At 43.6% G+C, this 72,089-nt stretch overlaps 1 protein-coding gene across 2 annotated transcripts; it reads right to left on the bottom strand.

Annotated features, from left to right (window-relative positions):
- Positions 1 to 24,424: 24,424 nt before the first annotated feature.
- On the bottom strand, positions 24,425 to 46,791 carry MACC1 (MET transcriptional regulator MACC1). Of its 2 annotated transcripts, none has more exons than XM_065399757.1 (4): positions 46,677 to 46,791; positions 42,867 to 44,914; positions 39,219 to 39,407; positions 24,425 to 24,637 (listed from the first exon to the last, which is right to left on the bottom strand). In XM_065399757.1, the coding sequence occupies exons 1-4, from the start codon at positions 46,789 to 46,791 to the stop codon at positions 24,425 to 24,427; spliced, it is 2,565 nt and encodes an 854-aa protein (XP_065255829.1). The 2 variants fall into 2 exon arrangements, with proteins under 2 accessions (XP_065255829.1, XP_065255830.1); XM_065399758.1 differs by having other exon boundaries at positions 46,689 to 46,791.
- Between the last annotated feature and the right edge of the window lie 25,298 nt (positions 46,792 to 72,089).

Raw genomic sequence — 72,089 nt, 5'->3', positions numbered from 1 at the left:
AGGAGTACTTGTGGCACCTTAGAGACTAACAAATTTATTTGAGCATAAACTTTCGTGGGCTACAGCCCACTTCATCGGATCCATAGAATGGAACACACAGAAAGAAGATATTTATACATACAGAGAACATGAAAAGGTGGAAATAGCCATACCAACTGTAAGAGGCCAATCAATTGAGATGAGCTATCAACAGCAGGAGAAAAAAAAACCTTTGAAGTGATAATTGAGATGACCCATAGAAGGTGTGAGGATACTTAACATGGGGAAATAGATTCAATTAGTGTAATGACCCAACCAGTCCCAGTCTCTGTTTAAACCTAAGTTAATTGTATCTAATTTGCATATTAATTCAAGTTCGGCAGTCTATTTCCCCATGTTAAGTATCCTCACACCTTCTATAGCTCATCTCAATTGATTGGCCTCTTACAGTTGGTATGGCTACTTCCACCTTTTCATGTTCTCTGTATGTATAAATATCTTCTTTCTGTGTGTTCCATTTTATGGATCCGATGAAGTGGGCTGTAGCCCATGGAAGCTTATGCTCAAATAAATTTGTTAGTCTCTAAGGTGCCACAAGTACTCCTGTTCTTTTTTTGGTTAAGATGGAGTAACACAAAACAATCTTAATTGGCACCAAGATCTGACATTATGTCCAGTGATGGAGGAAATGCATGCTTTCATTTTAACATGGCTAGATAAAAGATCTTCTCCGCTATCTATTTCTGAAAAAGGCTCATAAAACATTTATGGCCCAGAGCATTTATCAGTGCATTACTTTGTTTTGAATTTATCAGAAAAGGAATGCCAGTTGAGCATGCAGTAAGGGCAATGTTTTGCTCTCTGAAGCAGAGAAAAATCATTGCTTGTTCAAAACTTAGAATATAACTTAAATCACCATTGAGGTCTGTCAGTTCAGCAAGTCTGGCAATGAGCCACAAAACTGGATTGCAAATCTGGGTAATGGGGGAAATATGGTTTATATTCTGGATTGTGAGATTGCCTGGCAGCAAAACAAAAATTCAGTGACACCACCATGCAAAACCATGAAAAGATAGGAGAGTCACTGAATAAAGTACCAATAAACTTAAAGTTCATCAGTCCTGAAATGCAACACAATGCACTTGAAACAGCACTGCTGCTCTCATTTCATCTCTGCTGGGATTTTTGGCCATATCACAAAACCGTCACACACATTTTCATTCAATCTTGTATACTTGGCAGCCTCTGCTGAGACAAGATTTGGTTAATGCTGAAGTTAGCTTTATAATACATCTCACCTTTGGAGAGAGTGCTCCTTTTCAAACCAGAAATTGACAAAAGGTTCTTACATTTATGTCCATGATTAGTGACTGGAAAGTGAGTTTAAAGATACTTGTCTAAAATAATGAAAACGAATCAAGTGCCAAATTCATCCCTTGACTTCAGTCACTCATTAACTTCAATGATTTTTACTTTACATTATGGCATTGACATCAATGAAATTACACCACCGATGAATTTGACTCAACATGTCAAATTTACTCGGCTCTTGAAAAATAATCAGATATATGAGCTTGCTGCTAAATATGCATCTGAGCATGTGATTAAACTAGGCTATGGGTGACTATAATGAAACCACATATTTCCATCAATACTTATGTTTCAAAAGGAGAGAGTTAATTATGTTCAAGTTAGATTTCAAAAACATTAAATGATGAATAAGGTGTCATTCAAATGCATCAATTTTTACTTTTTATAAATAATGCATGATTAATTTATGAAGTTTGCCTACTCAAAAATCACCTAATCCAAAATATCACTTACACTTAACCGTGCAAACAAAAAGATGTTTGTTGTTTGTGACTAAAAGAAATGACATAAAGGATTTTTACTGCATTGTATAGATATTATAATGAATATCTCTGCTAAAATTATGGAAGATTGTCTGACATTTAAAAAGTTCTGCTGAGTGAGTACTTCCCAGCTGGAACGATCATAGTCAGAAAGGCACTAACGCCATCACAGAATATTATGGCAAGCATGTCAATTCTAGAACTGTATCAGAGGGGTAGCCATGTTAGTCTGGATCTGTAAAAAGCGACAAAGAGTCCTGTGGCACCTTATAGACTAACAGACGTATTGGAGCATAAGCTTTCGTGGGTGAATACATGGGATGCATCTGACGAAGTGGGTATTCACCCACGAAAGCTTATGCTCCAATACGTCTGTTAGTCTATAAGGTGCCACAGGACTCTTTGTCGCTTAATTCTAGAACTGTGAACTTTATTCATATTCACAGTTCTTGTGAATGTTTTCAACTGCTCTAGTATCTCTTCATTTCTGACAGCAATAGTTCTTCTGTGTGTTTTTTTTTGTTTTTGTTTGTTTCTCATAAACAAAGCCAACAAATAGTTTCCATCAGAATGACCTTCATTTTAAATTAAAGCAAGAAAGCCCCCTAAAAAACATTCCCATGCAAAAGCGCATTGTGTGATTATCTCTTTTAACAGTCTGCATCACCATGACCACACAGGTGTAATTACAGAGTATGAGAGCGAGAAAGAAATTAAGAGGAGAGCTGGGCAAATAATTCACAATGAATTGTCTACAAATAAATAGACTGAGTGTTTTTTTCCAAACTTATGTATTATTAAAAAGTATTCCTTGAATAATTAAATAATTCTAGGTCTCTATAATAGTTATTAGCAGTGAGTTGCTAGTATTCAATATTGGAAGTTCATGCTGTTGTGATTGAACACAGGTCACTTGCAATGATTCTGCTCCCTGATTGGATGAGCCTGGAATCAGGTTTACATGCAACTATTCATGATTATGAAATCTGAATTAAAAATATATCCTGTAATATGTGCTTAAAAATTCACTATGTCATTGCTATTAAACCTGCTTTCTGCAAATAAACTAGCCAAACACAAGCAAGATGTATACATGGTCAAAAGATATTTGTTTAAAAACTCAATAGATCTCAGACTTTTATTTTATTTTTATGGGATTTGACCAGCTCTAATAATTAAAGGTGTTCTATTGAGAAGGGAAAATATTACAGACATATACAGGGCAGAACAACTTCTAGACTTAATAGTAAGTATTACTGCATAGATGGACAGATAGCAAATAACATAGAAATAACAGGAGTACTTGTGGCACCTTAGAGACTAACAAATTTATTAGAGCATAAGCTTTCGTGGGCTACAACCCACTTCTTCGGATGAAGTGGGTTGTAGCCCACGAAAGCTTATGCTCTAATAAATTTGTTAGTCTCTAAGGTGCCACAAGTACTCCTGTTATTTTTGCGGATACAGACTAACACGGCTGCTACTCTGAAACCTGTCAAATAACATAGGTTGATTTATTATTCTACACACCGGAATGAATGGATATTTCCAAGACAGAGCATGGGATTTCCCAAGCTGAGTAGAGGTTTGAGACCTGTAGATCCCGATCCCAAGCCGTGCTTAGCACAGCTTGAGGAACGAAAGGAAAGGAGCAAAGTAGATTTGTGTGGACCACCATGTGACCCTTGGATTCTGAGGCTGTGTGGAAGCCAGTCTTGTCCTTCATGCAAGCTAGAACAGCCTAAATACTGCTCTAAATTATGCCCAGCTGTTCTCAATGCCAAGGAAAATAATTGGAATGCAAAGGCACCCCAGCCATAATACTTTTCTCATAGGAATGCACCTTATACCAGGAGCCAAGAATGGGGGAGGAGGATGGATGGAGAGTCACAGCGATGTAGCTACAATGGTGCAAGAGGTGCAGTCATACCAAGGCCCACAAGTTTATGGGGGCCCAACAAGATGGAGCAGCAGGCTGGCACTTCACCTAGCTCACAGGGTCACAACATGACTCACTCAAATTTGACCTCTCCATCAGACAGAGAGGGTGTCGGGCCAAACCTGAATGGCACCAGGGCCGGCTTTAGGACCTGCGGGGCCCAATTCCAATACCCAGTGGCGGTCCGGGTCTTCAGTGGCACTTCGGCAGCGGGGGGTCCACTCCGCGTCTTCTGCGGCACTGAAGAACCCCCTGCCGCCGAAACGCCGCCGAAGATCCCGGAGCGGACCCCCCCCCCGCCGCCGAAATGCCGCTGAGCACCCTGGAGCGGACCCCCCCCCCCCGCCACTGAAATGCCGCCGGAGCGGACTGCCACCAGGTGAGCCTGAGGCGCGGGGCCCTCTTACCCGCGGGGCCCAATTCCAGGGAATCAGGGGAATCGGCCTAAAGCCGGCCCTGAATGGCACTGTGACCCTAGTATGCCAGGTCACAATGCCACTCATCAGTTGAATTTGGCCCATGTTGTGTGAGTGCAAGGCAGGTGATGGGAGCAAGTGGAGCGACTGGGCCACCAGGATTGGGAGGAGCTGCCCTTGCCAAGGACAGCAGCAGAACACTGAGCCGGGGGTATGTGTGTGTGCCAGTGAGTGGTCAGGCTGGTCATGGGGCAGTAGGTGAGGGGCTGGGGTAGAATTGTTTGTGGGCTGTAGGGCCAAAGGTTCGGTGCCCCTAAACTGTTCTTTCACCCAGGCCCTCTAGGGCCTTTTTACACCAGTGGAGAGTCAAATGGGTATGTCTACAGTTGGAGCTGGGTGTGTGATTCCCAGCTCACGTAAACACGCTTGCATTAGCTCTCAACAAGCCAGCATGCTAAAAATAGTAGTGTAGCCAGGGGAGCATGGGTAGTGGCTAACCGCGGCATAGGCTATGTGTGCGGATTACAAACCCACCTGCTGCTGCTCACCACTGCCTGTGCTATTCTGCTTACAGTACTATTTTTAGCACACTAGCTGGATAACAGCTAGCCGTGAGTATGTCTATGTGAGCTGAGAATCACATGCCCAGCTCCAAGTGTTGACATAGCCACTGTGCCAGCCCAGGCACTGACTTTCTTCTGTCCGGATTGGTGCTCCACCCTGCCTCCACCCCAAGACCCCACCCCCACTCCGCCCCTTACCCTATGGTCCCATCCTCACCCCACCTCTTCCCGCCCCTGCTCTGCTTCTCCCCAGAGTGCACCCCACCTTTGTTCTGCCTCTTCCCACCACCAATCTCCTCCCCCCAGAACCTCATGCCCGCTGCCAAACAGCTGATCAGCGGGGCCTACCAAACAGCTGATCGGCGGGTGTTGAGCACCCACTAGTTTTTTTCTGTAGGTGCTCCAGCCTTCGGCGCACCCACCACAGAGTCAGCGCCTATGGTGCCAGCTGTACGCTACCAATAGATTTTTCTTGCGCAAGGGAAATTGACAGGTAGCCACTATACTGGTTTTCTGGCTGCTTTGCATTGCTGGAGCCAGGACTAGAATTTGGCCCAAGGTAAGGAATCCTCAAGCCTCCCCAGGTGGTTCCTGTATAATTATAAAGTTCAGTTTCAGAAAGAAGTGAGCTAAACTAGGTCAGAGAACTTTGGGTCCTTTTTTGGAGAGGTGTTTTTGAGATACACCTGACTGTTCCGATTCTCTCTCTTAATCCTGACTCATTGCTCTGATTAAAGATAGCCAATTCCGAGTCTGGTTTTTATGAAACTCAGCTCATTATTTTGGTCCCATTAGGAAGCTTATGGCATTTAGTGGAAAATGTCAGTGATAATTTTGAAAAACTGAAATTCCTGCAGTACTGCCAATAGAAGGAATACATCATCTAAAGTGTTCCACTCTAGTTAAAATATGACTACATCTGTTATACAAGATTATATATGGCTCTGCTCATAGTTTAAAGATATTTATAAGTAGAAAAAGCAATCTTTATTACACTAGATGCTCTGACAGTCAGTTTTACCATCTGATATGAATTGTTCTTGCTGCATAAATCACTGGGATTTTCATAATGTGTTCTCTTTGGGCTGTGTAATTTATACTGGGGATCAGATAAAGCCCCAGTTTTCCTGGGATTGGAGGGCTGCAAAGGTGTCTGAAGATTCTTCTTCTCCACCCCACCCCACCCCCCGCCCCCGACTTCCAGCCTTGGACTGAGTGTAGCTCAGCTGGGCCAGAGGATCTCACCAAAGGGAAACACAGGAATGGATACACTTTAGCTTGTTGGGACTGAGGGTATACAATTAGGGCTGATCGCAAAATGGATTTTCTGTCTTGCCAAAAATGTCAAGTTTTCAAACATATCTCTGCCCCACAACAGGACAAAAAGCCAAAATTTGAAATTGTTCATTAAATGAAATCCTCCCCCCACCCCCAAAAATTCATTTGGGGTCAATCAGAATGTTTCAGTTTGACAAATTCAAAATTTTTTGTTTTGATTTTTAACTGTTTTTTCATTTTTAAACATTATTTATTTCAAAAAACAGATTTTGAAACAAAACCGTCATTTCAAAATGTAAAGTCAAAACTTCTCATTTTGAAAACATTGAAAAGGGACATTGTGGAAATATGTTGGAGGGTTTTTTTCAATTTTTTTCTAAACAAAAGTTCATCAAAATCAAAACCATTTTGCACAAAAAAAAATTCAGTTTAATTCAAACAGCATTTTCTGATGGAAAACTGGTTTGGTTTTTTTTTGTTTTTTTTTTTTTGTCCTGACCAGCTCTCAATACCATTGTCTTTGCCAGGATATGTTGCAGACTTTACTGAGACACGAAGCACACATTTCTGCGAAGGAGAGGCAAATCTTGGTCACATTTCAGACAATGGGAGCTGTCTGGAAAGAAACCCAGGCAGGGAGTTAAGTGGGCCCGCTTCCCCCAGGAGCCTCAGCTGCAGCCTCCTTTCTGTCCAGCAGGGGTCAGAGCAGCCTTGTTGGTAGAACCAGTCAGCCCTTTGGAAGCTGACAGGTGGAAGGTTTGCTGAGACTGTTGCACTTGGCAGCAGCAGACACCACTCTATGTTCCATCCCTGTCAAGCAGCTGAAAGCTGGGGGGATTGGAGAGAAGACATTGGTATCCCCTCTAGGCTGAAAGCTGGTGGGGGGCCATGCCCCCCAGTCTCCCTCCGGTGGGTGTGACTATGGTTGTTAGTATGCATCCGAAGAAGTGGGTTGTAGCCCACGAAAGCTTATGCTCTAATAAATTTGTTAGTCTCTAAGGTGCCACAAGTACTCCTGTTATTTTTGCGGATACAGACTAACACGGCTGCTACTCTGAAACCTGTCAGTATGGAGACAGAGTTCACAGCTGTAGGCTGTAAGGCTTAGTTACATGCCTTCTTCATTCCTTGTAGTTCTGAAGTTTTCTTGAATCCAACTTTTCCCAAGTAATTTAATTCTTTAGTGATGCATCTTTTCACTGCTATTCTTGGCAGTCTTTAACAGGCAGTTTCACACCTCGTGTTTCAAAAAGGCATGTAAAGATCCTTGTGCTAGTGAGAGATTTTGTGACCTCCATATGTCGAGAGAGCCTAACGTTGCTTGTAGGGAGAAGTGGAACTATACTAGAGAGAAACTGGCGATGGTGACATCTTAAACATGCGGGGTTTAAGTTCTGTTCATAGAGTCATAGAGTTTAAGGCCAGAAGGGATCACCAGGTCATCTGATCTGGCCTCCTGTATATCACAGGCCACAAACACTGCCCAGCCCTGCGCAACTAAACCCAGTAACTGAAATTAGACCACAGATAGTCATATAATAGTTTAGATGCTTAACTAAAACTTGTCTGAATTATTCAAACATGGAAAGTGCCAACCAAGCCCTCGGATCTTCTGTCCACACATAGTCCCCTCCTACAACAAGCCCTACATTCCCCCATTCTTGTAGTGTTGTCATCTTGTTAGGAGTGCCTACTCTGCTAGCAACAATAGGGATCAGCCTGCTTGATCTATCTCTACCATTCCGATTCACTCTGGTGGCATCTTCTGGGGAAACCAAGGCTGCTCCTTCCTCCTTTGGAGCCCAGGAACTCAGTAACTGTTCTGCTGAGCTCTGATGATCTACTTAGTTAGCACTTAAAAGACTCTACAGTGCACCAGGTGATCTCGCCCTATAACTCCTTCCAGTCCCCTGATACTAGCAGATAAAAGCAGGAGGATGAGTGGGAATTCTACTCCCAGCTGTGCCAATACAGTGCTGTGAGACCTTGGGAGATCATGTAACCCTTTGAAACCCTGGGATGAAAGATGCAATATTACTGCAAAATGGTAGCTGACAGAAAGGAATGAATATGAAATAAATAAGTATTATCACATTCTTTGACATACAACTTTTAGTGATTTAGCCAATGTACATGAAGGGCCTGATTCTCTTCTCGCTTGCATCAGTTTGAGACTGAGATAATTTGCTTGGCCTTGAACCTTGTATAGTCATTTACACCTGTGCAAAATGGGTGCAAAATGTGACCATTCTGCACTAGTGGCATTTGGGATCCACTTTGCAGAGGTACAGATAGTTACACAAGATTCAAAACCACGTAGAATCTGGCTCATTGACTTCAGCTGACTTACTCCTGATTTTCACAGGTGTGAGGTGATAATTGGCATAGAGGGCCAAATTCTCTGCTGGTGTAAATGGGCAAAACTCCACTGAAATTATTTATACCAGCAAAGAATTTAGCCCACCGTGTTGAGAAAATGTCTACTCACTATCCACACAGGTAAAATCCCTGTCACATACGCCATTTACAAAAGATATCCTAAACTAGGCATTCAATTTTAATTCTGCTGGAACTTCTTACCCACAGCCATATGGCTGCATGCACAATTTAACATCCCTCAGTTGCCTTTAGACTGAACAACTGCTACCATTGTGGTGTGAAACTAAACTATAATTAAATGATCTTAAAGGTTATGCTACACCCCCTCCAAATTCAGCACACTGAAAGTATTCTGAAATGTGCGTCTTTTATCGTTGTCCTTTATTTCCCTGTAAAGCAATGCTGGGGATTTCTGCATAAGCTCCTATGAGTAATTCTAACTTTTGTCTAATGACAAGCAAGTCATTGATGCACAAAGAAGAGTGAGACCACAAGGATACAAGCTAAAATTAGTACTAAAGTAAAAGCTAAGGAAGATGTACACCTAGGGTAAAAATCACCCCTGTACAGGAAGTGGAGCACAAGGCTAGGCACCAACCAAACCCTCAAGATAGGCCTTAAGTAATGCCTATGTTTTGTGCTTGTCCTTGGCCTGCGGTGAATTTCACCCTTGGTGAGAATGATAGTCTCCATCCTTCACAGAAGGAGAGTAAGTAAATGCTAACATTTTTCATATTAGTCCTTGTCACAGGGTAGCTGGTCTCTAGGCCTAGACCAAGCCCAGCTCCCCGGACCAGGGCAGGTGAGCTCAATCCAGCTAATTAAAAGGGCTGGGCTACACCTGGATCTATAAACGGGCTGCTAGTAGGCAGCTGGGGAGAGAAAGCCATGCTGGGATGGAGCTAGCTCCTGTACTCGGTCCCTGGGGCAAGGAGCCAGGGGCTTAGGGAAACTGCCCTGCAGCAACTGCTCCAGGAAGGGAACTGAGCTGACTGAGGCTAGGGGGCTGCCAAGAGCTGGGGTGCCAGAGACCCTTGGCAGGGGTGGCTCCGTGACCAAGGACGAAGTTAAGGCTGTTTTCCGTTGACTTGATAACTTCTGTTAAAGAAATAAACCTCCTTGACTGAGATTGGGCATGGCAGTGCATGCTTTGGAGCTGGGGAGAAGCACTGCTCGGTGACTGTCCTAAACGTGGTTTAAGCTAATTTTACTAAACACACCTATAAAAGGAAATTTTAATAGAAAGGCAAGTAAGATACAACATGGGGAAAAACCAGGAGTGGCTCTATTGTTTTTGCCACCCCAAGCACGGCAGTCAGGCAGCCTTCGGCAGCATGCCTGCGGGCGGTCCGCCGGTCCCGCGGCTTCGGCGTACCTGCCGCCGAATTGCTGCCAAAACCGCGGGACCGGCGGACCTCCCGCAGGCATGCCGCTGAAGGCAGCCTGACTGCCGCCCTCACGGCGACCGGCCCCCCGCCCCCTGCGGCTTGCCGCCCCAGGCACGCTCTTGCTGCGCTGGTGCCTGGAGCCACCCCTGGGAAAAACAGTCCCCTTGTTTAGGGCTTGAGATCAGAGAATATTTTGGAAAGGAAGGAGTTAACAGCAAAGGAAACCGAATGTCACTGAAAAATGATTAGTGAAGATAGTGTGAGCTCTGCTCTAAGGTGCATTATTTCAAATTGCATCTAAGTGCATTGAGCTCTTGGCCTTCTGCAGCTGACATCAGATGGACATTTTGCAGTTTGTTACCTAGTCTATGTCATAGATGTATGTGTCCTAAAGGAGTCTAACCATATCAGTTCAACTTACCAAAACCAACAAACCAATGATAATGCGGCTCTGAGTACCCGCTGGGGTTTGCAATAAAATTCCAGTGACAATCTCCACAGCTTTAACAATGCTGCAGAGTACATGTCTGCTCTAGGAAGTGCAGTCGGCTGATCATTCTGTTCATGCACTGCTTATAATAGAAGCATGGCTGCAGCCAGCATCTTCAAACCACAAAAAAGTAAGCCGTAAGCCATCTTAGCTCCATTGAGATCAATGGAGATAGGCTGATTTACATCAGCTATGGATCTGGCCAACTATTTAATCTTCTGAATAGCCATGTGAGGTTGCTGTATAAACTTTATTATTTCTATTTTAAAGCCATACCGTTTAATATTCTCAAAAGTGTCCTCTAACACAGGGGTGCATCCATTTGTGGGTGCCCAACTTTAGACACCTAGGCTAACACTTTCCATTTGGATGCCTAGAGTTAGTTATCTGAATACATACGCTGACACCTAAAGAAGTGGCATTTTTATAGGTACTGAGCACCTGGAGCTCCTGTTGATCACAGGGAGAGCTGTGGGAGCTCAACTCCTCTGAAAATCAAGCAATGGGTTAAAAAAATCAAGCAGAAGGTTAAAAAAAGTCCACTAATTTTAGGTGCCTGGTTTGAGATAGCTGAGTCAAGCTGGGCACCCAAAATTAGTGGACACTTTTAGAAAATATTGTCCTAGGTGTCATGTGCAAAGCCACAGAGGGAATCAGTGTGGAGCTGGGAATAGGACTCATGAATCCCTGTCCCAAGCTCAATCCACTAGATGTCTCTCTGTACCATATACATACATATACGTATATAATATGTGCGCACACATCCCACTAATCTAAATTAGATTAGAATCAAATCTACAGTGCTCAAATCACTGTTGCAGAATCACATGGCTAATGGCAAGGAAATAATACAGTGATGATCTAAAGAAATACGACAGCTGTAAATTAATGGACATCTGCGACCTTTCTGCATAGACAGGGGGAGAGAAACTACTATAATTTATAGGACACTTTACAGTTGGATTCCATATTTGCTTCAAGGGCTCTTGTCAACTGTACTTCACCCTCAATTTGTACAGTGCCTAGCATGATGGGACTCTGACTCTTACTGAGGATTCTAACACAAATAACACTAAAGTCCTTTTAAATATTGGTCTAGGTTACCTTTTGACCTTGCACCAGCTTTGTTTTTTCAGCAGCTGACTACAAAGCTCAAGAACTAGTTCCCATTGTGCTTTCCTATTGTTCAATCAAAACTGAAGAGGTACTTATTTTTCCTTTGTTTTCAGTTAGTTTGGCATCCCAGCCTGTATTATTCCACTGCCTCGAGACATCTTGGGATAAGGTGGCATTATGTGATAATGCCTAAATAATAATACCTAAGGGCCAGATCCTTTGCTATTATAAATCAGCATAGATCTATTGATTTCAGTAGAGTTGCACTAATTTTAACCAGCAGAAAATCTGGCCTTAAATATTTGGGGCACGTCTATTTAAGAAAACTATATTCCCTTGTAAGAACTTTAGGGGTGTCCTATTTTGTATTTTATTTTCAATATTGTATTGGCCTTTCTCGCAATCAGCTGCATACAAACAAACACAGCCACTGCATGTATCTACAGTGGTATTAAACAAGGCACTGACTTATTTATTTAGTTTGCAGTAGCCCCTAAATATTTTCTAGATAGTTTCCAAATACAGAGCAACCTATTGCCCCCAAGGAGAATATAATCTGAAAAGACCAAGATGAAAAAGGATATGACATATAGGCAACATGATCACAGTGCTTGTTGCTAGTTTCACATTTGTTTGCTTGTAATTTAAAAACTCAATTCCCCTCCCCTGCTGGTAACCGAGTCCTTCATCTTCCCTTGTACAACAATCCCCAACTTCAGTTCCCGTGTCCTGCCATACCTTCCTCCTAACTTTCTATCTCCTCCCTCTGCGTGGATGAGCAGTTCACACATATGAAAGTAATAAGTAACTGATTTAGTTTTTTATAAATATCATTGTAAATGTGGGTCTTCAAGATGGAGTTGGACAAAATCCAGAGGGGTGACCCATGTGTCTGGGGTGGTGTGGGTGAAAGTGTGGGGATGGCCATGGGAGAGTAGGGCTAAGAAGGCAATGAGACAGCATCATGCATGATGTGAAGGGGGCTGGAGGGCGTAAGGTGGGGGGGACAGAGGACAGTGATTAAAGAAAAAAGATGGATAAGAGGGAGTGGTAGGGTTATGTACGCCATTTACAGTAATAATACACATCTTGAACTTAATGTTATGGAGAAGGGGGAGCCATAAAGAGGGGAGGGACATGACAAGGTCAGAATGATAGACAAGGAAGGAAGTTTGAGATTCTTCATGCTGTCTTTTTAATGGCTATTGGCTACTGCTCTGTTGGTACTTGCAAAACACGAATAAGACATAAAATCACAAGCAGGATTATGCAAGCTGAAGTCTAAGGTTCCTGCTGGGTTACTGTAACATCTTATACCAAAGTTCAGAGCTAATTGACTTGATTGAAGGAAGTACAAGCCACAGATTAATATTTTACAGGATTATGTGGCAGCCACACAAGGTTAGAAAAAAGTACCTATATATTTTCATTACTGCAAGTATGTGTAAAATCCATAGGGTGTTTTCCATTAAGTGACACCCAGAAGGAAGAAAATGTCTCCAGTATGATGAAGAGTCAGTCTGGTTCTCCTCATTAATTGGTGATTTCCTAGAGAGAATAAATATGTCGATGATAATTTCCTCCAAAATCCGGTTGTTTCGCAAGTTTCTGGTAAACCATAATAAATCTTTGTCATCTGGGAGTCCTGTTACTACCACCACCATTTTATTTCACTGCCTACTGCCATGTATTATGAAAAGTGGACTACGCTTGTTTCTTTTAAGCATTGGTGTAGATACTTTTCTTATTATTATAAATCTCAGGGATGTGCAGCCAATATTTTAACCAAGCACTCCCACAAAAATACTCTCCCTTACTCTGTAATAAATCCTGTATCCCAATGGTGCACAGAAAGGAGGAGGAAAGGAACTAGGGAATACTAAATTCCTTTTAAAAAGAAAGGGGAAATGAATGTTTTGAATGTAAGGTTTTTAACCTAGGGGATTTATATGTGCATGTGTAGGGTTGTTGTTGTTGGGTTTTTTTTGGTAAGGAATTTAATATTTTGTTAGGAGGCAGAGGATATTGTTCTTAAAGTGCAACCACATACTGTTTTTCCTAAACTGGATGCTTGAGTTTAAATTACATGGTAACAGAAAGGCAGCAGAATACAGGACAATATAGCTTCAGTATGCTTAGGATTTTAATAGATACAGTGAAGTCTCTCATTATATCATTGCCTGAGATAATGCAGGGACAGGTCAGCCTTGGCTTATACACGTTTCTTCTAATGAGTCCAGTCTACATTTGATGGGAGAGAGCCAGAAGCAATATTCCAAGTTAATGGACAACCCTGAGGCCAGAAATAATTGGAGTTGAGAAAAACCTATTTGAAATGCAGCTACCATGGTTGGAGGCCCACATGTGGGCCCAATGCAGTGTGAGTGCTGTGCTTCGGAAAATGAGATAATGAGGAACCATATTTAGCATGTCACTTTGGGGTGTCACTTCCAAAAGGGCCAATCTGTTGGAGACAGTATCTCTGAAAACAATGTTAAAGCATGGAGGCGCTCCAGTGTGGGAATGACCCTCATATAACTTGAACCAGGCCATAATAGTTAAAACTCTGCTTATTGTATATGCTAGTGATTCTCCTGACATTATTTCCAAGAGACATGCTGGTTAAGTAGCTATTTTCTTCCCTAAAGACAGACCTGCTGATTGGCTAATTGAGTCTTGGGGAAGGATCCTTCTTCTATAGTCATTCCATTTTCTATTAAAGATACTCCCCAACATTTTTTTTAAAGGAAAACGAATTTAACTTATTTCAAGAGACCAAACCATGTATGTTCTTCCCAGGCTAAACCAAGAGCTCTTTAAAAGGTTTCTGACTATACCATCTGCCAGCAGGGAGTCACTAAAAGCATCTTCCGCATAGCTAGTCATGTAAACTAGTGTATTGATGAATGACAAGAGAGCTACAGTGGCAACATGGCCCAGTGGATAAGGCATGGGAGTGGGATTTAGAAGACTTGAGTTTTATTCCTGGCTCTGCCACTAACTATGAGTGTGCCATAAGGCAAGTTTCTTCACTTTTCTGTGCCTCAGTTTCCCCTTCTATATTTTGTCTGTCTTGTCTATTTCAATAGCCCCATCCTGAAGAGCTGACGCTCTCTTACCATGTGTGTGTACAGTAGCGTGCATAAGGGGGCCCCAAACTCAGTTAAGGTCTCTGTTGTTAACATAACACAAAAATTATTAATAATAATCCAAAGTAATCCCCCTTTTCTCTCTGTCAGACGGAGAAACAAAACAACCCATGAGGAGGGTTTGAAACCGCTTGCTTTTCTGTCACAGAAGTAATGATGCTACAAGACCTTATATATTCCATCTTGTATTCAGTTATTTTTTACTGAAGAAAGAAACATAATACTATCTGAATGTTTAATAGGAATTTATTAATCCCCAATGGTCTCTATCAATAGGATTCCTACGCTCTGAAGTTGTGAATTTCTGGACCAACTGTGCTCACCACACGTAACCTAACCGCAAAATATAATCCTAATTGTGAAACCTCTCCCAGGGGGAGAAAAGCCCTGATAGGCTAAATAAACTGTCAAAAATGGGAGACAAGAGTATATTTACAGACTCTAAAAAGAGACGTCTCAGCAAGTCCAGTTAAAAATGGACAAAATGTTATCTGAAAATTCTAGTGTGAGCAGGTGCCTGTTCCAATCTGCTCTAAATCAAAGGCCACGTGCTGTGAAGAGACCATACTCACCTTCTGCTGCAGCTTGCCTTTTTTAACAGATACATTAACTTTAGGAGAACAGAAAGTTCTGCTCAAACCTTCTCCCTAGGCCTGGCTGTTCTTAGACTCCAATCCTAGAATGCACTTCATGTAGGCAGACCCCCAACTCTGTGTCTCTTTGAAGTTGCTGGAGGTCCACGCAGACACAGGGGTCTGTGTACGTGCAGCATATTGCAGGATCAGGGTTTTGGGATGCAGAGATCTGTTTACACACAGTAAATGGCAGGATTGTTGCCACCTAAATTATTTACTGATGTGCACAGACATACGTAAATAGTGGTTTTCGGTTTCTGTCAGATTATCCCAGGGTGCCATGACTAAAGGCTTGTCTACACTTACCAGGGGATTGACGTGCAGTGATTGATGCATCCGCGGTCGATTTAGCAGGTCCACAGATCGCTCTCCTGTTGACTCCTGTACTCCACCTGAACGAGAAGCGCAAAGGGAGTCGACGGGAGTGCATCTCCAGTGTAGTGTGGATCCCACGGTAAGTAGATCTAAGAATGTTGACTTCAGCTACGTTATTCAAGGCAAGACAAGGGCTAAGACATTTTATTGAATAAATTACAAATCTTAGGCCTTGTCTACACTACGGGGGGAGATTGATCTAAGTTACGCAACTACAGCTATGTGAATAACGTAGCTGAAGTCAATGTACTTAAATCTACTTACCACGGGATCCACACTACGCAATGTCGACTGGTGACGCTCTCCGTTGACTCCCCTTATGCTTCTTGTTCTGGTGGAGTGCAAGTGTTGAGGGGAGGGCAAGTGTTGAGGTCAATTCAGCAGGACTTCACTAGACCCACTAAATCGACCGTTGATGCATCGATCACTGTGCCTCGATCCCCCAGTAAGTGTAGACAAGCCTTTAGATCTCTTCTGCTTTGTGACATCTCTCTTTTGGAACTGCAGGTTTTTTCATATTTGATAATCCTATTTAGCCATGCTGCAAATGTGATCCGAGGGAGATCTTTCCAGTTACACACAATAAATTTTATAGGCAGTATTATTAAACCATCAGTTAGAAGGGCATTCTATAACTTCTATAGTAACAGCATGAAAGGCTTTTATAGGAATAATAGAGCATGGTACTATATAAGATGGTTTTATACTCTAATAACACTTCCCACTTATAGACAGTGGTGCAAGTGGAATCCATTTCTTACCAGTACGGGGGGGAGGCAGCAGCTAATGGGGGGCGTTTGACCTCCTCACATGAACCTCCATGTGACTCCTCCCTGCCCCGCCCCCAGCCCAGGGCCACCATGCTCTCCCCCTCCCCACGATCCACCCCCAGTGCAGCTGTACTGCTCCCAGCCCTTCCACACAGGGTCTCCTCCATCTGTACAACAGCTGCGCCAGAGGATGGGGCTGGGGGAGGGGCAGGGGCTGGTACAGCCACGCCGGAGGAGCTGCCGGCGTGGGGTCACCTGGTAGCCCCATGTTCTGCTCCTTTCTACACTGCAGTTCAGGGGTCTCCCGGGAAATGCAGTGGGGAAAGGAGCAGAACCCCCAGCCCCACCCCCTGCCCTTCCACAGAGCTGTGTTTCCTCCAGCTCCATCTGTACAGCAGCTGCCCCGCCGGAGGACAGGGCTCTGGGGGCAGGGTTGGGGGTGGTACAGCCACCGGAGGAGCTGCTGATGTTCTGCTCCTATCTCCGCTGTGGTTCCCAGGACAGCCCTGAGGCTCAGGGCTCTCCCGGGAACTGCAGCGGGGATAGGAGCAGAATATGAGGCCACTGGGTGGCCCCCGCCGGCAGCTCCTGCGGTGTAGCTGTACTGGCCCCAGCCTTGTCCTTCGGCAGGGCTGCTGTACTGAGGGAGGAGACCCTGCGTGGAAGGGCTGGGGGTGGTACAGCTGCGCCAGAGGAGTTTCCGGCGCGGCCTCACGTTCTGCTCCTCCTCTGTCTTTCCAGTACGCCGTACCGGCTATAAATATCTTGCTGGTACGGCGGATCGGACCAGACCGCCCTACTTGCACTGCTGTTTAAAGAGTCATCGAGTTTAAGGCCAGAGGGGGACCACCAGATCATCTACTCTGAACTCCTGTATATCGAGGCCACCAACACCACCCAGCACCCACACACTAAACCCAACAACCACAATGAGACCAAAGCATCACAACTCATTATCAGAACTGTTCAAGAACTAGGCTTTCCGATGTGAGATTTCCTTCCAGATTTGTCTCACCGGCTTAGCTCTCCCCCGGGGAGAACAGCAAATTATGGGGACTTCATAAATAATGTTCAAAACGATGTGATGCAACTGAATGTATTTCATATTTCATCTTTGCCTTTTATCCTAAGTCCACCATACCTCCACCCTGTGTAGAAATGGGCTTGTGCCATACCACTTAGTTTGTTTAAAATTTAAAAATGGAGGTTTTTAATTATTTATATATATGTGCATAGTACAGTAGTCCCTGTGTGATTTGTTAAATTAAATACCTCTCCTCCATTTAGGACTGAGGTAGACAAACTTGCTGAATATGGCTGCTAAAATGAACAACAACAAACTGGTCAAGTAATGACATTTTAAATTGTGATCATTAGGTTTCAGGGTTGAGCCAGTGATGCATGGGGCAGTTCACAGCACACAGAACTATTGTTTCATGCACCTTGCAGAGTCAGAAAGACAACACATCTTTAGTTTACACTTGGTTCACATTTGCAGTTATCTTCAAAACCATAGGGACCAGCAACATATATTTGTTAACAAAATCTGAGATGCTAGGGCACAATTGTGTGGTAAAGGTGGATTCCACAGTAAATTCCATGGTATACACAGAGTCCTGCCTACAATACTACATTTATTCTATTGTTTCAGGAAGCAGTATTTTTGCTTATGGTCAGAGGTACAAATTATAGTGGTTAACCTAGTAGCAAAAACATTAGTAAGTTTCGCCAACAGAGGTGAATGTGCAGAGTATTTCCTTTTTTAAAGGATGAAGTATTACTATCATTCCCCTATTACTAAAAGAGTCTGCAATCTCTCACCCTGTCACCTTTTTTTTAACATCCTGTAGATTCAATGCAAAGATTCCAGTGTACGCAGTCATTTCCCCTTGTTTATTAGATTTAAAAATACATATTCTAATTTTTTTTTTAAAAAAAAGCTCAGATAACAAATTAATGGTTAACAAATACAAAATCACAATTTTTCTGTACTAAGAATAATACCGGAAGGCCTTTATTCCTATAATTGGTGCCTATTTTCAGACCTGTAATGACAGCAAGTAAACTACAGGGAAAAAATGGTTATCATTACTCACATCTGATTAGCACTGGCTTTATGGATCTAAAATTATTGTGAAACTTCTTCAAAGACTCAGATAGCTTGATTCTCCTCTCACACTAGTGAAAATCATGAGTAGCTGCGTTGAAGTTAATGGGAGTTAAACTAGCGTGGAAGGAGGAAAACAGGCTCAGAATGTGCATCTGGTACATGTTGTTCGCAGTGTTGTTGTAGCTGTGTTGGTCCCATGATATTAGAGGAAAAATGTGGGCGAGGTACATTTCCCGGATCGGAAGAAGAGCTCTATGTAAGCTCAAAAGCTTGTCTCTTTCACCAACGGAAGCTAGTCCAATAAATGATATTTACTCACCCACCTTGTCTCCCTGGCACATGTTCTATTTTTTAAATTCTAGGAGCCTGATTCTCAATTCACTTGCCCCTCGTGCTGAAATTTATATCGGAGCCAAGTGGATGTAACATTTTACTGTAGTGTTTTATTCTCATTTAGCATAAATGTCAACGACGACACAAGGTGCAAGGCAGCAGAGAACTGGGCTCAGTGGGATTCAGTTTAGAATAGAATATTTACACTATGACTCTAAACAATTAAATGTTTATAGTATGGAAGATCTCAGCTGACCTGACAACTTACTAAGAGGAAGCTCAGAAATACGTAATAATCAAGTAAACCTTATCTGGGCGGCGAGAAGCTTGTGGAGTTTGAATTTCTATAATCCTCCGGCTTTACTATTAAAACTGTTTAGGTTTTACAACAGGAATTTGCATTATGTGAAACCCAATCCTTCTGGAAAAAACACTCATGCCAAATCCCACTCACTTGCCTGTCCTCATCAGAGACGAGGGTGGAGGTCCCTGTACTTTTCTCTTGTCCCCAGAGAGAAGGGATGAAGATGGCTGGGCCCTTAATACCCACCCCCATCACACACCTTGCTACTATTCTATTATCTGTGATGTCTTCTGTGGAGTGGTTTGTGGCCTAGTCCCCTCACTTATGTTCTCTTCAGGGGCAATCTGATTTCTCCTCCCTAATCTTCTGCTTTCAGAGAAATCATCAAGGAGGCCTCCCCACTCAACTCAAGGAGAACACCTTCTGAGGGTGAATAACTTGTCTTCTGACCCCTTACCTTGTAGCTGTTGGATTGTGAAACACTTCTTCCTGTCCTGCTGCATAGGCCTGTTAAATACTGTGGGGCAGAAATACCTCAGCACTGGACTTAGGGAATTGACTCCCAGGTTCAGGAGGAAACCTGCTCCTGTGTGAGTCATCTGGGAAGAGTCTCCCTTTGTTCATTGCATTGTGGGACATGTCTGCCCTATGAAGGGCCACTTCAGTAGGACTGATCCCCATTCTCACCACCAGATAGGGCAGGGGCAGGCCCCCATCTCAATAAGACCCTCTCCTTGAAAAAGGGTGTGGAATATTGAACTCTTTTGCCCAGTGATGAGGGACAGGGCCGCCCCAAGCAACCAAAACCAAAAAAAAAAAAAAGCCGCGATCGCGATCTGCGGCGGCAATTTGGCGGGAGGTCCTTCACTCCCAGGCGTAGTGAGGGACCGTCCGCCGAATTGCCGCCGAATACCTGGACCTGCCGCCCCTCTCTGGAGCGGCCGCCCAAAGCACCTGCTTGAGAAGCTGGTGCCTGGAGCCGGCCCTGATGAGGGAGGCTAGGTTAAAGCTTCTTTTCTACCAAAGACTATAGAGCTGAAAGGAGTTGGCTAACATCTCCAGACTTCCCATCCCTCAAAGACAGTAATGACAACAAAAAAATGGGGAAAGCTGGGGTCTTTGAAGGATGGTAACTAGGGAGGGGATTTCTTCTCCTCGCCCAGGAGCAGAGAGAGGTTGTTGTTTTCATCCCTCCCCACAGAGACCTAAGAAGGTATGTGTGCTGGCTCATGGGAGAGCACTTCTCCTCTCCTCTCCTCTCCCCTCCACTCCCCTCAAGAGAAATCAAGACCAAAGCTATGTGCTCCTAACTGCATGCTGCTGCTGAAAGCAGCTGTTTCCACTCTCAGCAGTAACCTAGAACTGGCATTTTGTGGTTTAAAATATTTGAGCAATAAAATGTGGAGTTTATTACATATTATTTTACATTCAGCGTAGGCTGCTAAAGTAAACAGAAGTATTGCACAAGTGCACATTTCATTCATATGAGGAGAAGTACAAAGCAAAAATGAAAGTGGAATTAGCAAATACAGACCACAGCTGCAGGCCCCAGAGCACAACCTAATTGGACAGGATATAAACAAACTTCCAAGACCAATCACATAATATCACAAACTGAGGAGCTGACTGACTCAATAAGTCAATATTTTGCTAAATAATTTGGGCCAAATTCAACTCGAGTTTGAGAGTGTCACACTTCATTGCTGGTGCAGGGCTAAAATCAGAGGAGATGGTATAGCAATAGTAGGAATAACATCAAAACAAGCCATGCTCCTTAGTGATTTCCTGGTCACTGTGATTTCTCTGTAGTGTCGGGTTGCCCTATCACAGTATCTTTTTTCCCAGCATGCCTCTTTTCAGGGTTGGTCCTTTAAATTTGACAGAACCAAGAAGTTGGAACCCTGAAGTGGCCATTTGGTAACTGGTAGCTCCTGGCAGCATTTTTATCTCTTCTAGCTGGGAAGCAACACTTATGTTTTCCTTTTTCATTATTATTATTGCTGGGGAAAAAGCAATAGCATTGGCATTAGTGATAAGAAGAAATGCAAAAACATGGCATTGAAATTGGAGATATGTGCAGTGCAGCAGAAGTAAATGTAAGAGGACTTATGTGATGGTTGCTGCCAGGGGAATAGTAGAGAAGTTGAACAGAGTTTGACATCAAAGAAGGGGTTATGGTCAGGTGGCATATTCATCTCTAGGTGTAAGAAGGCACTGTGAAGTTCAAGGAATGGTGTAGTTGAGTCAAGTCAGTCTGCTTTTAGGGAGTGTAAGTAGTAGCGAAGTACTTATTCACCCCAGTCAGTAGCAAAGACATTGAGCATGGCTCAGTCAACCACTGCACCATAATGAAATCTGCCCTGTAGCAGGACTGGCAAGCCATGCTGAAGTAGGAACCCCAGGAGGCATTCTGGGAGATGTAACCAGAATCCTTCCCGGAAGTCCACAGTGTAGCAGCCCCTCTACTACTCTTTAAGAAGGTACTGTGTGCATTTTCACACACCTCAGCAGTGCAAGAGGACATGGGCCATACCTATCTATCTCATAGAACTGGAAGGGACCTTGAAAGGTCATCAAGTCCAGCCCCCTGCCTTCACTAGCAGGACCAAGTACTGATTTTGCCCCAGATCCCTGAGTGACCCCCTCAAGAATTGAACTCACAACCCTGGGTTTAGCAGGCCAATGCCCAAACCACTGAGCTATCCCTCCCACCATGGCCCTGTCCCTTCCTCCCCTCTGCTTAAGGGGTTCATTGCCACCTGTGGCACTAACAGGGAACAATAGCTGGCCCCTGCATAGATGTGTAAGGCAATGGGGAAGCTCTGTGGTACCTTCTATCCCCAATTCCTTGTGCAACTGCACAGAGCCAGCACAGTGTGGGTGTAAACATCTCTCAGGGACATAGAAGGCTACACTACATAGTCCATGTATTCAAATTCTATTTTCATTCCCTTGATCACCACAGAAGATGCTTTTTGCATTAATACTCAGTGGACCCAAATCTTTGCTCACCCTAGTGCAAAGCACGAGTAACTCTGCTGAAGCCAACTGCATTACATGAGTGCAAAATCGGTGTAAGTAAGGGAATCAGGCCTTCAATATTTAGCAAAGGTCTTCTGGGTTTGTGCCCTATCCTCCCATCCAAAGCTCTTCACATCTAGAGGCTGTGCAATGGAACTTGTTAAAGAAAGGCCTAGGGAGAAAAAATGTAAATGTGCTATTTTGTTCTAGATTCATCATGTTCTTCCTCCTCCTGAAAGGACGTTATCTCAAATGAAGCAATTAAAGAACCAGCTGTGCCCTGAGATGTTCATGCACAGCTCTCAGAGTAGAACTTGGCTTTGTCTCTCCAACTGCGAGCTCTCAGGCTTGCTTTTCAACCAGACCACTGCCGGCAAACAGTGAGTTTGCCAGTAGTGAGTTTGCCAGTTTATCCAAATGAGCCTTTGGGTGCTCCTTCACCAGAGCTGCTCTTCGAGTTATTTGCAGGTTGCTTCCATTTTTACCGCTACCTTCTAGCTAACAAAAGTTTGTTTTCTTGTTTGTTTTAAATGCCATCCCATTTACTGGGAATTATTTGGTTGGACTGGGGTTGTTCCACAACTCAGTGGTATCCATAAGGCAGTGCCACATTTACTGCAGCTTGGTTCTGGCCAATGGTAAGACTTCATTTGAGAGTATCTATTCCGGATTATTTCAGAGCATGTAATCAGTGGAAATCAGACAAGTATGAATTCCTGCATAAATAAATCATAAATGAACCTAATGTAAACCCTTTTTGTTAACAATAGGACCAGCACATACCTTTCTTGACAAAATACTAGTTGCCCCTCTCTCCCATTTTCCCTCAGTGATGGCACAGTTGAGAATTATGCACAATAATGGCATATACCTTCTGTCTCTACCCACCAACCCCCACTTTTCCATTCAAAATAGCTATATAAGAGGCAGTGGCTTATGTACAGGATCATATGATGTGGCCACCATTCTGATAACTGCTTGGTATGGATCAACCTTTTTTATCCGATTCCACTCCTTTTGGGGAGCATGTAAAAGAAAGATTAGTAAAATTCCACTGTGCATCATGTATACAGACTTGATGGTAGAAAAAATAGTGAGCTATTTCCAGATGTGGCCACAATTTGGGTGCCCCTCTCTCTGAGTGCCCAATTTAAGACACCTATGGCCTTTACAGAAGTACTGAGCTCCTGTTTAGAGTTGGTTAGAAAAAATATTTTTGGCAGAATTTGTCTATTCATAAAAATTGCAGTGTTTGGTGGAGAAGGTTCAATTTCAAGAAACTCCTGATGGAACCCAGGCATCCTGATTTGGGGTGAAAAAATTCCAAAAACAAAAAATGTCATGGAACTGATATTTGGTTTCCCAGCCAGCTCTACTGCCATTAACTTCCATTGGAGTTACAAGAGCTCACCACACCTGAAAATCAGACTAAAGGTGTCTTCTTCTGGACACCCAAAACCCAAGGAACTTGCAGTGAGGCCCCCCAATACTGCAACTGATTATGAAAAGGTACACCAGTGTAAACGTAACATAAGAATGGCTATACTGGCTCAGACCAAAGGTCCAGCTAGCCCAGTATCTTCTCTTCTGACAGTGGCCAATGCTAGGTGCCCCAGAGGGAATGAACAGAACAGGTAATCACCAAGTGATCCATCCAGTCTCCCATTCCCAGCTTCTGTCAAACAGAGGCTAGGGACACCATCCCTGCCCATCCTGGCTAATAGCCATTGATGGACCTGTCCTCCATGAATTTATCTAGTTCCATTTTGAACCCTGTTGTAGGCTTGGCCTTCACAACATCCTCGGTGCTTGCATGGAACATCATTGACTCCAATAGGTCTTCCACATGGGCTCAGTGGCTGATCCTTGTGTTGTAACTTGCAGGATTGGAGCCCAAATTGTCACTTTTGAAAATTTTGGGCATACTGAGTGAATACTATCAGAGCAGCCCAGAACATGTGGGGCTTAATAGACCTCAAAATAAAAAGTTGGCTTTATTATAAGCTATAGTTGTGGTCTTGTGAATTTTTCATTTAGGAATTGGTCCATGGAATTAAAATCTTTTCAAGGACCTAATTCACCTTCCAACTCCAATTTCACCCCTGCATGGTCCTCAAAATATTATTCTGCAGGCCCTGAGGGTCCTTCAGATAAATTGTGTTCCACATGGTCTGTGCTGTATGTAACACATATAAGTGCAGAAAAAATAAGCTAAAATGAAAGGATCTGTTCTCTTTTGGAAAATCAGGGTCATAAAAATATTTGACGAGTATAAAAATCAACACCATAGTTTTCCAATAGATAGTCCATAAAAGAATTTGGGATTCTAGTCTTCCTCCTTCTTGGGGAAAGCATTTGCCCTTAAGATCTCCATGCAGTTCACTAGAATCAAAGCTCCAGTTAACTCTCGCCACTGTTTGGTCAAAGGGTTTTTCATTTTGTCCAAAGCCAACTGCAGGTCTTGTAACACGTCTCTATAGCTGTCTCCATAGTGAGCGCCCCATGTGTACAGAAAATCGTATGCAGGTTTCCACATCATCTGCAAAGAATTTTTTTTTAATATTAGGAGAAAACAAAGCAATGTACAATGACTTTCTAGATCTACTATAAAGGCATAGTAATTAAAAAGTTATAGAAAAGGAAACAAATTAACTTTTGCTCTTTGAGCACACTGAAGTACTTTCTCATGTAAAGTATGTTCAGATAAAAACTGCAATGTCCCATTTATGTTGTCAGCTTTTCTATAGATATGGACGTTTTAGTGAAATAAGTAGCAATAAAAAGATAGTGTTCCTTTAAATGAAGAATCTATCAAATTGACAACCATATTTCTATCTGAACAATTTGTACCTAGTATAGTCAAATATCATTAACAGTGAAAAGATTTGGGGGGGGGGAGGGGATATTTTCTTGTTTCACTTTAATGTGTGCATTCAACAGCAGTTTGCAGATGGTGAACTTCATTATTCTGTTGATGGTCAGTTGCACTTTTTGTCTTGGGAATCAGAATTATGGTGTCTCCCTCATGCACTGCTCAGATTGGAGCTTATATACCTGCTTTGCCAGAGGGTGAGAGCAGCAAAAAGGTTGAAACTGAAGAGGCAGTAGGCAGGTGAGTGTCCAGAAAAGAAGAAAGAAGGGGTAGGCCTAAGCATATTTGAAATTTGATCTGTGGCTTTGATCCTTGAAACACTGAAGTCACTCATGCATAGAGGTTTGCCTATAAGATGCTTATAAATATCAGCAAGAGAGTAGAAAAACCTTTATAAAAACTTAAAACCAAAAATCAGGACATACAATCTATCATCAACTTCTATTAATGTAAAAAAATTCAAATCAATAGTGCCCCTTCTAAAGTATTCCTTCACATTTCCTTCATGACAAGACGAGTTTATGGGGTAGCTGTTGTAAATGGTCAGAGCTCCATTGAAGTCATTGGGCCTATGACAATTTTCACCAGCTGAAGATCTGCCCCTGTCTTTTAAAGTGCTGATAGACACTGCATTCTGCAACTGGAACTTAGGGTATGTCTACACTACCGCGGTAGTTCGACAGCTGGCAATCGAAGTTCCGGGTTCGATTTATCGCGTCTGGTGTGGACGCGATAAATCGAACCAGGAAGCGCTCGCCGTCGACTGCGGTACTCCAGCTAGACGAGAGGAGTACCGCGGAGTCGACGGGGGAGCCTGCCTGCCGTGTGTGGACCGCGTCTGAACCGCGGTAAGTTCGAAGTAAGGTATGTCGACTTCAGCTACGTTATTCACGTAGCTGAATTTGCGTACCTTACTTCGACTTGGGGGGTAAGTGTAGACCAAGCCTTAGTTAGCAATTGTGTAGCTGGTGCATAAGGCAGGATGGAATCCAACTCTCTTTCCCAACTCTTTCTCTGCCATGTTAATGGGAATATAAGTGAGAAAGGCTACGCAGAAATGGTACTTTCTGAATATTCCTGCACTTTAGTAGGCTTCTATTGTAGGATATTGTTACTCCTTTTTGACCTTACTAACTAGCCAATTTTGAGGATCCTGAGACTTGTTCTCCTGAGGAGGAGAAATTGAAGATTGACGCAATCCTATTTATTTACAAAGGCTGTACAAAGTCCTGATTCCCTGAACACAGAAGGAATCAAACCACAGCAGACAGTTTCTTTGGTCACAGCTCCTGCCAGCACTTAGCCCAAAAGTTCTCGCTCAACCTTTTCTCAAGGTCATCAGTGCTTCTGTGGCAGTAGCTTTCTGCTTCTTCTCTCACAGAGACACACACCTCAATCAAACAATCCCCAGAGAACCCCCGCCACCCACATAGCTCTATTTCTGACAAGCCTTGGGTGTCCTTGTGTTTTGGGTGAAGACTCCTATTGCTTCAGCGATCCAGTTCCATAATAATGATAGCAGTACCTAGCTCTTATAGAGAGCTCATCAGTAGATCTCAAAGTGCTTTTCAAATAATCGCCATTTTACAAAAGGGGATACTGAGGCACGGAAAGGCGCCATGACTTGCCCAAGGTTATCCTGCAGGCCAGTGGCAAGGCTGGGAATTGAATCCAGGTCTCCTGAGTCCATAAAGGAACTTAATTGTTTCTTACATTTATCCCATATGAAGGACAGTTGTAAACCCCTTCCCCACAACCACCCAGTTTCAATGAGGTTTAATCCAACCTAGCACAATGTTATCAGGTAAAAATTTCAGGTAACACATAAAATCTTAATTGGGTTTTGATTTTTTTCCTCTGACCATATGTTCTAACATGCTGAAACAAAATTTATTAACAGCATCATGAAAATAATTTGTTTTATTTATAGCTATCCCAAGAGGCTCATCTCTGTAGAATCTTATACGTGCCAGACAGTTGCTGCATTCCTGATGCTTAGGTAGCAAAAGCAGCCAGAAAGCTACTGCAGTGGGCAGCTGGGGATTCCCATGATGTAAGGGAATCGCTGGTATTGTGCAGTTAGCTATGTTGGCTCTATGCCAGCCTCTCTGGACTAGGTGGAGGGCCAGAGTCTGGGAAAGGTTAAAAAGATGGCGCTGCAGCATGCTGTACCCAGTAATCCTCATTAGCTTTGGGGAGGGAAGAGTAGGGCAGCATTGCAAGCAATGATAGAGCAGCCCTTAAGGTGCCCTGACTTGTGCCAAAGGCTAGTTTGGCACTGGGCAGCCAGAGGATTGTTAGAAAGGTGGGTAGGAGAACAGTTTGCCTTTTCCTTCCCTTCAGCTGTGCTGAGCTCTCCTCCAACATAGTTGACGATTTATCCCATACACGCCTGTATATCAAACTCTGTGGCAAAAGTTCAAAATGGTTGTGCAAATTAACTCTGTAATGAATTTGTGGAGGTTACTAACTCAGCTGCTGTCTGCATGCAAAAATCCTTACTACTACTAAGTACTAATGCTTAATGTTTTCCAGTTCAGCCCCATTTCCACTACTAGCTGAATGTGTTAATTGGAGGGTTAAAATGATTTGAGAGTTAGATTGCACTTTTCACATCAAATTGGAAAGCTGAAGATTCCAAGCAATATTTTTAAACGTTCTAGAGATCTAAAAACCAAAGCGATCCAATCCAGCCACTCAATCCAGCCAATCCAGTCCATATAAGATCATTAATAAGATTGTCCTATAAAGCTTTCAAGAAAGAGCCTTTCAATTTCACATACTAAACTGTAATCATGATGAGAGAAGACCAACTCACTGTGTATGTGCCCAAGAATTCACTGAGGGGAGGAAAACAAATAGCTAATCTTTCACTCTGAAAAGTTAAATTGAACAAATGTGGTGCACACAGCATCTGCTTTATAACAAAATGTGTTTTTTGCCAAAGCCCTTGGATAGGGTCCATTACAAGGAGATATTAAGGAAACTACAATAAGGTCTTGTCTATGCACAAGCTTGCACTGGTTCAGCTACGCCAATGCAAATCCCTGTGTGCACATACATTGCTTTAAAAATGCCGATGTTAACTAAACTGATATAAACCAAGTTTTTAATCAGCTGAGGAACATCCACACACAGTGTTGCACTTGTTTGAACTAAACCAGTTTTAAAATAACACTTTTAGTTAGTGCAGTTTTGTCAGCTGACCTAGGGAAGTCTCTTCACTGCTTGGTGCCTCAGTTTCCCCATCCGTAAGATGGGAATAATGATACTTACCTCCTTTATGTTGTCCTGATGACAAGAGCTGTAAGAAGGATCATTATTATTATTTATTTGTGTGTCAATCAGGCCTAAGTGGTCATATAGTGAGAGGTGATCTTTCATGGATTGAAGTGCCCTGAATGATTATTCATTACTAATATTAGTTTTGAATTTAAATACACTGATGCTTTTTTCATTATCTAGCCAATGTTACAGGTGGCTAAATAGTATTCAGCAAATAATTGATTCAATTAATGTTTCCTGTTCATTGTCCGATTATTATTCACAAATCATTCCCCACCCCAGGTCCAGTTATTGGGCCAGCTACAGTCATGAATTAGAAACTAGTTATGAGCGAGGACTCCGGGTTGTAATTCAGTGTTTTGTATCAGGAGTCTCTGCTATCTGTCAAGTATATTAAGAAATGAGTATTAGCAATCATTTTAAAATAATTTGTCAGATGTGTGATAATATTGTGAAGATACTTAGGGTGAAATCCTGCGCCTACTAAAGTTAATGACAGTACATTTTCATCCTGACCTCTGATTTTTGTATGTATAATTTAATGTATGCATGTGGCATTTTGTGAGCACAAAATTAGAGGCCAGTGTTTTAAATGTTTTTTACTGTGTGAGGTGTTGGACACACCCTAAGTTTGACGACTTTTAGAGAAGGAACCTTTAGCAATCCCCCTCTCGTTCCCTAGGCTTTTCATGAGGAGTTGATTATAGAAGAATAAGGGTGTTAAGAAGAATTGGATTTAGTCCTACATTCTGGTGGGCTGTAAGTCTTTTTTGGATTGACACTGTTTCCAGTTAGATATCTTTGCATTTGTACCTTTAAAATATTGTATGCTGGCTTTTTTAGTACACAGTCATCTAGGAGGGCTCCATAATCATCCCAATAAATAAATGATTAAACAAACTGATAGACTGGCGTAGCTTTTCCTACAATGTTCTTTTTTTAAATATATGTTGCTATTTTTACGTTGCAAGTAGCTACACTATGTTTGCAGCAGCCAGCATCGCTGCACAGCAGAGAATTTTGTATGTAGTTTAACATTAAGAATATACAAATCTCTTGAAAATAAGAGACGTGGGTGTTGAGCCAACACAATCTGTGTGTGTGTTGTTGCGCCGCCCCCCGTCCCCGCTAAACAAGGACAGCTATTTGTTTGCAGCAAATATTTCATTTGATGTTTCATAGTGGCAGTTTAATACTACCAGGATCGGCATCAAAGTTTGACTAATGTCTCTACATGATGTCACTATAGGCAGAGAAGGAATAAGACTGTTGTACAATTTAGTTCCTTCTTGTGTCAAATAATATTCTCCGTATAGTGCAGGCTGCAAACTAAATGTAATTTTCCTTCTAAGATTTGAAATGTATCTTATCAAAGTCACAGTCTGCCAGTGTTGAAGCATAGGCCTAGCCATACAGATGAGAGCAGCAGCATACATTTGAAAACCCAAAGGGCATTCTTCTTAAACTTTTGATGGGAACAAGATAACTATTACATTTTTCCTAAGTGTACGTTCAGTTGTTGACAGTGAATCTGGTGAGAAATGTTTATTACACCTCCCAACACTACTTGCATTGTGTCAGATTTGCTTGGATGCAAGAACAACAACATAATCAGTTAAAATGAAATAACATAGTTTTTGAATTCCGCTTTGGGAAATCATTTAATATAAAAATGACAATATGAAGATGTCTCTCAAAGATGTACTGATTCTTTGGTAGTGCAAATGGAAAAGAAAAATAATATAATTGAATAGGCCATAAATTACCAGTGTGTCTTGTATCTGAAAAGGAGACCTCAGACCTAAATAGTCTTAAGGCAGCAATCTAGGTTTTGGCAGCTTTCAGGCTCCAAAAAGTAATTCTACCCAGGAACTGAGTGAGCATGAAGACTGAGCTACTTTCTCAATGCAAGAATTAGTCCCTCTGGAAAAAGGACTTTCAACCTCACTCACAGTGTAGATCTCATCTTCCTAGAGACTGCAATGTGGACCATCTCATTTGCAATCATGAAAGTCATTGCCCCACATAACTGAAATTGTAGAACATCCCAGTAGCAAGTACACACACACAAAATACAATATTGGTATATTATTAGCTATTGAGCATCTGGATACAAGGAAAGAAGGTAGCAGTGTGTGCCAAGCCGACTCTTTCTGAGGACAACCAGCATGTGCTCTATAGACCATAAGTGGTCCGTGGACCACACTTTGAGAACAGCTGCCCTAGAAAAAGGATTGAGGTACATTGATGACCAGAAGGGGATATCTGATAGTGCTTCTACACATAGTACACCTAAGGATTTCATTTTCCACGGCTGCCAGTGTGGCAACTGCCATAAACAATGCATGTGCTGTTTTTAAAGTTTAGACCAAAGGAAAGGTGTTTTTGTCACCTAGTTAATCTTTAATTTTAGTACCATGCACAGCCATATGGGCTTTATGAAAATGGGCACCTACTTCTCTTTAAATGGTTTATTTTCTATCATTTTATTTAGTATTTATATAGCACCATAAGTCTGCATGGCACTGGAGAGAAATTAAAAAGTTCTGCTTCTGCTCTGAGTTACACAGGGGAAAATCTGAAGGAACGCCATAGAAATCAGTGGATTTACATCTGTGGAGGCAAAAATAGAATCCAACCTATTGTCCCTACCTCAGAGAGCTGACAGTCTGTTAGACATACACAGAAGGGTTGTTGTCAACAGATGAAGGCAGGGCAGGAAAGAGAGCAATAAGCACTATAGCAAGTCAGATGCTGAAATATGATGGACATTTAAGTTGCCTGTGTAGTCGTTAGTGATTATTTTCTGTTTGGTTTTGGAATTTTAGAAGGCGGTAAGGCAAAAGTGGAACAAACAGTGCTGGGGCGGTTCAGTGGAAAGTTAGTGGGGGACTAGGCACTAGCAGTGGAAAGCTAACTAAAAGAAGTGGGTTTGAAGAAGGATTTTGCAGGACAGAGAGGATGCATTCAAGCACATACAGGGCAGGGAGAGCACAGCTATAAAGACATGAGGAAGAAGAGGAGGCAAAGGGAGCAGTGAGGCAAGAAGAGTGGGAAGAGCTTGGGATGCAACTTGGGAAATAGGTAAAAAACAAGGGCTGAGATTCAGACAGCAGCAGAATCGTGCAGAACCTTGAAAGTGAGGACAAGGAGTTTCAATTGGACATTGATAGAAACTGAGCCACTCAAATGATTTAAAGGGTTGGGGTTACAAGATCAGCATGGCAGGAAAGGATGATCATTCTAGCCAACATGTTGCAGATAAAACAGAGGAAAAAGGGGAAGAGTCAGGGGTTCCAAAAGGCAGGTGGTGTACACCAGGGGTGAGGGAGAAGGAATGAGATTGCTGTCAGCCACATGCAAGGAGAGAAACAAAGAGAGGAGCAAAAAATTACTATGAATTGTGAGCTTGAATGATTGAGAAAAGAGCAGAGATTTCAATGATGGTGAGGAAAAGAGGCATTACAGGAGAAGTGATGAGTTCAGATTTTGCCATGTACAATTTGTGGAAGTACCAAGAGATCAAGACAGGAGAGATGCCAGAAAGATGGGAAGAGATGGGAGCCTAGACAGAGAGAAAGAGATCAGAATGGAGAGGAGGATTTGAGTATCTCTAGAAGTGCTAGAGGAGTGCATGAGGCTGTTCAGGAGAAAAGCTTGGCTGAGAATAGAATCCTGGAAATCATCAACTAATAAGGGCAAGTAGGAGAAAAAGGATCCACTGAATGAATACACATCCATGAAGCCAGAGAACCAAGAAGTTATGGAAAGTGAAGAAAGGAGGAGGGTCTTAAGGAGATGTGGGTGTTAAAAACCTGGTGTTAAAGACACCTGAGAAATGAAGAATACTTCACTCTTACTTAGCACTTTTCACTTACATAGCTCACAAGCTTTATTGAGGAGAATTAGTATCATTAGGCCCATTGCAGAGAGTAAGACTAAGGCACAGAGACTTGCCCAAGGTCACAGAACGGGACAGGAGAGTCACAGAGTTAGGAATAGAACCAGGCCTCCTGACTCCCAGTCCAGTTCCCCATCCACTAAACCATCCCTCCTCCCTTAGACCAGTGGTTCTCAACCTTTTTCTTTCTGAGGCCTCCACAACATGCTATAAAAACTCCATGGGCCACCTATGCCACAACAACTGTTTCTCTGCATATCCAGTAGATTAAAAACCAGGCCCAGCATTAGGGGGTAGCAGGCAGGGCAATTGCCCCGTGAAGGTAAGTTGCTCGGGCTTTGGCTTCAGGCCTAGGCAGTGGTGCTCAGGCTTCAGCTTTCTATCCTGGGTCCAACTGAGTCTAATGCCAGCCCTGCTCTCTGGTTTATTTTGGCAGAACCCCTGAAACCTGCTCACGGCCCCAGAGGGGCCCTGGTTGAGAACCACTGGTCTAAAGGAGGAGGGGCCCGGACCCCTGGTTGAGAACCACTGCCTTAGACTCAGAAAGTAAGTGGCTTTTGTTAAGGCCCTTTACTGTGGAGAGAGCAGAAATCTGACTAGGGGGAGGAGAGATCAAGAAAACACTTGAATGAAAGGCAGAAGTTCTCTGGGAATAGATAATGCATCTCAGTAGCTTTGAAATGAAGCAAGCCCCGAGGAAGATGAAGGGGAGTGAAGTGAGGGCTAACTTGTGCAAGGAAACAACATGATGAAGACAAAGGAAAGGAGCCAGAGATGACTGATAAGAGCGAGGGAAGGAAAAAGGCTGATTATGAGGGAGGAAGAGTGGGCCATGGGGTGGAGGAAATAAGCTGAGGTTTAAGGTGGACAGAAGCAAAGATTTCAGAGTAAATTCTTATTTATTATTTGATTACAGTAGTTCCAAAGGCCTCTGTTGAGATTTCTAGGCACCCTATAAACAAATAGGGAGAGATAGTCCCTGCCCTGAGGAGCTTACAGTTTAAATAGTGTGACAAAGTTCCTCCTCTATCTTGGTGGGTCCTGCGCTTATTGGCGGATTTTCTTGCCTCAGAGATTCACCATGTGGGTTGGGGAACAACCCAGAGACCTTCCCCTCTGGAAGAACCCACAGTCCAGGTCAATTGGGAGGTTTGGGGGGAACCCAGGCCCGCCCTCTACTCCGGGTTCCAGCCCAGGGCCCTGTGGACTGCAGCTGTCTGTAGTGCCTCCTGTAACAGCTGCATGACAGCTACAACTCCCTGGGCTACTTCCCCATGGCCTCCTCCAAACACCTTCCTTATTCTCACCACAGGACCTTCCTCCTGGTGTCTGATAACGCTTGTGCTCCTCAGTCCTCCAGCAGCACACCCTCTCACTCTCAGTTCCTTGCGCCTCTTGCTCCCAGCTCCTCACACTCCCACCACAAACTGAAGTGAGCTCCTTTTTAAAACCCAGGTGCCATGATTAGCCTGCCTTAATTGATTCTAGCAGCTTCTTCTTAATTGGCTCCAGGTGTCCTAATTAGCCTGCCTGCCTTAACTGGTTCTAGCAGGTTCCTGATTACTCTAGTACAGCCCCTGCTCTGGTCAGGGAACAGAAAACTACTCATCCAGTGACCAGTATATTTGCCCTCTACCAGACTCCTGTACCCCACTGGTCTGGGTCTGTCACATATCCCTCCCCCCTGCTCAACGCCAAGGGGTTGGGCAGCTTGGGACGCCAGACAGTGCACACGTGACAAGCCATCGGCGTTGCCATGACGGCTCCCTGCTCTGTGTTGCACACGGAACTGGAAAGGTTGGAGGGATAAGAACCATCTGGTCACCCTTGTGTTCTTCTCCTTGTTCCGCTGCATCCATTGAAGAGGGGCATGGTCAGTCACGAGGACAAATCTGCGCCCGAGCAGGTAGTAGCGCAATGTTTCTATGGCCCATTTTACAGCGAGGCATTCTCTCTCCACCACTGCATATTTTTGTTCCCTTGGAAGGAGTTTCCGACTGAGGTATAGAATTGGGTGTTCCTCCTCCCCGACCATCTGTGATAGAACGGCCCCCAACCCTACTTCCGATGCATCCGTCTGCAGGATAAACTCCTTGGTGAAATCAGGGGCTATCAGTATGGGGTTACTGCAGAGGGCAGTCCGTAGGTCTGTGAATGCTTCCTCTGCTGCGTCAGACCATCTCACCAGATCAGGTCCACGGGCTTTCACTAGGTCTGTCAGGGGGCTTGCCTTTGTGGCAAAGTGGGGGATAAATCATCGGTAATATCCCACCACACCTAGAAATGCCCGGACTTGTTTCTTGCGACTTGGTCGGGGCCAATTTTGGATGGCCTCTAACTTGTTCACTTGGGGTTTTACCAAACCTTTTCCCACAATGTAGCCAAGATATTTGGCCTCTGTATACCCTACAGCGCACTTGGCAGGGTTTGCTGTAAGGCCAGCTCGCCTGAAGGTATCGAGGACTGCCTCCACCTTCTCCAGGTGGGTTTCCCAGTCTGGGGTATGAATGACCACATCGTCCAAGTAGGCAGCAGCATAACTGTTATGCGGGCGTAATAGCTTGTCCATGAGGCGCTGGAAGGTAGCTGGGGCCCCATGTAGTCCAAAAAGGAGGACAGTATATTGAAAAAGACCCTCTGGTGTAGAGAACGCAGTCTTTTCCTTTGCGTCTTCTGCAAGGGGAATCTGCCAGTACCCCTTTGTCAAGTCTAGGGTAGTCAAGTACCGGGCATTACCCAGACGGTCCACTAGCTCATCTATGCGAGGTATGGGGTACGCGTCAAACTGGGATACTTCATTTAGTCGCCGGAAGTCGTTGCAAAATCTTGTGGTGCCATCAGGTTTGGGCACCAGCACGATTGGGCTGGACCACTGACTGTGGGATTCTTTGATGATCCCCAACTCCAGCATTTTTTTTACTTCTACTTTTATTTCCTCCCTTTTTGCCGCTGGCACCCGATAGGGCCTCATTGTTACTCTGGCCCCAGGGTTCGTGACGATGTGGTGATATGTCTCGGTTGTTCGACCCAGTTTTGTCGAGAACACATCTTGGTTCCGGAAGATCATCTCAGACACCTCATTCTTCTGGTCTGGTGTTAAATCGGGAGACACTCTCATCTGTTTGGAAGGCTTGTTTTCCTGGGTTAGGTCTTTTTGGACCGTTGTGCATGCCTCTTGTGCATGCCAGGGTTTCAGAAGGTTAACGTGATAAATCTGTTCTTGTTTTCTGCGTCCTGGCTGCCGCACCTTGTAGGTTACTTCCCCCACGGGTTCAACCACCTCATAGGGCCCCTGCCATTGGGCCAGAAGCTTGCTTTCTGCCGTGGGTACCAACACCATAACCCGATCCCCTGGTTGGAACTGTCGCACTTTTGCCTGGCGATTGTAATGGGTTCGCTGGGCCTCCTGTGCCTTCTCCAAATGTTCCCGTACAATAGGGGTAACCCGGGCTATCCGGTCTCGCATCTGCATTACATGCTCTATTATATTTCTCCCCTCATTGGGTTCCTCTTCCCAGATCTCTTTGGCGATATCTAGTATGCCACGGGGGTGACGCCCATATAATATCTCGAAGGGGGAAAACCCAGTTGAGGCCTGTGGTACCTCCCGGATAGCGAACATAAGGTAGGTTAGTAGGATATCCCAATCCTTCCCGTCCCGACTTACCACCTTCCTTATCATAGCCTTCAGGGTTCGGTTAAACCTTTCTACCAACCCATCAGGCTGCGGATGGTAGACCGAAGTTCTCAGGGTATGTATATGGAACAGCATACAGAGGTCCTTCATTAGCTTTGACATAAATGGAGTTCCTTGGTCGGTTAATATCTCCTTCGGTAGCCCCATTCGGGCAAAGATCCCCACCAGCTCTTTGGCTATAGTTTTAGAGGCCGTGTTCCGCAGGGGGACGGCTTCTGGGTAGCGAGTAGCATAGTCAAAAACAACAAGTATATATTGGTGGCCCCAAGACGTCTTCTCCAGTGGTCCCACTAGGACCATGGCTATTCGCTCGAAGGGGACCTCTATGATGGGAAGGAGTACTAAAGGTGCCCTCAAGTGGGGACGGGGACTGTGCAGCTGACACTCCGGGCAGGAGGCACAGTACCTCCGCACTTCTTCATGCACTCCGGGCCAGAAGAACCATCGTAGGACTCGTGCCAAGGTCTTCTCTATCCCCAAATGCCCCCCAAAAAGATGACTATGAGCCAGACTTAATACAGTGTTCTGGTGTTTTTGAGGTACTAGGATCTGCTGTACCTTCTGCCCCTGTACTGGTGCAACCCGGTATAAGAGATCCTTCTTCATTATGAAGTAGGGTCCTGGTCCCTGGGTTTTTCGTTCCACGGGGACCCCATCTATTTCAGTCACCTCCTTCCTAATGTTGTCATACCTTGGGTCTTCTGCCTGGTCCCGTCCAAAATTTCCTCTCCCGGGGCTAATCTGCCCAAGATCTAGGGGCCCAGTCTCTGTTGCCTCTACTGGTTCAGAAGCATTAGGGTGGGGGTCAGACTCAGGTGCTTCTCCCTCCTGTGTGCCTCCTTTTCAGCTGCGCGGGTCCGCCTACCTACAAGAGCGACCCTCTGGCTTTGGGTCAGTATTCGGGTTCCCAAGGCCTTAGCTGCCCTTCTTTCCCTTTTTGTCTTTCTACCCTGTCTGGGAGTGGAGAACAAATCTGGGGATATTTCAGAGAAGATTGGGGGTTGACAGTCTGCTGTGGATGCCTCATCAATTTTAGGGTCTCCATCTTTCTCCAATCCCCCTACTGGGAGTAAGTTTCCAAACCCTGGGAAGTCCCTCCCTATAAGCACCGGGTATGGGAGTTTAGGGACTACACCTGCTGCTACCTCAGTAGTGTTCCCTTGGATCTCGATTTTTACTGGGATGGTGGGTTAGTAACTAACTGTCCCATGGACACATGTTATCCCCGTATGTTTAGCCTGCAGCAGCTGACTACGCTTCACGAGCTTCCCTGAGATAAGCGTGATAGCACTCCCCGAATCAACCAATGCCGTGGTCCCTACCCCATTTAGTTTCACTGGTCTGGTATACATATGTGGGGTTAGTGAGACCCCCACAAGGTAGATTAGGGAGCATGGATCTGCCCAGTTCCCCAGGTTACACTGCATAGGGTCCTCAGCATTGGGACACTGTGCAGCTATGTGTCCCCACTCCCCGCAGGCATAACATCTGTATGGAGCCCTAGGCGTTCCCCGGTCTCTTGGTTTGGGCAGTCTAACATCACGATCCTCTTTTCCCTCAGTGCTCCGACTCTTTGTGGCCTCTGATGGGCCTTCAGCCTCTCTCTTTTTCCACCTGGGCCCTCCTGGTGTCCCAGTCACCCGAACTTTAGGGCTTGGTGCTGCTAGTTTAACCCGGGGTGCCTCTTCCTTAACTGGTCGGGTCAGCTCCCTCGCTGTCCTTCGCCTCTCTACCAGGGCGACAACCTCGTCATAGGTGGAGGGTTCGTTCTGGCTTACCCAGGCACGAAGGTCTGGTGGTAGTCCCCTCACGTATCGGTCGATGACCAGAACCGCTAGTATCTCTTCCGGACTCCGGGACTCTGTTTGCAACCACTTTCGTGCGAGATGGATGAGGTCATACAATTGGGACCGTGGGGTTTTGTCTTCCTGATACCTCCAACCGTGATACTGCTGGGCCCGCACTGCTGTCGTTACCCCAGATCTGGCCAGGATCTCTGCTTTCAGCTGGGGGTAGTTTGCCGCAGCCTCTTCAGGCAGATCATGGTAGGCCTTCTGGTCCTCCCCACACAGGAATGGGGCAAGGATGCCAGACCACTGATCTCGAGGCCAGGCCTCCCATAGGGCTGTCCTCTCAAAGGCCAGAAGGTATGCCTCTACATCATCCTCCCGTGTCATTTTCTGCAGCCACTGGCTGGCCCGTATGAGCCGCGTCCCATCATGGCCGCGATTCAGCTCTATAAGGGACTTTACCTGGTTTACCAGTTCCCGCAACATAGCTCGGTCTTGAGCAGCCTGGTTCATCAGCAGGCGATTAGTCTCTTGCTGCAGCCGCACTGCCTCCTGTTGCGTGGCTGCCTGGACACTGGTAGCCTCCTGCTGGGCTGCTGTAGCATGTATCAGTGCCCGCACTATGTCATCCATTGTGGTGGAAAAAAAATAAACCCTCTCCTTGTTTGTTTGTTTGTTTTTTGTTGTTGTTGTTTGTTGTTGTTTTTTTTTTTTTAAATCACCCTCCTTCTTCCGCCGCGCTGTGCACCCCAAGATCCCACTTCTAACACCAGTGTGACAAAGTTCCTCCTCTATCTTGGTGGGTCCTGCGCTTATTGGCGGATTTTCTTGCCTCAGAGATTCACCATGTGGGTTGGGGAACAGCCCAGAGACCTTCCCCTCTGGAAGAACCCACAGTCCAGGTCAATTGGGAGGTTTGGGGGGAACCCGGGCCCGCCCTCTACTCCAAGTTCCAGCCCAGGGCCCTGTGGACTGCAGCTGTCTATAGTGCCTCCTGTAGCAGCTGCATGACAGCTACAACTCCCTGGGCTACTTCCCCATGGCCTCCTCCAAACACCTTCCTTATTCTCACCACAGGACCTTCCTCCTGGTGTCTGATAACGCTTGTGCTCCTCAGTCCTCCAGCAGCACACCCTCTCACTCTCAGCTCCTTGCGCCTCTTGCTCCCAGCTCCTCACACTCGCACCACAAACTGACGTGAGCTCCTTTTTAAAACCCAGGTGCCGTGATTAGCCTGCCTTAATTGATTCTAGCAGCTTCTTCTTAATTGGCTCCAGGTGTCCTAATTAGCCTGCCTGCCTTAACTGTTTCTAGCAGGTTCCTGATTACTCTAGTACAGCCCCTGCTCTGGTCACTCAGGGAACAAAAAACTACTCATCCAGTGACCAGTATATTTGCCCTCTACCAGACTCCTGTACCCCACTGGTCTGGGTCTGTCACAATAGGGATACAATCAAAGGAGGGAGGGGTGGGCTGCACAAGGAGGGGAAGAAAGGCTCACACAGTATTTGCACATAAAAAATGTGCTGTAAACATTTTAGCAAGGCTGTGCAAGTAAAGAGCAGGAAGCCTTACCTCCAGGGCAACTTCTCCACTTCTGTCTCGGTGAGGTACTTCATAAGCCTCAATTTGTTGTTTTGTGAGTCGGGCTAATCTTTCTGCCAGCTCTCTCCAGCATTTGCCAAGCTTGACAGCCGAAGTCAAAAGGACAGTGTCCTGGGTAAGACGTGCTACTAATCCTTGGCAATCTAACTTCAGAAGTGCCTGCAATCACAATTTTTAGAATCAAGCAGCTTGGTCAGTATTTGAGAGCAAATAATTATTATTTGTTCCTGTAACTATCCAGTAGATCTTTTCAAACGTTAAGGAAGGCTAAGCCTTTTTAGGTTCTTTATAAAAAAGTAACTGTGTTTACACCTTTGGTTCAAAAAGGGATTGCCAATATTTTTTATAGGAAAGGTGCCCATAAGCTCAAGAAAAAAATTAAATTGGCATCCCATTGCTTCTGCATTCCAGTGTCAGTTGAATTCTGCCAAGTTTGAGGATCCTGAAGGGAAAATAGCCTTCTCCAACATAAATATTTGGGACCTAAAATTTAGCTTCATGAACCTTAAAAATGAAATCAGAGCATGGCTATAATAAGGTGCGGTCCTTGTTCCATTTCTTTTCCAGAAAATCACTGATTACATTGGCCAGAGCATTTTAATTTCATCCCTCCGAATACCTGATAATTTGCTGACTATGATTCAAACTTACAAGGACACAAAAAGGGAAAACAAAACGTGTTATTTGGAACAAAGCAAATTAAAATGGTTCCAGTAGAAAAGTCCTGAAATGAACGCATGTTATATTTCTACTTTCTTATTGGCTTAGATTAGAGCTGGGTGGAAAATAACGTTTTTTTCTGCTGAAAATTTTCAATGGAAAATATCAACTGTTCAGTGAAATACCAAAAACCAAAATATTGCAGCCAAAAATTTAAGTTTTTGGTTTTCAGATGTTCAGTTTTTTGACAAAGTATCAACATGTTCTGCAGAAAGCAGATACTCTTCAGGAAATTTTGTTTAGCTAAAAACCCCAATTTTCTGTTAAAAAACAGTTTTGAGGGAAAATTTTCAACAGTGTGCAGCTCGTGGGGCTGAATGAACCCCCTGATCTGTGCTGCCAGACCTCTTATGGGCAGGAGTAATTTGACACAAATAGTAATAGTGTTCATTGCTCGTTGCAAATTTCATACAGAATGATTATAGCTCTGGTTCTGAAGTCCTTACTCAGGCAAAACTCCAACTAAAAGCACTGGGAGTTTTGCCTATGTATGGATTTCAGGACTAACACTCAGATTACTAAATAAAGCACCATTATGAATTTGGCACTTTACTGCTTTAATGTTCCTGCCTCTATAAATAACTTTGTATGTTCCTTGTTGCATTGAATGGTGTAGGGAAGGGGAATCTCACAAGTTACATATAAAGGACCAAGTCCTGAATCCCCAGACCAAAGTACAAAAAAATGAGGGGCTGGGGGCATGTAAACCTCCTTTTTCCTCCCACCTCAGAAAGCATTGACATAGCTGACCCAAAACTGCCACCTCACTCTCAGGCTTCGAGTAGCATCCAGCCCTTCTTCTCACAGGGTTTTCTGGACAGCTTATCAGCATATTAACAAAATAACTCACCATATTGCTGCCCCTCCTGCTCACCTCGCCTATTAAATGCTCCTGTGCATTGCTGTGGAGACAGCTACAGCAGAACATTGTTCCATAGGGAGCTAGTGGTTGGTCCATCCCTCTTTCCCCTGACCGCTGCTCAGACTTCTCTCTTCCCCACATAGCCGAACTGACAGTGTTACCACAGTTTTGTGCCCTCTTTGCCAGATGGGAGTCATAGGTTTTTTCCAGTTCCTAAATCCATCACATTAGATTTAGGAGATTCTAAGTTGTGCTACGCTGATGCATATCCAGAGTAAACTCCCCTGAAGTCAGTACAATGGAAAGCAGAGTTTGGCCCAGTATGCCTAATCTGCATACTTTTTGGCTAGCTGGATAGGTCTAACATATTGCTCAAAATACAAATGCAATTTAAACATATGCTCCATTGAGCAGCAGTGGACCCGGTCTATTGAAGAACTGGGATTCATCTCATTTTAAACGTTAAAAAGACGTTCCCATAAGTGGCATGGGTGATTTTATATCTGTAACTGTAGCTTTTATAAAGGCAGCAAGCCAAATTGGCATTTCAGAGCTGGAAATCGTACACCATTCACAGATAGGATATCTCCTTAGTCCTCTGATGTTTTTTCCTGGCACCTGTATACATTCCCTGTTTTATAATGAGGTCTTCACACAGCTCTGTCTCCATTTGCTAGGTTGGCTAGTTTCCCCTTTAACTCTTCTTGAATAAAGAGAAACATAAATGAACCCAATTCATTTTTATATCACCTCCTGGGACGTTAAGAACTTTACTCAGTTTGCAACTGGCCGCTGCTGCCATCGCCTTTGGGCGGTGTATTTATTGAGGTCCTTTGGAAAGCTGACTTTTCAAAGGGAATGGATTAGTTATGTCACCTAGCACTCTCAGTGTGTCTGCAGTACGGGAGTGGCTAAGGGTATGTCTACATTGCAATTAAACACCCCGGCTGGCCCATGTTAGCTGACTCAGACTTGCAGGGTTCAGGCTATGGAGCTGTTTAATTGCAGGGTAGACATTCGTGCTCAGGCTGAAGCTGGGACCCTGCAAAGAGGGAAGGCTTAATAGAAAAGCCTCAGCTGTGAATTCATCAGAGAGCCATTATTATAACAAATATAAAACTTGGCTCTCTGCCATTCCTAAATAAGCCTTGTCTGCTTATCAGTCTAAGGGCCCCAGGCAGTACCCTCAACTCCACTTTTTCTTGACTTAACGGAAACATTGTTGTATATGTGCACATTTTCAGATGTAGGTTACATGAGGATTTTAAGGTTTGTAATTCAACCATTCACCTGAAAGGTTCAAGTACAGCAGTTCTTGAAGAAAAATATCACTAAATCCAGTAAGACTTGTTCAGCAAATTGCAAGTCTTCCTCATGAAAATCTGAACTTCTAAAAATAATTGTAATGATTTAATTGCCTTTCTTTAAGCAGCAACAACATGGATTATCAAGATGCAAAACATGGGTAGCTTTATACAGAAAATCAAATCTTCTGTAAATATACCATGCTTTCCTTGCCTTAAAAATATAAAAGGATTCTAAGCAGCTAGTTTATGATAGATTTAGGTTTGTAAAGAGATATAGAGCTTTCACTTGTAGGTCACTGGTTCAAATCCAGACTGGACTGATAGTTTAAAAAGTTCCAATATAGCAGTGTTTATAAAACACTTTTGTGATGGAAAGTGTGGGTTTTAAGGGTATTTTTTTTTTTCATAAAAAGTCATGGTTTCTGTCATCCCAGCCAGCTCGCTACTGAGCATTACTCTAATTTTTACAAATTTGACCATATATGGGCTGGATCAATTAACATAAATTTATGTGGTTTGTACTGAATATTGTATTAATTTATGTTGAGTATCTGCTCAAATTTTTTTAACTTGGGTGCTTACAGTTTTCAGTTACTGTATTCATATTTGCAAAGATTCACAATACAGTACTAATGTAGTATCATATTTCATTACTTAAAATCATTACTGGTAAACAGTACTCATTTACTATCCATACAAAACAGATGAGTCCACTTGAGCAGTACTTACAACAATGAGCTCATAAAGAAACTGCCTTCTGGGTCTGTTAGCATGGCAATCTTCCTTCAATTTCTTCACCACATACGCGACTCTTTCTGATTCTTTATCTGCTGGTACCTCACTGAAATCATCCAATGACATATGTGAATATCCTAGCACATCAGCCAAAGCTTTCCAGTTGTAAACTCTCTCCGATACTGTTGATAGGACTAAGGAATAGATATATGTCAATTTCTTAAAAGGCAGTGCAATTTGTTCCAGAAGATTCCTGGTTGGCAGCACGCTATCAGTGATATCTATAGCTTGTTCTTTTAAAATCACTTTTACGTTTTTACAGTGCACTAGACCAATCTTTCTTCGAAGAACTCCCACATACCATTCTTTAACTTTAGTTTGTCCAATGGCTTTCACTTTATCTTCACCAAGAAATGCTATTGTGTCCCCTTTAAAATATTCTAGTAAATAGTCAATCTTATTTTGACGAAACACAGTTTTCAAGGCCACTCCGTAGCTAGTAATATTTAAAGTCTTATCTTGAAACTTGGGGTATTTAACTGTTGGTGTCAATAAAAAAGGAGCAGATTTGATCTCTTTGCGTTTCTGTAAACGGTTTGGCTTACTAGCCATCCCAGTTAACTTTGGAGCTGGATCAGGAGTTGTAATAGGGAACTGGGTCACTAGATTGTTGTTTGGGACTTTAATCTGAACTAGGAACGTGAACAAATGCATTTCCCCAGTTCCCAGTACAGAAAATGGAAACTGCTGGTGGACAACTTCACCTGCTTTCAACTGCCCTTCTTTAATTTCTTTGCTTTGATCTTCCACCTTCACTTCAAAATCAGGATCACAGGATATCAAAGAAACACTTAGATCTTGTGGCTTATCAAGTAAAAATGTATGCTTTCCCCACAGATTAAACACCACTGGTGGCATGCTCTTTCCACCCTTTTTAATGTCACAAACTGTGAGTTTTTCTGGAATGTAGTTATGACCAAAGACTGTAAAAACAGCAGTGAAAGAAGGATGAATATGTTTGGGCCCATAAATTCCAATGGAGAGGTTTCTGTGGATGTATTCCCAAACAGATTTAGCCAGAGACTGAATTGGGTTCGCTTGTACTGTAACCACTATGTACATCACATGACTTAGGTCTGTCAACTTCACTTGTATGGTATCTTTGTAAATGTAGCAGTTGTGTAGCTTCTCAAAAGGACCTTCTTTGTTGAGACTATAAAAACCCGTAATTTCAGTCATAACTTGACTGAAAGGATCCTTCTTCACTTCAGCTGCAATTTTCATTTCTAGTAAAATGGCTTCCATTGTGTTGAGGTTACTTAAAGTAAGTTCTATCAATGGGCTCACAGTGCTTGAAAGATCATGATTAAGTGATGGGGGAGGGTTCAGAATAGCCCTTAAACCAACCTCTTGGAATTCCCCAGGTGATACATGACCCTCAGGGATATGAACAGTGATATCCGAGCCAGGTAGCTGCACTGAACCCCCTTCATGATTCAGTTTACAAACTATATGAGTGTCTGTAGGTTGTGTTTGAGCCCATCCTGGACTATGACTCATCACATCCAAATCTAGACAAGATCGGGCCAGCTGTCGATGACTCAACCAAGCCATCTTGTAGGCTTCACGGTCATTTTGAAGCCATTCCATGTCTGCAGCTAAAATCTGGTCAGAGGGTGCTGTGTTGTCAGAATCAAATCTTTTGGCATCTACAATGTCCAAAAGCTCAGAGGCACTCTTAGATCTCCCAGATTTCCCTGCTGAAGCCTTTCTTAGAAGATGATCAATATCTAGCTCATCACCTGATGAAGCAAAAGAATCCCTGTTGCTTGAATCTCTGGAGAACAGATAGGGGTCTTCTTTTAAGATAGAAATGTGTTTATTGTTCTTGTCACTGTTACTTAACTGAGCTATATCATATACAAATGGGTTGGATGCTGACAGTTCATTCCGGAAAGGATTAGTCTTGGAAACAGTCTGAGCGTGTTGGTTGAACGCCTCAGGCCAGTCAATGATTGACTCCAATTTATTCTCTTCATCATCTGTTTAAAAAAAAGTGAGATAATTATTCCTATCCATACCCAAACCCTATTTATTGGACAAAATGGGCCAAATTCATCTCTGCAGTAAACCTATTGATGTCGTTACAGTACACTAGGGCTAAATTTATCCCAAGTTAAAATGTGTATAGCTTGTAAGTCATGTAGGGTCCGTTTATACCTTCATATTGCTTTTAAGGTTTTAAACATAACCATCAGAGTGTCAATAACGTGTTAGTATTTAAATTAGGATTAAAGAAGCAATATTAACCAAAAAGCACCAATAAATTAGTCCTTATAATAGGGCCTGATATTGCAAGGTGTGGAGTATCTGCAGCTCGCTGCTGAGCACCTGCAATTCCCAGTAGTATTAATGGGAGTTGAGGACGCTGAGCTCCATCAAGAGCAGATCCTTAGACTGTGTATTCTAATGAATGTCGTCCACTAGGAAAGACCATTGGCATTTTTTGCCTAGTGGCTTGCTGTGTGCAGAAATACAGTGGCTGACGCTTACATTTTGGAAACTACCATATACATATAGTAGAAAAGAGCATACAACATTCAGGATTCTCTTTTCCTACACCTTAGAATACACCTTAGACATGCTATTGTTAATTTCATTTGGTTTCAGTCTCAGAAGAATTTGTTGATGTTTTCACTGTAACAATTCATAACTCTCACCAGTATAGATTCAACTACTCATTTTAAATTTGGAATCAACTAAAGAGTGAATTTTTCATTTGATTATTTGTATAGTGAAAAGGAGTAAAAAGTAGAAAAACTTTGTTTCCTATATAGACAATATTTAAATACCCTTTTAGATTGAAATATGTATTGCTAGCAATAAAATCTATTTTACTATATCAATTTGTTATGGATGTGGGGGGGACCCTTTTTGTGTAGAGTTCATATAAAACCAAAATCCAAATGAATAAATGTGCATGATGACAGCATATGCTGATTAAAGACGCCATTGCATGAGATGCTAATCACTCCCTGCAAGGAACTGGCTGAGTGATTTCAACTTCCATTGCCTTATACAGGTTTTCTGCATGCAGAGAATAATATAAATAACAGCAGTGAAAGGGATTCTTCCTCCTTCCCATACACAGCCTGCCAGTAAAGCTCCTTTATCTTTATTTAAAAACCAATGAAAGCAGCAGCTCAGACTGGTTTTATTTGTCTCTTTCAGCACACCCATGCCCCTCCCTTAATGTTGTCCCTCCCTGTAGGTTACTGTTCCATCCCTAAGGTTACTGTAATTCTTGCAAGTTGAGCAGTCATCATGCCAGCTTCACTCAGCATAGAAGAGGAGTGGGGTAGGGTGATATGGAGCTGATTACAGCTTCCTGATTCTCAGGATGAGCTCTGGCCCTAGTGGTACTTACAGCTGCTGCTGGACAAATATCAAAGTGGTACCACTGATGTAAGATCCTTAATAGATCCTATACTCCCTTTCTCTCTCCCCTGACATGCCCCCTATAATGATGGCAGTAACGCAGACCTAGATCTGGTACAATAATACCCAGCAGAGTTCCCCTATACCAAGGGAGTATTCTGCTAGGCATCGGAATTAGAATATGGCCCATTACGCTGCCTGAGTAGTGCAAAGGAAACATAATACAAATGAGAAGCTGTCCTCTTGTATTTAAGGCAACATACTTATGAGCAGAGTAGTTCTTGCTTGGATATTGATGCCAATGGGAGTTTTGCCTGAGTAGAGACTTGCAGGTGTGTTGGCCCTTTGTAATGAATATTAACAGACCTGGCAACTCACAGCTTGTTGAAGGTTTTCTCTTGTCCAAGTCAATCACAGTTCCTTCAGATCTACTCCGTGCTATCTCTCTAGTGTGAGAGGAAGCTGTTCTGCTAGCAGACATTTTTTTCCTCCTAGGAAATAATAGGGTATGTTAGTGAGTGTACAATTTGACAAAGGGGAAGCTACTGAAGAATACTTGAGCACCAATCCTACAATGTGACACATGTGGGCAGACCCTCAGGTTTCCTCTTGGGTGCAGGGGTCTTCCCATGTGCGTCACATTGCAGGATTGGAGCCTCAATATGTAAATTAAAAGTAAAAACACTATATTAAGGCCCCAATCCAGTAGAGCAGTTATGTCCCATAGGTCATGTGTGTGCTTTGCTGAATTGGGGCTGATTGCCACACACAAAAAATCCAATAACTTCAACTTACTGTCTCTCTAAGGAAAAATATTTTAAAAATAAGCCTTTTATTGTTTGCATAACCATCCCAATCCCTGTTTGGAGATAGGACTGAATAGAAAAATATTAAAAATGAAAATCCACATCTGTCCATTCCCCTGCCAGTTTCAGATAACCAACTTCTGCCTGCTTGTGCTCAGCTGTTCTTTTTATGCATTTCTTTGGAGTGGACATCAGATCAGATTCTCCTCTTAGTCAACACAAATGTAAATCAGGAGCAAACTCCTGTCACTGGGTGTCTGGCCCCTGTAAATGAAGCAGGTCCAGCTCCCCTGTTCCAGAACAGGTGCTCCCAGTCTGGCCAGTTAAGAGGCAGGCAGCACCTGGGACTATAAAGAATCAGGGAGAAGCTGAGAGGAGGGAGACCCAATGAGTCAGAATTACCTGAGTCAGTCAGGAAAAGGGACAGGCGAGTGTTGCCTGGTTCAGTCAGGAAAAGGCAGGAGAAAGCTGTCTGGGAGTAAGAGATCAGCAGGGGAGAGCTGCCATTGACCAGGAGACTCTAGGAGGGGAAAGGCAGACAAGCAGCAAGAGGAGTTTGCTTTACTGGCTGATTTCCCCAAGCCAGAGAACCAAGGCTGGAGGGCTGAAGGCTAGAGAGCAACAGAGGGAGTTGCCTGCTGACATCTCTGACAGAGAGGGTTGTGAAGGCAGGGGAGCAGCGGAGAGGCTTACCTGCTGATGTCTCCATGCTGGAGAGCTGGTGCCAGAGAGTCGGAGAGGGCTAATGGACCAGGGGAGTGAGGGATGCTACCCCAGCAGAGAGGCTGGGTGTACATGTGTGGGGAGAGTGGGAATGCACTCCAGCGGGAAGGGCTGGGGTGGCTGTCCTGGCAAAAGAACAGCAGAGGACTGTCCAACTGCCAGGTGTGGCAGAAGACACCAGAGTCTGGCATGTGGGGCACTGAGGGAACTAGATGTCCTAGGATTTTGAGGACAACATGCACAGTGGGTGATAAATGGACTATACTTTGGGGACATGTGTTGTGGAATATTTGTAATAAGCCAGACCAGGAGAAGTACTACTGAGGCAAGAGAACCTGGCATAGAGTTACTGGGAAGTCAGAAGGAGGGAAGCTGAGGCAGACACGCCTGTTCTGCCACAGGAAGGTGCTCTGGGTGGGGCCACTCTGACAACTCCGTTATAGTCAATGGACATATCCTGACCTAATACCAGTATAAATGAGACAAGATTCAGGTACCTCCTCTTCTTTACACTGGTTGTGATAGCTCTGCTCCTTCTCTGATGCCATCTGAGTGCTCAGTATTAGCAATCTGCTGTGGCAGGTCAAAGTAACCAGATAAACTTTAACCAAATGAATGAGGCAAGCAAGATATGCATTAAAGAGCTAATCCCACCCCTCTTCTGCAGCCAGGGGATTCTGCTTTCTGGGGAGTCAGTCCCCTGCTGCATTGTGTGTCCACATGGGCTTATTGTGGTTTTGAGAGCTGGGGGGGGGGGGCGGGGGGGGAGAAGGAATATGTAGTACCTGCAGTGCTCAAAGGACTAGAGAGGAGAGCTGTAAGATGTAGTGTTTCCTGGGTGCTGGGGGTTGCAGGGTAGACTGGGGTATCTTGCTACATCTTTAAAAGGAATAGCAAATGCAGTCCTGTCGATATTTACCATGAGGTGGGGGAGCTAGAAATATGAAGGGGAATCTCAGCTTTCAGTTAAATCAGCATAAGTTCTATCCCTTTTCCTTCTGGAGAGAAGCCTGGAGACATAAACACAGTGCTACAGCTGAAAAAAAAAATAGCAGCTGGGCTCCACAGCAGCAATAGGAGGCTGGGGGGAAATTAACAATCCCCCCCCCCCCCCCCCCCAGATACACCACATACACTAGAGACTCATTTACATAGAAAGTCTGAAGCTCTAAGGATCACCTTGCTAACCCTCCCCAAATCCTCAGGCTGGTTCTGTGTGTAGTGGGATGAGGATGATGGTGATGGACATGAGCCAGTTAAGTTTACGGCAGTGGCAAGAATTGTTCTCCAGGCCTATCTCAAAATATTAAAGCCAGCTCTGCTTCGGGGGCTGATGAACTATAGGCTCCCCCCCTATGCAGGAGCAAGAGTGACAACTAAACAGCTCTTCTTCCACCACTCCCCCACATCTGCACAGACAAGATGTGTTGTGTTTGCTTTTTTGCTGTAGCTACTAAAAAGTGGGAGCCTGGCATGTCTGGGTGTTTGGCTATGAAACTGCAAATAACAAATTAATTGAAAGTGATGCTAGGGGAGATATTGGCACGGCCTTGACTCAGTTTACACTTCATTTTGTGATGCAACATACTATGGTAAAATACAGATTGCTTCATCACAAGCTCAGAGCATTATTTTTGTTTTTAACCAGCAGTTACCACAAGCTGTAGGTGACAATCTGTTCCCACGCTGACGTCTGCAGAGGCAATGAAGCATTGCTGATGTTCAGGTTTGCCTGTCATCTGAACAGCAGCCCCACAGTCAATGGGCTGGATAGACTTTCAGATTCCCCTGCCTTACCTGAAATCAAAACTACAAGATACATTTGGGGTCTGACTCGCCTCCATTTTAACTTGTCATCCACTGATGTATCTCCATTGACTTCAATGGATCTATTCCTGATTTACACTGCTATGTGATGAGAATCAGGCTCTTAGTCTATAAAAGGAGTTAGATCTGCTTGTCTGTTGTTAGCTCCATTATATCTATTTGAGATTAGGGCACTGGCTACATTAACATAAGAATCATCTTAAATAACTGTGCGGCCTGACTACATTTGATATGAATATTCAGTGGTGTTAAGAAAGGACGGGGTGGGGAGGGGATTAAACTAGTCTGAGGTTTGCCAAAAACTCTGTTCTAGACTTAGGGACTATTGACAGTGTTAAATCTCTTTCTCAAATCATCAGGGTTATGAACAAGTGCTTTATAACCCAGGAGTCTTAGCTTTCCAAAGTTATAAAGCATTTATTTCTAGTCCTGAGAGGCTGTTGAAATACTGAACCTTAAACTCACAGTTCTCAATACCCTCATGCGTTTTTGTTTTTTTTCCCCTTTCTCCTCCACCTGAATTCCAACATGAGTTTCGTTAGTGTCTTCTATATCAAGAATTGCTAAGACCAGAAATCTTAAACGTTGAGCTTGGAATCCCAGTTTTCAGAAGGTATAAAATGTTAATCTCCAACTCTAGCAGTTAATGAGAGCTGCTATTAAAATCTTGCCAGAATTGAAGTGCAAACTAAAAGCCATCTTCTAATCTGAATCCTGTGATTTCAAGGTCTGATATACCATGATCCGCCAATGCTAGAAACACTTTGGACAATAGAAAAGCTTCCAGAGGTGAGAGAGTGTATAGATTTGTCAATGTGTATTAATTTTTGTTGTACAATATCTGTGCCCCAAAATGTTCTAACAACGTAAAATACTTTAAATTCATAATTTTGTTAGCTCCAGGGCTTATTCACTAAGGGGCCAGATTGTCAATATCTTACACGGGTGAGTAACTATTCATGAGCACTTCTTGAATAAGGGCTTCACAAGCTAACCCAAAATAAGCAGCACAGAAAAACTACAAGCAACTACAGACAGTGCAATGTTTAGGAGTATTAGCGTATTTATGCATTCATTTACATATGCAAATATAAATTGGTCTAAAAGTACTTGGTCTATCGTACAGAAATAAAAATCAGTATTAAACATTTCAGCCTTAGCTGTGAGTTACTTAGCTCTAAGTTGACAGAATTGCCAAAGTCCAAATACAAGTTTAAGAGCCAAATAAATGAAGAGCAAGACACAACATCACAAGTCAGACAGATGCACAGTGGCTAATTGCTGTAAATTCCACACATCCTAAAACAAAAGCTTGGGGAGATGATGCACAGTGGGAGTATGTTGACATCATGGATCTGACAATAGTATCACATACAGACTGTTTATAATGCTAGTAAAAACTGCAAATGGAACAAACCATTCCCTAAAGATTCCCTTTGGGATCTTCTTAAAATAGCCATGTGATGCCTTCATTACTCACGACTAGACTAGTATGAAGACTGTAAAAACAGATATTCAGAAGGAAAGACTCCTTTCAAAAGTAAGGAGCTATATTGAGCTCTCTATAAAGAGCTCACTGCGATAACGCACTGAGACAGTCCTGTGATTTAAGCGTGTTATTGGTCATCAGCAGGGTGGTGAGGAGAGAGAGAGAGAGATGAGACCATGCAGGAATGAATGCTGAGTGAGGGAGCCAGAGGAGAGAGAAACATACCGGGCTGGAGTAGAGGGAGCAGGAGGGGAAGGGGCTGACATCCCGCTGGATAGAATAGGTCATGTGTAGCAAGCAATCGGAGCTAAGCATTTCACTGTAGATACAAAGTGAAACATAAAGTGACAAACATTTAATGGTGCAGAGAACTATTTGTGTCGGCACATGGTGTGTACTGAGCAGGAACTGAAATCTGGAGGTTGGGGTGAGATTAACCATGCAAGTGATTGGTGAGAGAACCTGAGAGATAGCCAGGGGAAATGGTTCTGTACTGTATGAAGGCAAAAGACACATTGGTAGGTGATACACTTTTAGCTCTAACAGTAAGGTATCACCTGACGCATAAGAGACTTGAATCAGGAGCTGGCAGAGCTTCCAAAAGTCTTGCCATAGTAACAGCTGAGAGAAGGAAAAAATGCATTAAAGGAAGAGAGAATATTCCCAAAGTAAAAAGTTCATGAAATTCTAGAGAACTCAGAAAGAGGTAGCTTGTTCAGCACATGGTGTTTTGCAAGATGTTCTGCTTCTACAAATCTTTGAATCCTTTTAAACTAAATGGTGAGTTCTTCAGAATTATTGCTACCAAAGACATGTCCTGCCAGGGTTAAAATACTGGTGATAAAGGAAAAATAGCTCCCCCCATCACTGACTCTGCATATAAAACGACACAGAGTACGTTCACTTGAGAGGCCCCATAGTGTAATTGAGAGTCACAATCGATATCTTAAAAATCGGCATTCTAGAACAGCAAGATACTAGAATCCTGCCATTTATTCAAACTTAACTCTGTTTGGCCTTCTTTCAAAAGCAGATTGGGTTACAGCAACACTTTCCTGTAGTAACTCTTTTCAGAACATTACACCATGTATCAGCATGTTGCTCTATCTCGCCACCATTCTAAAAGATCCATGACCTTTTTAATAGGGGGAGGGTCTGGGCATGTGCAGAGACATGACAAGCAACCAAAGATTACAGAGACGGGGCTGACTCACTTCAGTCATCACCTAGTGGTGAATGAAGGCCTGGCTATCAAACCTCCTTGATAAGCTTCTAATTACTTCTGGGAATGACAGTGCTCATGGGCAGCCCCAGGCATTAGGTCTATCCACCGAGATGTAAATGTAATGGCTTCAGACTGGCTATATATGTTGTGTATTGATTTCTCTTAATGCTTAACTTGTATTATATATAGAAGAGAAGAAATCCAAAGAGTACTCTACTGGTCCTGGAAGTCAACATGCTTCTTCAGCAGCTATGGGATTGCTTGACAGCACAGCTCTGTCTTCACAAATCAAGCACAGGTCCAAACTAAACATTGGTTGCAATAATGTGTCACTTCTATTGTTCCAGGACAGAGATACCAGGGAACACAGTAACTCACATGGAATCCAGCTAATTGCTGTGCACATACTGTAAGATTTTAAGTATCAGAGGGGTAGCTATGTTAGTCTGGATCTTGTAGTAAAGCAGTTTCTCCTCCCTTGGTGTTCACACCTAAACTGCTAGAAGAGGGTCTCATCCTCCCTGATTGAACTAACCTCATTATCTCTAGACTGATTCTTGCCTGCATATTTATACCTGCCTCTGGAAATTTCCACTACATGTGTCTGACGAAGTGGGTATTCACCCACGAAAGCTTATGCTCCAGTACGTCTGTTAGTCTATAAGGTGCCACAGGACTCTTTGTAAGATTTTAATGTATTAACCCTTTCACTACTTAACTAAATCATAGTGCTATATCTAACACCATGGACATAACATCACAGACAAACAGCAAACAAAACTGTTCAGTTAGAGAGGTGAAGATTATATCATCTACTTCCCCAGCCTGGTGCACAGGACAAAGTTTAGGCTTTTGGTATTAGGGAGATACTGCCTCTTTACTTTTCCTCTCCATTTTGAGCAGAGGAAGAGGTGAGGTGGCTTTGAATGTGAGGGTATAGTGATTTGAATTCCACATTTCCCCATCCCATCAATCCTACACAGCACTTACAGCTACTGCTCCCTACCTCAATAGCTACCACCAGATCCAACAATGGAAAAACATATTAGCTTGATATTCCTACATTAACTATTTCACAGATGGCTATCTGAAGTTGAGATTTCTGATGGTAATGTATTGCCTCATTGGGAATAATGGGGCAATTCACACTTCTATCAGAGCTAGCATTTTAGGCTTTCAGCAGACACAGGCAAATACCTCTGCATCAGTTCCACTGCTTAGCATTTAGAAGAATGTCTTCCTAAACTTAGGGGCTAGAGACTTAATTTATGTTAAATGAAAGCTTAGATTCTGGAACACAGCTATGCAGCAACCTAAAAAAAGTGTGGTTAATTGTCAATATTGCTTGGGGGGGAAGGGCTTGGATAAAATGTTGAGGTGCACTTTTTTCTCAATCATGTAAAAAATAACCTACATTGACATTCACATTGCATAGCAGTGTGAGTGAAGAACTGTATCCCTGCTATTTAGAGCCAATTAACAGGTAAATTAAAGTGGCTGGAATAGTTGTGTTTGCTTTTTTTTAATTAGCAGAATAGCAAACACCACAAGTTTATCAATGATGCTCCCAGAATGCCATTTACTGAACATCACCAAAACAGCCTGAAATCGTTGAAAATAGACACAAACCAAGGTGTGACTCTCCTCGGCTTGTATGTGAGCCTTCCTCATAAGTTTCAACAGGAGGCATAACAAGCCTCACTGTGTTTTAGATGGGTAGATGAGTCTTCTTCTCTTAGTGAGAATTGCCCCCCTTCCCCATAACCAAACCAAGCAAACTTCTACCCACCGAGATCCCATTCCTATAAGGAAAGTTAGCCTTCGGATTCGGGGAAAGCTCAGAGACATGATTCTGTGGGTCAACCCCTCACATTTAAGATTCATTTTACGTAAGAGGGGGTGCTGCGATGCTGTAGTGAAGTGCTCAGATACTGTTGTGACGTGCTGTAGACAAATGTAAAGAGACAGACCTCTGCTGCCTTGTGCAAGAGAAGTGGAATCCTGGTGCTTGTCCTAAGGTCCCTGAACATGAAAAACAAACGTATCCACATGATTATTCTCCAAACAAGCTGGAGGAATGGAGGCTGCGAGGATCTCAGCCAATGTGTGAATTCGTGTGAATTCTAGTCAATGTTAGCAATCGTGTGGAAGTGTTAACTGCTTGGCACAGTACCCCTGAGAGGCAGGTAAGTATTGTTCCCATTTTAAAGATGGGGAAACATAGGTAGAAAGGTTAAATAAATAGACTAAAGCCACAAAGGGAGTCAGGATTAGAGTGCAGGAGTCCATTCCTATGTTACTCACTTAGTCCACTAGCCCACACTGATTCTCTCAACTGTAAGCTGTACCCTGAGGCCATATTAGCTGTTCAGGAGAGAGGCTAGTTCACCTGCAAGCAACCAGTGGATAGGGAGCCTGAGGCAGCCCTAGTGCCATCAGCTCAGCTTGGACAGTACCACCCTTCCCAACTGTGAATTGATCCGCACTCTTCCCAGAAAGAGACTCATGCTGGTGCCAAAGGCTAGCCCTGGATGGCTCTCAGTGGGTCTGTGGTCGTAAAAGAAAAAATAGTGACACAATATCAGCAGTAGCGACTGATGCCCTCAAGGCTGACGTTTCAAAGAAAAGAGCTAGAGGCTTTTTTTTAAAAACTGAAAGATGAGATTAACCTCTATATTTATAGGTCCCCAAAATCAAGAAGGAAGCTATGACGATAGGCTTCCTGTATCCCACAGGCTGGATTTTGGCAGGAGAAAATATACAATTCCCTATCACTCATCAATTCGCCTGGTGTGATTTACAAAAGCCCCCAAAGGGTAAGACGATAACATTTTCCAAAGACAAACTTGGGTTGAGCAGTAAGCTAGTCCTTCACAGAAGATTGACATTTATGCACGCCACTGAGCTGCATGATCATAAACATAATTACCTTTTGTAATTTAACTGCTCATATCAGACCAAAAAATCGTGACTATTTCAACATTAAAACATTCCTGCCAGCCCAGCGATGCACGAATAGCAATCATCTTAAAGAATTACACTTCCCATGTGTCATTGCCAGGACAGCACTTGGAGTGGCGGAGAAGGTGACACGGAATTCATTTCTATACACAGGGCACTGCTTCAGTCACGCACTGCCCATTTCAGGCAATTTTAATTTAAAACACTAAAGATAATGCAACTTAGTGCACTTTTAGAGCTGGGTTTTAACCCTTGCATTACTACTATGATTTGTATACATCTTTATTAAAGTTGGATGCATTGCACACTTGTGCAGCATGCTGTGCTACCATACTGCTGCCACAGCCAAGGGTTGGGCCTAAAGTGCAATAGTTTTCATGATGGGACATAGCCTTGACCTTTCCAGCATGGTGGATACCAGACATACCACAGAACTGACATGTCAGCTGTCAAGTAGAGAGATGGTAGCCTGATGTAGGAAGATATTGCAGCTATGCACACCTGACACACATAGACATATAATGCAGTGTAAATCCTGGAGCAAATCCACCCCTGGTGTAATGCCATGTGGTTAGGAACGTGATAGGTCTCAACCATGCTTTTTTCACCTGATTGTGCACTGGTGGCATCTCAGGCTTGCTAAAGGGAGGGACAGGACAAGCAGTCAGGGTAATTGGCTGCTCCTCTGGTGTGATTGATCAGGAAAGAACAGCAGGACTCACATCTAGGTGACTGTGAATTCCTTCTGTCCCATGTGCCTCTGTACCAGATGAGGAATATTTCCCAGGAAGAAAGAGGACCAGTGAACTCTGAGGATGTGTAGTGCCCTGTACCTCAGTCTGGTGTTGGTCTTCTACTCAAATGCGGAGTTAAATCACTGGCTGGGACACAAGGATTAGGTCTGGCAGCTCTGAGGCTGTGTCAGTCAGGCTCCCAAGAAGCTGACATTGAATGAACAAGCCAAGACAAAATCACAGTTGAATGTGGGGAGGAAGAACACCCAACATGCAATCACATGTCATCAGTCAAAAAATCATCTTCGACAGGAGTATAGTCCCCTTAAATATGGGAGGGGAATTCAAGCTTTTGGCACATAGAATCCTCTGGCCCTCACCTGATGTCAGTTTAAAGAGGTGATGCCCCTAATTGTAGAAGAAAACAATGTGGTATAATTCCTCAATGCAGCCATGTGATGTGTGTCACTATAATAGTACACTGAGTACTTGATGGACTCAGGGGAGAAGTCACAGTGCACATTATTGTATGTGACTGACAGTGATAGTATTTTCCAGGAAAGAATAATGGCTGTTTGTGTGTGTAGATCTGTTTCAGCTGAAAACCTTGTTTAAAAGTCCTTTTCTCACTGATATTTTGGAAGTACAGACTCTGCACAGTATCAAAATGAGAACTCTTATCCCTGTAACACTTTTGGGGGTAAAACTGTACAAATCAAGCATTTTGTTTATTCCCCTGAATGTCAATTATACTGATGCCTGATGTTTGGTTGTGGCTTTTCTCTGATAATGAGACGTGGCTTCCTTTGGAAGATCTGCCTACATGTTGTTAATAAAAGGACTGATCGGTTATCCATTTGTTTTGCTACTAGAAAAATTAAACTTCACAAGTTAAAAGTCATTATTTTTGACACACTTTGCTGAAAATGCAGTTGGGGAGGAGGGAAATAAAAAAATGGAATTCTTAGTGGCAAAGCTAGGTGAGGAGGGAAAGCAAATGCAACTATCCATGTTATTTTTCTATAAACCAAAACCAGACCCGTCATTATATAGCAGTGTTTTCTTCGTGTAGCAATTATACAAGCTTTAGACAAGCAAAGATCTGCTTCTCTCTGTCATACAGGATTCATGTTAAACAGCCAATTTCTCTCTTAATGAAGAGCATGTGAAATCTCTGAATCCTGCTTTTAACTACTTACTACCAGAAGCACTGCTCACAACTTTGGTCTGTTCCTACTAAATTAAGGCGATGACTGGCTCTCTGCTTCTCATTAAAACACTGCTTTTTTAGCGCTCATTCACAGGAATAGGAATTACATTGGATCAGACCAGCAAGCCACCCAGTCACAGTGTTCTATCTCTCATCACAGCCAGTACCGAATATTTCAGTGGAAAGGCAAAAAATCCTGCTGTGCCAATTAGGGACACACCTGCCCAAATGGAAAGTTTCTCCTTAAGCCTGTCTTTTAGTGGTAGTTTTTTAGCCTGAGATACGAACAGCTCATAGCCCTTATTATATTTTTAAAATATCCTCCCTAATCCAATTGTGGATGTTCTCATTCTCCATATGAGAACCTCCAGTCCTGTTTTGAATCTTACTAAGACTTTGGCCTCAATGGTATCTAGCAGTAAGGAGTTCCATGCGGGTGCATTGTTTTGGTTTTCAAAAAATATATAGTACATTTATTAGTGTTGTTGCCTTCCTGTTTCATTGACTGACCTCTTGTTCTAGCATGATGAAGAGAGGGAATTGGCAGCACCTGACTTATCTTCTCCATACCATTTATCATTCTGTACAGCTCTTCATGTCCCATCTTATCTAATTTTATGCAGCAGTTATGAAGGGGCTATAATGGGGGAGCATTAAATGGGGGCAGCAATGGAGGGATATTCCTGGCACTACATCCCCAATTTTCCCCTTCCCTCACATCCCTGTCCTCTACCTACCCTCATACCCCCCATATTCCTGCACCCCAATGTCCTCATGAAGTGGGGATGGGGGTTATCTGTGCCCTCCAGTGAAACCACTTAGCACTGGGACCCAGTAACACCCCTTCCTCTGGATGATGTCTTACATTAAAGCTAGCAGTGCTGGTATGACAAGCAGGGCCAGCTCTGGCTTTTTGGCTGCCCCAAGCAAAAAAAAAAACCTGCGGCGCAGCCGGAGCGCGGGTGCAGCGGGACCGGCTGGGGGGGGGAGCGGGCGGGAGAGAGAGAGAAGGGGGCGGCCAGGGCTACAGCAGGGGCACTGCCACGCGGCCCCTCCCGCTGCGCTGCCGCCTGCCGCGAGGGCTCCGCTCCGGTCGGCGGGGAGGGAAGGAAGAGGACTGCCCTGCAGGGCGCTCTTGTTCTCCGCACCGCCGCTCCCTACAGGGCGGCCTGAGCGGAACAAGAACAACAACAACAACAAAAGCGGCCGTGCCGCCCTAGGATTGGGCAGAATGCCGCCTCCAACAATCTGCCTCCCCAAGCACCAGGTTGCTCAGCTGGTGCCTGGAGTCGGCCCTGCTGACAAGCCTCCTCTGGTTCATATGATGAGGTGCTTGGGGAAGCTGTCTGCTCTGTAGTGCCAGAAACAGCTTGAGTGACGTGCCTTCACCCTCTTCAAGCCGTTGTTATGCCCCTGACTTTACCCATGATTGGCCCAGTCCACTCACCTTCCTGAGCACCCCCACTCCCACCCCATGCAGAGATCACTCTATTCCTAACAACCCTAGCCCCCCACATGCTGCTACACATCCCTACTGATGTCCTAACCCCATTCTTCCCCTGCTGCCAAACCTTCCTCCCTGGGCTCTATTGAGCCCCTCTAGTGAGTTCAGGAGGCTATGGGAGAACAGAAGTAGCTGACAGAGCAGCAGTTGTTCAGCTGTGACACCTGCTGGCAACCACTGCATGCAGCAGCAGATCCCTGCCTGAGCAAGAAAGCTCCACCTCCCTCCTCCTTCCCAGCTTCTTTCTGTGTCACCAACCTGGGAGGAAGTTCTGGTTCTCTTTTTCCCCAGCCAATTCGTGTGCAGCCGGCTTTGGAGAAGTAAGGAGAGGCAGGGCCTCCAGGGTCCTTGTAACCTCCTTTCTTTCTTCCTTTTTTCACACACAGTGAAAGTAAGAGAGCAGTTGCATGCTGGAGGGGAGACAATACTGTGAGGGAGGAAGCAGACGGAACCAGTGAAGTGGTAGAGTGAGATGGATTTCACTCATTCATTTCACCCACACAGTAAAATAATAATAATAATAATAATAATAATAATAAAAGGAATATTATGGTGGCAGCAAAATAGCCTCCTTTTGTGTATAAAATGAGTCAGTTCAATTGGGAGGAAGCGAGTTCCCAATGAATCATCTGGCTGACCATTCCCACACTCCTAAAACTGACATGGTGCATAGTGATGTGACTTCACTGAACAGGAGTTTGAGAAGTTTGGGGTGGGCCAAAAATGTTAGTAAGCTCCCCCAAACTGCTGTGTGAATCAGCATTTCAAATAACAGGAGGTCAGACTAGATGATCCCTTCTGGCCTTAGACTCTATGAATAACCATGCAGTGAATTCTCAGGAGCCAGGTTCAGCATGCTATGGCTTATAACCCTTGATTCAAAATATGTGCCTGATTTTCCACTTCATTCATTCTGTGTCAGAAAGCTTTACTATTTTTCATCATGACTGAAATTACTGCCTCCCAAGCAGAAGATGAGGGCTGCAGATCAGTAACTCTTAAGCGTAGTCACTGGATTTTTAGTATCTGTTCTCCAGCTTTTTATCAACTGCAGACAGTCCTGCACTATATCAAGACATTTGCACAGTAAATCCATCTTCACAGGTATAGCAGTCTCCTGAAAACCAGGAACCAAAATTGCTGGTGCCTCATTCTTCAAGAAGTTCGGTGCCTCTTGCAAGAAGTAGGCATTGAAGGTGCTCAGTACCTTGCAGGATTAGGTCTTTGAAGAGGATGCAGCACCTTGGCTGGACTAGTTTATTGTTACACCATAAGTACCAGTGTAGCACATCCTGAAGTATCCCAAAACACTCTGCAGGTAGGTAACCCAGCACAGAGACATAGCCACCTCTAGGGTGAAATGCAGCAGCTACTTAAGCTCAGTATAATGGTTAATCCCCACCCCCATCCAAAAAACAATGTTGGGAAGAGCTGGTTGGGAACTCAAATTTCTGTTCTGTGGGAGATTCCAACAGTTGAGGTGGGAGGGTGGGGGCAATTGTTCCAAGTCAGAATGAAAAGCTAAAATTTTGAAATATCCCAAGAAACAAACCTTCTGAACATTTTTTTATTTGGAACCATTGAAATGCTTCATTTCAGTTTGTTTAAACCTTTATATTAAATATTAATTATATAGATATTAAATATAATATATACAAATAATAAAATTTAATATTTTGATATCAAATGAATCTAAACAACATCCAAACAAAACAGTCGTTTCCAACCAAAAACTGTTCCACACTGAAAATGTTTCTGACCAACTTTAGTGTCAGGAGTCCTCTGTTTTAACCCTGACTTTGCCACAGACTTGTGTGTAAAAGGGTTGCCTACCTCTCATATACACCCCCTCCTGTGGCCAGTGGTGGTTCTGCAGCACACTGCCTCAGTTTCCTTTTTTGGTTTATTAAAAAAAGAGCACACAAAAAGCTTTCACAACTCCAATAACAGCCCTCCTTGGGGTCTGATTTTATTAAAACAAAGAGAGAGTCTTCCATATACAGACATAAACTGGGCACAGCCACTCCTTCCTTAGGTACTGTCTCCTCCTGCTCTCTGAGCAGCTGGAGAAGATGCAAGGCCTCCTCTGCCTTCTTCCCAAAAGGAAAACAAAAAACTTGCAGCTGCATCTTCCCCGTCACAATTCCCTTTCTCGGGGACCTCTGCAGGAGACTCTCCCTGCAGCTTCATTCAGCAGTTCCACCCCTTTTGACTATCTACTGGCATCTGCTTTTGTATCCCCTCAGGGGCCTGGTTTAGTCACATGACTTCCTATCACATGACTTGCTTCTTTCTCTCCAGTCCACCTGGGGAGGTAAATCAGCTGCATCACAGGTGCGCTGACTTATCTCCCTTTGGAAGGACCAGACACCCTGTAACAGTTCCTTATCATGGACAAGTCACTTACAATGGGCATGTCTTTACTACCTTGCAGGGGAGCTATGAAGCTAAACTGATGGATATTTGTAAATCATAAGATCCTCCAGTCGATGGAGGATAGAAGAGCTATTACTATATAACAGCACACACAAACATTACACAACTCTTTAAGATGAGTAGTGAAGAAGAATACTGTCACAATGAAATCTCAGGCAGAATGTAGTTACTCCAGCTGAAGGCTAGGCAGGACTCTTACTCTGGAAGCATCATGGGTTTTCCTTGGAGGTCTCTCATCCAAGTATTGACCAGGCCTGACCTAGCTTAAAGTGTTAAAGCTATTAAGATCACATGTCTATAGGCCATATAGATGCTTCAATACAGTGAAAGAAACTTAGCTCTGCCCATAAAAGGTTGAGGATGTAATGTTCTGAGTTATAACTTGATTTAATATTTTATGTCACCATGTTATAACTAGGCCACTGGCTTCAGAAGCATGGAGCATTAGTAAGCAAGCCATCAGTGACACCATGTAAAAATATCTTTGTCCTTATTTAGTGGAAACACACAAGCCAACTAATAATGCTTTCAGCTAATCTAGACTAGAAATATCTTTGCAAAGCTATTTTACATTGCAGTTATTGCTACTTATACACACGGTATCTTGCCAAAAAGATTAACTGTTGAATTTGTTTTAACATGAAAACACAGAATTAGATACGAGGTCAGATTCTGTTCTGTCACCGTGGTGCAAATTCACATTAACTACATTGCCGTTAGTGGAGACTCACCTGTGGTAAATGAGAGCAGAACTTGTCTCTGTTTCTTTCAGTATTCAGTACACTGAATCAACCCTGTCCATGCAGACAGATTACCTTTTTATCTCAATGGTATTTAGAGATCAGTACAAAATCTCTAAGGCTTACATTCTACCCTATGCCTGAATTACCTGCACAGGGGGAAAGTGAGAGTTTTCATGGATTCTGAGGCCAGAAGGCACTGCTGTGATCATCTAGTCTGACCTCCTGTAGAACACAGGCCATAGAACTTCCCCTAAATAATTCCTAGAGCAGATCTTCCAGATAAAACATCCAATCTTGATTTTAAAATTGTCAGCGATGGAGAATCCACCATGACCCTTCATAAATTGTTCCAGTGGTTAATTACTCTGACTGTTAAAAATGTACACCCATTTCCAGTCTGAATTTTTCTAGATTCAAATTCCAGCCATTGGATTGTGTTATACCTTTCTCTACTAGAATGAAGAGGCTGTTATTAAATATTTGTTCCCCATCTAGATATTTATAGACTGTAATAAAGTCAGCCCTTAACCTTCTCTTTGTTAAACCTAACAGATTGAGATATTTGAGTCTGTCACTTGAAGGCATATTTTCTAATCCTTTAATCATTCTCATGACTCATCCCTGAACTCTCTCCAATTTATCCACCTACTCTGTTTCCTCCAAATCATGGGAGGGACATGATTTGCCAAATGAACTGGCAAAAGGTTCAGTCTTCTAAGCCTGCTGATGTCCTAAGATCTGCATGAATCTTGAGAAACTGAAGAACTCCAGAGCCTTCGGCATGGATCCTCACCACTCTGCACTGCTTCCCAGCTGCCTTACTTGCCTGGCTCATTCAGGAGCTGTGCTTCCATGAAGGCCCTACCAGCTGTTGCCTCTGACACATCCCTTCATGATGAGGGTTCACACATTAGAGGAGACACCACATTGTGGAGGGGAATAGAGTCGGCCTGTAATGCGGGACAATGCTGTAGAGAATAATATCCCTGCAGTCCAGACCTCTCCACCCTTGGTTCATCCCCCTCTCAACCACAAATCCTTAACTCCATAGATGGGGATTTGCAAAGGTGTTCCCATGGGCTGAGGGAAAACGGTGAGCATGATATAAAGGTGGACATTTCCTCCTCCCACTTTCACCCTGCTCCCTCTGATCCACCCAATTTTGTCCCTTCCACTCTTGAAAATGGAGAGGCTCATTGGGCCCTAAAGCAGAAACCTGGATAAAGTGACTTTTTCTTTGTTTTTGTATCTAACCAACAAAATACCAGCATCAGTCTGAATTCAGATTTGTTTAAAGACCTTCAAAGCTTGGATTGAGATCCCTTCCCCAAAGCTCCAGGAGTTTCAGACCCAGGGTTCCAATTCAGGTGTGTCTCCAATATCATCTAGTGTAATATTCCTTCTAATATTAATTCTAATAATATAATAATACTATAATAATACTAATTTCTTAATTCATACTAATGCACCAAAATTCACATTACTGGGATTTGAGAGAAAAATCAAAGGACAATTGCCTATATAATAATAGGATTAAATACTAAACCATATTGACTCCTGTTCCATCAGCAGGACTCAATTCAACAATAAATATGATTTTATTGATAGATTTTTAAATCTAAACAAAACCCTAATAATCTTCATCTTTCCTCCAGTAGAACTCAGGCCCTAGAATTTCACCCACTAATTCCTCAATCAAAGTTGAACTAAAGCATACCATGTAGAAAGACATCCATTCTTGATCTGTAGACTTTAAGCAATGTTATTTTTTATTTGTATTGAGGTATTGTCCACAAAACCCAATCAGGATTAATTTTTTGTTATGTATTTGTATTGCAAGTGTCCCAAATGAAAGAGGAACCCCACAGTGCTTGGTGCTGTACAGCCCAGGACCCAAAGAGCTAACAATCTAAATAGATAAAGAGTGGGAGAAAGGGATTATTATCCCTATTTTACAGATGAGAAACTGAGGCACAGATTAATAGCCTCATTTCAAAAGGGCTCTGCTCTCATTTAGGCACCTGTCACAGGTTGGCTGGCCCTTAAAGGGTCAGCCTGTGATAGATCAACTACTGCCCACCCCCACACACTCCCAAAGCTAATCCTGACTGGCAGGAGATCAGGTGGCTGAACTTAATTATTAGATGCAGCTGGGGGAAAGAAGGGGCTTGTCTCATAAAGAGCTGGGTGAGCTCAGTGGGAGAGAGGAGATGAGGTGGGATGTGGCCTCTCTCTGGAAGCAGGCTGAGAGCAGGCAAGGAGAGAAAAGCAGGTAGGTTACTTCCGGGATGAGCTGGGAGCTTGAGGAGTAGCTTTGTGGCTGAAGCCCTGAGTGAGCAGAGACATGTGCCAGGCCCTGGACAATGGGGTTGTTTGAGGCTCAGGATCCTGGGAGTAGGCATGGAGATGAACTCTAGCAGTCAAGGCATGCTTGTGAGGAAGAGGCAGCCTGCTTAGCCCAGCTGGGCTGAAGATTCAGTTGTTTTGAGTATTTCTGTTGGACTTTGATAAAGGACTCCATGGCTCTGGAGGGAGCGGGACTTTATAATGTGGTCTATCTGGCAGGCCAGAACACTCCTATGTCTAGAGTGGGCTGAAGAACAATGGTGGGGGGGAACAGAGGCAAAAGTTGCTGCAGTGCCCCAGCCAGCCAGTAGGGGGTGTGTTGGGGTAGCCATTTTGCTACAGCCCCTAAACCGAGAAGAAGGGAAGTAAGTGGATGCTGAGCACTATAAAAATCTGACCCCAAATGACGTGTTCAAGACCACTCAAGAAATCTGTGGCTGAGCTAAGAATTGAGCGCAGCTCTCTTGAGTCCAAGTCCAGTACTTTAACCTCAAGAACAACATTCCTACCAGGATTAGGGCCTCATTGAGTCCTGTGCAAACACATACAAAAGGTACATCTACACAGCACCGAGCTACTAAGAGTTAATTGTGTGGGGTACACTCAGCTGATCTTGACAGATGTTTCCTGTCTAGAGAGAAAGGCAAGACACTATTCTGCACCTTCTCCCAACCCGTCACCACCAAGTCCTACCAATGTGCTGTGGAAGAAAATTCCTTTTCATCCATGCAGATTGCAGACTCACTGGGGCCAGGACTGTGTCTTAGGGTGTACCTACATGGCAACGGAGAGATGTAATTCCCAGCTCTGGGAGATGTACATGCCCCAACTCTACTTGAGCTAGCATGCTAATAATATCACTGTGCCCACTGCAGTGTGGGAGGTGTCTTGGACTAGCTGTCCCACTACAATCCCGCCTCACACCCAGGGTACGTACTCAGATGGCTAGCTTAAGCCACCACCTTCACTGCCATGGGCACAATGCTACATTTAGCATGCTAGCTTGAGCAAAGCTAGCATGTATGTCTACCAGAGCAGGCAATTACCTGCAGGCTAAACTTAAGTCTATTGCATCAGTTGGAAACTCAAAACAATATTGTTTTGTAATAGAACCAGCCTTTTGCTACATCAACAACTCCCCCTGCCTTAGCACAGGCTTTGCCAAATATAAATAGAAGCAAACAAACGTGCACTTGACTAATGGATCAACGAAAATGCTACTTCCCAGGTGGTTATCACTGGGAAACTTTTTTTTTAAATGACTTCTTTTTTTTTAAACCTGGAAGTGCCTTTCAAATTCTCATATGATTCATGTCTAGGTGAGCTGTTACATATTACATCCCATGGAGAATATAATCCAGCGTATTTGTACTATCACTCATAATACTGCTAATCAATCTTTGAAAAATTCAAAATATTTTCAGTGCAAGTTAGCAAACAAAATCCAGTTTGTAAAGCACTTTGAGTATTAATGATTAAAAATAAAATAAGATGGACAGTTTTTTAAAAGCAAACCTACAATCATGTTGCTTTGTATCATGCATATCTATTGTATGGCACCTACATTCTGCAGTGACCGGCACTCTGTAAGAAGATAGCAAGTGCTACTTGAATAGAGCAGGACTCAATAGATACAATACGTGCTTGAAAACATTAGCAGGAGCTTGGGGAAGGGATTTGGAGTGACAAATCAATCAAGATGGTGGATCTGTGCATTTATGCATTTGCTTGAATAAAGAATTCAGCTTAAACCTGCTGATTGTTTGTTTGCTTCAGGTAAAATGCAGCATACAGAAAAGAAACCTGTACTAAAGAGAATTTCTTGTGGCTTGTAAACAGTGTATTTGATAACTGGATATAGAACTTCCCTATCAAAGAGGTTGGTTCAGCCATAAATTGGTTGTCATTCCGTGGGTCTCCTTTGCTTTGTAGTTATGTGCTACTATTAATTAATGTGCAAAACTCCCTTTGAAATGAATGAGTGATTTTTAAGGTGTGGCCAATGGAATCTAAATCTGATTCAAAAGTTTACTCTTTAAGAAAAGAGTGCCTCCCGTTGGCATGCAAATTGAATGCTGAGTTTAGCACATTCCCTACTACCCTGTCTCAATCACAGGGCCTGTGGCTTCATTGGGAATGGTAGATAGTCACTACTACTCTTCGTCAGGCTCTTCTGCCTGAATTTAGCCAGCAGCCATACCAGAGATCATTTAAAGGTGCAGGCAACCCTCAACTGCCCAAAAGAACCTGGAAACACCCTCAACGAAAGCATAATTGTCCCACTGTAGGAGGCTAGGTGGTATTTTTTTAAATAGATTAAAATCTGAGCTCGTTTCCTATTACGTGGCTGTAAAGCTCTTCTATTAGAATAACTGTGTGAGTGGACTGGACAGCTTGGGAAATTGGAAATGAGGTTTTCACATCTGTCTGGCTGCCTTGACTTCAGTTTCAATGTGATGGCTGTTTGAGACCGCTAACTCATTTCTAACAGGTCACCAATCCAGGTCAGGAGTCTACATTAAAAAAACAGACTCAATAATCTCAGTAGGGAGGAGGAGGATTGACTGAGCATAGAGACTAAACCTGTTCTCCTTCAGATCACTGAACTTTCATCCCTGGATGATGTAGGGCAGCTTGCGCCATCTGAACTGTACCAGTTCTGTGAATAAAATAGAGGATTCTAGACTCCAAGCCTTGTCCAACAACTGCCTTTAGAGAAAAACTATTAAATTGGGACTAATGGATCCTTGGGTATAGGTGCACGTATTGTGATGAGTTCATCCACCCTGCTCCTCTCTCGTGCTCAGATGTTTAGTGCTGGAGGAGATCATGTTTAAAAAAAAAAAAAAAAAAAAAAAAAGCGCTCCTTGACAATTTTTCTCTAAATTATTAGTCCATGGGTGAAACTGTTTCCCCTTAATTATATAATCTTGTGCATACTTCAGTGCTGCTGATGCTGGAATGTTTATATAAATGTATTGCCCTTGAAAAATATCCAAAGGTTTGGTATTGGGAGAATCAGGGGGCTGTCACGAGGACATAGAGCTTGTCACTGGTAGAAAGAGGGTTGATTCTAGCCCATATCAATAGTGACCCAAAGTTGTATTAATAATATGGTAATGCTAATAATTTGCATGTGTATATAGTGCTTTTCCAAGTGTTAAATGATAAAGCTGTTGTGAGAGCTGTTCTGTGGTCTATGAAATAAGTTGGTTGCCTCAACACAGTTCCTAGTGGACAGGCACTGTTGTTTACAGTGTGAGCTAACAGGTAATAGACAAATTTAACTAAAAATGGTCCGCTCTTATTCAGAGTTTGAGGCAAACCAAGGCAGCATAGATAATGTATCTTTGTAAGTACTTATTAGACTCCTATCACTGAAGTACCTGAGCCCCTCACAAACATTAATGAATTCACCATCGTCTTCCCTTTGAGGCAGGGAAGTGTTATATGCCCATGTACTCCCCGGGACTGAGGCATGCAGAGATTAAATACCTTGCCCAGAGTCACCCAGGAAGTTTGTGGCAGAGCCAGGGATTGACCCAAAATCTCCTGAGTCCATCTCCATTTTACCCCTGCTCTCAGGATAAAATGGGGATGATAGCATTTCCCTCCCTCACAGTGCTGTTGTGAGGATAAATACATTAAAGCTTGTGAGGTGTTTGGATACCTCAATAGCGAGGGGCACATAAGAACTAAAGAAAGGTTCAATATTTTAAAAACTGTAAAATGAAACTGAAGAACACACAAGTGAAGTGGCAGGTCACTGTAAAATGGATATTAAGAAGGCAAGAGGAATTCTCAATTACGGATAGGCAAAAACTCAGTTTTTTAAGTACAACAAGCTTTAAGCACCTCTTAGACCACCAGAGAGTAGGGAACAATCAGTGAAGATATGGAGGCTACGGAGAATGTGAATTATTTCTTTTCATCAATCTTCACTATACAGGATGGCTGAGAAATCCTCCAGTGGTGCAAGGAGTAGTTAAACAGTGGTGTAACTACAATGGTGCAAGTGGTGCAGTCATGCCAGAGACCATGAGGTTATTGGGGGTCCTACCAGAGGGGCTGCCGGGGAGTGCGTGGCTCACTGGTCCGCGAGGGCAGGGGGAGGCTGGGAATGGGGCCCCCCCTCCAGCCAGGGCCACTCTTGGCCCTGGACATGAGCTGCTGGTAACGATGCACAGAGAATGCATGTGGGGAATCACAGCAATGGGGTATGAGCAGGGATGGGAGGCAACCTGGACACGGGGGCATCCATAGAGATGGAGCACAAGGTAAAAGTATCAGCTGCTTTGCATGAGGAGGGGGAGGGTTGGCAGAGGGGGAATTTGAGGGGGCTAAATCAGAGCTGGGTGATTGGGGGGGTTGGAGCAGAACTGGGTAGAGTTGGGGATCTGGATCGGAGCTGTTGAGGGTGGGGGAAGGGAGTTGGAGTGGAGCTTGGTGGAGGTTTGGTCCAGAGCTGGGGGAATAGGGATGGAAGCAGAGCTGGAGGGGATTGACAGGGAACTGGGGGAGGGTTTGCGGGGGCCTGAAACAGGGCTGAGTGGGGTGGATCAAGGCAATAATGGAGCAGGAGGGGAGTTAAAAGAGCCTGGGGAGGTGATTAGACTGGGGCTGGAGAAGATGAAGGTTGGACAGAAGGGGACTAGAGAGGGGGTTGAAGGAGAGCTGGGGCAGCTAGAGCAGAACTAAAGAGGACTAAGGGAGGAGCAGGGGGAGCTGGTGGGAAGCTATGTAGGAACAGGTGAATGGGAGGGCTGGATTGGGACTATGGGGTAGCTAGGCATGACTTGGGGGTCAGGAGGAGCAGGGAGGGGGTTTAATTAGGGCTAGAGAAGAGCTAGGCAGAAACTAGGGGGTTGGCGGTTGGATTGGGGCTATGTGGAAGCTAGAGGGTGGTAGATTTTGGAATCAGGAAGAGGGCCTGTTCTTGGCCCTGTTTATGCCACTGGAGTTAAAGCTGCCCTAAATGGGTTAGCTGAAAATGTCTCAGGCCTATTATTGGGGAATCTTAGGGTATGTCTACACTGTAATTAACCCTGGGACCCTGCGAGGTGGGAGGGTCCTAGAGCTCAGGCTGCAGCCTGAGCCTGAATGCCTACACCCCAATTAGCCCCACAACCTGAGCCTGAGCCAGCTGGCATGGGCCCACTGCGGGTGTCTAATTGCAGTGTAGACATACCCTTAGGCTAGCATAGAGCCAGCACAGTCAACTATGTCCTCCATCCCAATCTACAGGGTAGGAGAGGCTGAGGCTGAACATGCTATGTTCAGGCAGTCCCTGCCAGCAAAACAGATCCTTTGGAGCCATTGCATGCTGATGCAGCTTGGAGCAGCCCCAAGTCTGCTCCCACTTGTGCCAGGGGCTGATCCAGACCTCAGTTCCTCCTAGAATCCTGGATGTGAGAGGTGGTGGACCTGTTCCAGTTCACCTGAGAATTCAGCCCCTTTTGTTTTAAGGGGATCCTATAGTGGAGTGATATTTTGGGGAAACTCCTGACATTTAATGATTCTGGGCCCTGTTTTATCTTAAGAAATTCTATTTACAGTAGAGTACCCCAGCAACTGGGCTTGTTACTCAATGTATCTACATCTATTCATAATGTACATATACTTTTAAACTCTGGAAGAGGAGGAGAGAAGTGAGATGGTCATATTTAATGATGACCCAAATTATTTAGGTTAATTAAAGCTCAAAAAGAGGTGAGTAATTCAGAAGGGCCTAACACAACTAGGTAACTGGGCAATACAGAAGATTAAATTCACAGCAGATAAGTGCTTGGAAAGGCACTTTTGAAAGCAACAAATTAAATTACTGATACACACTGATGGATCCTGAATGAACTGTAACGTCTCAGGAAAAGTCAAAACGTCATTATGAGCAATTTAATGAGGGTATTTGGTCAATGTGTAAGTGAATAAGAGGTTAGGCTGTATTAGAAAGTGGACAAAAAATATTAAGGAAAATATTATAGAGCCATTACTGTAGATAAATTGATGTATAGCCCTATTTTACTGTAGAGTTCAGTTTCTGGGAAGGACATTTCAGAAAACACATGGCCAAAGTAGAAAACATACAGAGACATATAAGAAAAAGGATGAGAGTGGAGGGAGGGGGTTTCCATATCAGGAGATATTTTAAAGAGACATTGCACACAGTTCCTCATGACTAAGGCTACAATTTTGTCATGGATGTTTTTAATAAAAGTCATGGACAGATCACGGGCAATAAACAAAAATTAACAGAAGCCATGACCTGTCCTGACTTTTACTAAAAACATCCATGACAAAATGGGGAGGAAGGAGGGTCCAGCACCCTGCCCCCCAGCATGCAAAGGCAGGGAGCTGCAGCCCCCTGCTCCTACCCAGTGGCTGGGAGGGACACCTGACTGCAGGGCTAGGAGCTAGGGGTGGATCTCCGGCTGCTCTGCAGGGCTGGGAGCTCAGGGGTCCCCCACTGGAGCTGGGATCTGCGGGGTCTCCCACTGGCGGCTAGGGAGCTCCAGGGATCCCCCCAGCCCTGCAGAGTGGGAGCTGTCAAGCTGGGAGAGGGTATCCCCCATGCCCTGCAGGGCTGGGAGCTGCGGGGGGGCGGGGAGGGTCCGTGACTTCCGCGATCTCCGTGACATACTTGTAGCCTTACTCATGACAGTAAGAGCTCCATGCATCTCAAGGGAGATACGCTCTGGGAGTGTGTGGGTGGGGGAGGTTGTCTTTTTCCCTCCTCCCTCTGTGTTTTCCATTATAGGAAATAGCTTGAATTCCTACTGGTGCTCCACAAGAACTCTGCTGATGGAAAATTCTCTGGAGAGCTGCTGACTAGGTGGACTGGCTGACTGCTCAGGCCTGATCAAGTGTCTTTTCAGTTAGTGACATCCATTTTTTGTTATTGGGTGAGCTCCTTATGTTTCCCCACCCTGTGGACCCTTGAAGTTCAAGGGTGGAGATTTGACCACAGAGATCAATGCAAGAATTTATACCAGGATGAGCCAATGTAGTCCTTCTGGGAATTTGAACTACTATTTGGTGTGGAAAAAGAAGAGGAGCTATGACAGAGAATTATACACAAGTGTGAATGGCAGAGGAAAAGTCAAATGCTTCCATTTACCTTTCCATTAATAAAGGACAATGGAACATTAAACTTTAAAAGACAACACATTTAAGTAGATAATAGGACTTTGAATCCAATATATAATTAGCCTCGTTAACACAGTACCACAGCATATCATTGTGGTAAATAACCACAATGCCAGTGCCAGTCCATTTTTTTAATGTTGCTCAGGGAAATAGTATTTTATACCCTAAAGCAAAATGATTACCAGCTCTTATCATCCCCATTAACTCCCCCAATGCTTCCCCCATGGTGTAGTGCTGTGCAATTAGGTAGAGCATGAGAGTTTTACACCTTCCACAGGAGTATCTGGCACTGGCTGTTGTGAAGGTCAAGATATCAGATTAGATATCAGACTATCTTCCTAAAATCCACTAAAGATAGGGTATTTAGTTCTAGAAATATTTGGGAGGCAAAGTGCATATTGCTGTTCAATATTTCATAATGAAAGCGGGTCAAAACAAAAAAAATCAAATATTTCATATTTGATTTAGTATTTTTACCAAAATTCAAATTTTGTTATTAATTTCCCCCCCCCCCCCCAGTTTTTTTGTTGAAATCAGAAACTTTGACCAGCTCTACTCATAATGTTTTAGTTATGCAAATATCACTTCATTTTCTGTCAGTGTTTTCCTTCTTTACTCTTGAGGATATTTAG

The sequence above is a fragment of the Emys orbicularis genome, chromosome 2, assembly GCF_028017835.1.
Source record: "Emys orbicularis isolate rEmyOrb1 chromosome 2, rEmyOrb1.hap1, whole genome shotgun sequence".
Taxonomy (NCBI): domain Eukaryota; kingdom Metazoa; phylum Chordata; order Testudines; family Emydidae; genus Emys; species Emys orbicularis.
This window is presented reverse-complemented; position numbering and strand designations above follow the sequence as displayed.

Excerpts from the sequence above, each read along its gene's own strand:
- MACC1 (XM_065399757.1), bottom strand. The coding sequence starts at position 46,791 with ATGTCTGCTAGCAGAACAGCTTCCTCTCACACTAGAGAGATAGCACGG. Across the intron at positions 39,408-42,866 it reads TTCTTTATGAGCTCATTGTT|GCACTTCTGAAGTTAGATTG; the intron begins GTAAGTACTGCT and ends TTGTGATTGCAG. Across the intron at positions 24,638-39,218 it reads GTGGAGAAGTTGCCCTGGAG|ATGATGTGGAAACCTGCATA; the intron begins GTAAGGCTTCCT and ends AATTCTTTGCAG.